Here is a 68,904-nt window from a genome sequence, read left to right as displayed (position 1 = left end):
ATAGCGGCAATGAACTAGAAAACTAGAAATAATCAGCTGTGAACATATGTACAGGCGAAGTCCATGTCAAGGTCGTAGTTTGATACGCAAGCAGGATCACTTGAAAAGGGCTGTTTCAGAGGTTGCGGCTCGGTAAAACACACGGGTCGGGGAGGCGGAACGACTAGAGAGAAAATTAAGGAGCCGTAAGTCGTCGCTATACTTCAGCCGAAGTCGATAGCGGAAGTTTCGTGACGCTTCACGAGGAGCAAAGACGTGAGGTGGTAGTGCCGTCTATATTATCTGTGGGTATTTGGTTTGACGAGACTGTGCCGTATGCTGTGCAGGTCATCGGACAAAGGCTGCTAAGGGTGGTAGTCAGTAGTCAGCGCTTGTACTGTCGTCTATGGTTCTACATCTCAGCCCCCGTTTCTTTTGCGCTGCCACTTTCCACATGAATCACCGACTAGCCCGCACTTAGGCACCACATACATTAATAACCACATATATTAATAAGACAACGTATGTGTCACCGTATATAACAGTTTGCACACAAAAATGAATCCTTTTGTTACTTCTTCCCTGTTCTTCTTGACTTCTTCACCTCAGGGATCAATATCCCTTCATTGTAAATTTATTCAAACGAAGAATGAGCAACATGCGTTCTCTTTATTAGTGTCGCTACCTTAACGCACTTACTCAGCACCACGCTTTTGTAACGTTTTTCGCGACGGCAAGACAACAAGCTGCATTGAAGGCGCAATCTAACACCTCAGTTCTAATGGCTCACTGTTATTAATCTGCGTCTCCGACATTCACGTTGGCAATCAACCAGGCCGAGGGATCCGGTAAATGTCGTTCGGGCAGACTGGAAATTGGGCTCTAAAGCTTGGTGAATACACACGTCATGGTGGTAGAAAACTTTAGCTTCACAGAAAAGCTAGAAGCATTACTAGCTGTCTTCTTGCCGCTCATGAGCACTGCCAAGTGCGGGCTCCACGCGGCTGCCTAGTGTCTACTGAGCATTTACGTCAAGAAATAGAAAACCCATTATATGATCCTAGGTGAGTATGTATATGCTACACTGATATAGCTTAGACGTTTGTGCTATAATTGGAAGGCTGATTTCATATTTCTCGTTACTAGCCAGCGACAGGGGGCAGTATGCAGCACGAGACGTAGAAATTAATATGAAAACCACACTATGGGCAGATTAATCAACCAGTCAGTTTCGGGAGATTTACAGTATTGAGCAAATTGTGAACGATGGTCTTGATGAGACACTGATGTGAACTGTCGGGTCCCCGGGCCATTTTGGTTAGAAGGTTTTTTAATGCACAACAGCAAGGAGCTCCGTGCTCCATGAAATATTCTGGTGGTTAATATATTACATGATAGAAACATTGTGAAAGCGAAGTTTCGGTAGGCCGAAAGGCTATTCCAGTGAAGCTTCGCGCTCCCGTTGAAATGTTAGCTACTGAAGGAGCTGAGGTAAATAATTTGTCACATTCACTTTGCAGTTTACGTTTCCCTAGAGTCTACAACAATGTCGTAGAATGAAGTTTTCCTCCTGAAAATAAATGATTAGTTCGTGGAATAAGTGAGCATACATTACCGATTATCACGTAGGAAAATGTTTAGGCACTGGCTTTATACTGTCAGCGGGAAGATTTGCGTCCAAAGTTAGAGGAACGTCCATCTTGGGTAACGAGCCCAACACCAACGATGACACTGAACATGAAGTTGCGCACTATTAGCCACTTCCTCAATGGTGAATATGTAACTAGATGCACCGAATGATAAGTGGTGGTTAGCAAACACGTGGGTTTTAGAGAAAGCGGTTTTCGTGTTGGACGCCGAAAACCTCTTCAGAGGTCAAGTGAGCCGACCTAAACAAATGGCCGAAGAGGTATTCTCCCTTTAAATAATCTACAATGACGACTACCGCAAAGAAGGGTAGCATGTCTGCATTTGGCAAGGGATCTACGGGCACAGTAGAAGCAGGGGCATTGTTTCTACACAAGAGACACTTAAAAGTTTAAAGGGACGAAATAAGTAACCTACAAGTTTTTACTGACAACCAGATCTTTTTTTTTTGTTTCAAGTCAAAAGCATACTGAAAAGGGACATTGTGTTTAGTTCATATCGTGCATCAGAATCGAATAGCCAGCGGCTACACGTAGCTAGAAAACTCAGAAATTCCGGGCCAACTTTTCACAAAACAAGAAGTAGGCCACTGCTGGAATGAATACCTACTATGCCGGGTTTCGGTGCTTACACAGATGCAGAGGTTTGTCAGTGAACAAGTCTTTCTCCACCCGTTTAACTGGGAAGCAAGATTTGCGCATGCGGAGGTCATATCAAGAAATGGTTTTGTTGTAACAAGCAACTGCACCTTCCTTTTCGTACTGCAGGCTTTCGAACAGTTTCTGCTTGCCGTCGCTCGCTACAACGCCGTCAAAGATGGAGACCTTGACTGCCTCACCACGGAACGAACGGAATTCAGTACGTATCCTTGAAGCTCGGCATACGTGCTTTCTTTCAAGGACTTCAAAGGCCATAAAACGTATGTTTGAACTGAATATTCGCGCAGTTTTTTTTAACAAGTGATTTGTTTAAGGACAAAAAGAGGGAATAGTTAGTTGCTGGGCCTTCAGTGCAGTTTTCAGGGCATTAACAAATACACAAGGAAATGTGGGGAGGACTCGGAGAAGAGTTCGTTCATGGTTTATGGGGGTTTAACGTCCCAAAGTAACTCAGGCTATGAGGGACGCCGTAGTGAAGGTTTCCAGAAATTTCGACCTCAGGGGGTTCTTTAAACGTGCACTAATATCCCACGGTACACGGACTTCTAGAATTTCGCCTCCATCGAAATTCCACCGCCGCGGCCGGAATCGAACGCGCGTCTTTCGGGTCAGCAGCCGAGTATAACCACTGAGCTACCTCGGCGGCTTAGTTCGTTTTGCACACGTGTGTCCCGTGATTTTGTCTTGCCTCCACTTTAAATGCGCGGAAGAAATACACTCAGTTCCTAATTTATTTATTTATTATTGAAAGATCTTGGCTATTTTATCATTTGCAATAAATATTTATTCTAAGGGTGCATTTATATGCATACCTTCCTCAAGGCAGGTAAAATCACAACACTCCGCTATGCAAACCAACCTATTCACATGATAACAGCGCTCAGTTAATTGTATGTTGGCTACATTTCGGGACGACCTTTCATGTAGTCAGTAAAATGCTTGGGACACTCGGCAGATGTTATTTGGTTTTTTCACTCGAAGCCACCTAAGCATAAACAAGAGACATTATGTGACCTTGTCGACTACAAAGTTATCGTGGCATAGCAAAACGTTCAGTTGGGCGAGTTGGTAGATATTCATGATGTAAACAGCGCGAACTACAAGGGACAAGAAAAGAAGGGACACAGGACGAGCGCTGACTCGCAACTAAAAGGTTTATTCACTGAAACCTTCTTATATGAAGAAACAATCAAAGGGAAGAAACAACACAAAAAAATTAAAACTTAAACACCATGAAACGCACATTCGTCAGGTGCTCCCGAGAAAATTCATCTCCCTATCGCAAAGGAAAACAGATGGTTTGCTGACGCAATTCAGTTGATCCCCTGCGATGTGAAAAGCCTCGACAACTTCTCGTGTCGTCTGATCACTGTGGGTGTATAGTACATGTGTTTGATTGAATAATGCAGTGCATTTTTTCTTTTTCTTTTTCATGACTTTACATTCTAGACAATGTTTGACCAAAAATGAAAGGTCATCACCAATGTTTAAGTTGTTCCTGTGCTCTTGTAGGCGCTTGTTAAAGCAACGCCCGGTCTGACCAATGTAACGCGCTCCGCAGGAAAGGGGTACACTGTATACAACACATGTTTTACAGGCCACAAACTTATCCCTGTGCGCAACGCCACATCCTTCTTTTTTCTTCTTGGCCTCTTTCTTTCTTTCAATGGCAGGGCATATCTGTTTGAGCTTGACGGGGGCTGAAAGAAACACGCCAACTTTGTACCTACTTGCTACGTTCTTTAGTCCGTGGGAGACGCGGTGTACATATGGCAAAACGGCAAATTTCTTCTTTTCAGGCTGGACGTCTGTCGTAAGCGGAGTGGCCTGACGCTTTAATGACTGAATTAACCGAGAACACGCCCCTGCTATCATCTGGTCTTGATATCCAGCAAACTTAACCCTAGACAACTGGGACTGGAAGCTGTCTTGAATGGTGTGATGACAGGATTTGGTCAAAGCACTTCGCAAGCAGGAACTGATTATGCTATTTTTTACCAATTTGGAATGACCGGAGTGAGAATTAAGAAGTGTCTTTGACGACCTCGGGTTATACTTCCAGCAAACATGGTTCTGCTCGAAATGCAGCCGCAGGTCTAAAAACTGCAGTTCATCGTTAACTGGTGCCTCAAAAGTGAACTGTAACCCCGACCCACACTCCCTGAACACATTTAGAATGTCAACCATTCGAGCCGGAAAACGCCCACGTTCTACAAAAATAAGATAGTCATCGACATATCTGACGGTCTTGAGATGTAGGCCAGACAGGTTCTTTTCCAGATCCCTGTCAACGTACAGAAGAAAAATGTCACTTAAGACCGGGGCGACGCTAGACCCGATGCACACTCCTGATTTCTGCGCGAATAGCTTGTCTTGCCACCCTATGAAAGCGGAATGCAAATAAAACCGTACCAGTTCTAAGAAGTTTTCCACAGACATCCCGCATTGTGTTACGAACGCCGCTTCGGCATTATCATCTGTAATGTACCTTTTCACACGCTTTAACAGGCAGTCATGTGGAAGGCTATAATACAGGTCTGTGACATCGATACTGAAGGCTGCACAGGCACTCGGGTTGTTCTCCTTTAAGAAGGACACGAGGGCGTCGGAATTGGGGATCTTGAGAGGGTCGAATGCATCCAAGGACGAAAGATGCCGTTGCAGAAATTTTGACACGTGGTGTTGCCATGTGCTCCTTTCCGATACAATCGCTTTGAAGGGTACGTCAACGTTATGTGTCTTCGCGGTGAAAAAGATGTCCAGGTGCAATTTCTTGCACTGCCCAACCTGCTTGGCCAAGCGTTCGAGGCCGAGAGTGCTTAGAAGGGAGACGTCTTGCTCCTTGACCTTGGCCTCTTTCAGCGGAGACACCTCGAAGTTCTTTATGACCGCGGCCAGGGCTTTTTCTTGGAATTGGCTTTCAGAAAAGATGGTAAAACAGCCTTCCTTGCCAGACAACAGGACCCTTAGGTCCTTTGAACACATCCACTTCGCTATGGTGCCGATTGGATTGCGTTTGGCTACTTTTGTCTTAGTGCGCTCTAGGACTTCGACGCACTCTGTAATGCAACGGGGCCTATCATTTTCTTCCACCTTTTTGGCTATTGACCTTGATAGGGTGAGCTTTTCCGCCTTGTCTAGTGTGGGTTCAAAGGCATGCTTCGGGCCTAGCTTGAGTACGCTGCTGATGCTCTCAGGAATCTGTTGGTCAACAAAAGAGAAAACCTTGCCTTCTTGTAAGCCGCTCTTCTTATTCTTGGTCGGTAGTCGAGGACGAACACAGTTCCAGAGGAACTCGGTGAGATGATCCGATGTGGAACACCAACCACGGTAGGCACGTCCCATGCGCTGACTACCGTAGATGCGCCCGCAGGAAACACTCAAACAGTCCTTGAAGTGACGGACTTGCCTCCACGACTCCGAGGCCAGGATGCGGCACAACCTTCGGCTGTGTCCTGCGGACGGCTGAAGGAACCCAAAGGCAACCACGAGTTCCGGGAAGGTTCCAGTGAATAAACCTTTTAGTTGCGAGTCAGCGCTCGTCCTGTGTCCCTTCTATTCTTGTCCCTTGTAGTTCGCGCTGTTTACATCATGGTTATTGTGGCAGTTTCACGACTCAGAGATAAAAAATTGAATTGCGAGACTTCTATACTGAACTGCTAACGAACGTTAGAGACCCTCAGGTGGTGAGAATAATCCGAATCCCTCAACTACGGCGTCACTCGTAGTCAATGTGTACCTTAGGGACAATAAACTTAAAATACGATACTATGCCCTACCATATCATGCCATGCACTACCGCACCATACCATCTAGTTGCCGTCATGGGAGAAGAGTTTTTGTTCGTGGCGATGCGAGAGAAGATTTCAGGGAGCTGACTGTTGTATCGGCCGCTGTGTCATTGTGCGGGCTACACACTGCGCAAGCGTGAAGTTTTCTTTGTACCTCGCCATGTCCCCCCTTTCCATTTCCCCTCTCCCCTGGAATACTATATAATCACCCTCTGTTGCAATAAACGTTGGTTTTCGCTTGTCTCGTTCCCAGGCGTGCACGCTCGTTCCGTTCCTGCCGTGGCCTATCGGCCGCGGCTATGTTACACTGACAATGCAAAAATATCTGGACAGGTACTCATTAAGCTCGTGCTGTGTTTTGCTCACGTTTCCGCACCTTTTTTCCACCTTTTTTGCACCTTTTATCGCTATTTCAGAGGTCATGCCCAAAATATTACTCAAATTAGTAAGACGATATGCGTCTTAAAAAGTTTAGACTAATGGAAATTTGTCCTGTATCCTTAAACCACTAGGTAGGATTTACTGACGCCTGTTGCTTTCCATTACAGGCGAAATATCACTCACCACATATTGCCTGGACCGACACCTGATACGACTGTGTTTTGGAATGAATGCGGTAAATTTCGAAATTCTAGATCCTCAGAGTGGTCAAAGAGTGTAATTATTAACAAACGATTTGTCAGTTACGGGGCTTGACATAGTGAAGCGACACATGGTCAATGTGAGATGCCCAGTGGAGGGTTGCGGATTAATTAAGGCCACCTGTAGCTATTAATGTGCGCTGACATCGCATAACAAAAGGGCGTTTTCTATTTTCCGTACATCAAAATAAAACCTTCTTGGCCGGGAAACATTCCATGACACTGTGATCAGCAGCGGAACGTCAAAGCCACGGAGCTGCTACCAAGGTTATATTGGTGAAAACATTACACAAAGCGCACTAACAAAATAACAGTATGGAGCATCACTTGAAAAGAAGCGACAGAGACATTACCACTAATCATGCCAGCTGTTTTTGAGGCCAACAGCCACAGGAACCAAGAAGGCATTTGGCATGTGTCATTTTTTATTTGGGGTGTTGACCAATGGATAATAATACTGAAAATCTTATTGCTTAAACATAACTGCTTAGAAAAGCATAATATATTTAAAAATAGGTGACAATGTTCAATTTCTGTCAACACTCGGGGCTACAGTTACCACGCAGTTAACAGGTGTTTGCAACCTGCCCCGTCGGTGGGTTGAAATGACGACAGACGGTCACGGGACATAGGTGGCAAGTGGACCACCTGCTTTTCCGTTCCCAACGACACCGCTGACGTCGCCAGATTATGTGCACAACATGAGGTGTGACTGATGTGCATAGATAGAACGACTGTAATAAACATTGCCGTGTATCCACAGTTCTTTATGCAAGCCCTTAAAATGCGCTCAACATAAAGAATATACTTGATACACTACTTTAGTGACATGTATCAATATCACGAATAACGTCTGTAAACCTCAATAAACAATGCAAAACGATCGCCACACAGTACTGGCGCACCTAATTCTTGTTTGTCTAAATATTAAAATATTCTGTCTTTTTTTCAGTTGTATATTCTTCAAAAGCTGCCCAGCAATCCGATGTAGCGCTGCAGAAGGAAATGTTGATGTTAGCCGTGCTGCCACTGCCATAAATAAGAAAGGAAAGCTTAGATGTTTCATTCGAACTGCTGGTTTCTAAACAACTTAGTGTGCGCCAGCGAAAACCCTCTTTAGAAAGCACTACTAGTTTTTAATAGTGAGCGGCTAGCTTCCTCTCTACGCATAACGCAAGTCACTACGCCCTATTGTATCCAATATATCTTGAGGATTTCTGTTTCTGCGGCTTGCATGTGTTCCCGTTCATCATACTCACATGTATGCAACATTTGCAGAATGCGTGATGCGGGTCTCAAGGGAAGCAAAAGACGATGTGCCTCAAAGCTGTACTGACCAATAAAAAACGACTGTTAAGCCTAGTGTGATGGCTTGCGACGAAGAATCTTGGGCAGAAATGTCACTATAGAAGCTTGGACGCAAAGCGAAGATCCCAACAGAAATATTAATAAACATTAGATATTAAGTATTATTGAGACAGCAGAAGTTTTTGCTTGCATTTCTTCTTTGGTACTTGAATTTGTTTACTCTGGACGAACAGCCTTTTCACGGCGCCTATCGCCCTCCTGTAAACCTCAAAAGGTCGAAACCAGAGTCGGAAGGGTCAGGAACTGATCTGAAAGGTTCCTGTTAAGAGTGGCGGTCAGCGCTATCAACAGATACTCCTAAACTTTGGGCTGTGCTCCCCTTCCAAAGACTACCGACTACTAAATTCTTAATTCTTAATTACTGCCAGCGAAAATTTCCCTGTGTGATCTCTCAGCTGGCATTACATCCTCGTGTTACTTTTAACCCTTTACACAAGGTACATTCTGAATGTATATCTCACATGCCTAGAGTTGGTTAAATTCCACACAGCATGTCTTTATGAATTCAGTATCATCGCTTTCAAGCCATTTCGATCTCTCTTTGGTAGAAAAAAAGGAATACAGAGTTGTATTATTGACTTCTTAACAAGACCTGAAATGTAGCACGTGCCAGTACTTGTGTCAATTGGACGTATAAAGCAAATTTGATTAAATTTTAGAATTGCTGGAAAAAGTGTTAAGAGGCAGCTAACTGATCTAAAAGGCTCAAAACATAAAAAAAGTTTCGAATAGGACGTGTACAACAAATTCTATTAAATATTAAAACCGCTTCAAGAACTCTTAGGAGGCAGTCGACTGATATAAAAGGCTCATAAGTTCAAAAAGGATTCAAATACGTGGTTTTCCCACTGATATGGCTCACGTGGAACTTTACACATGCGCTTGTAGAAGCACATTAACAGTGACGAGGCCTATTAACGAAAGATAAAACTGCAGTCAATCACTTGTTTGATCATTCGGTGCTATTGAGCCTGCAAAAATATAATACGTAGGAGCGCTGTTTTCCGTTGGTGGGCACTTGAAACAAGTAGGATACGTGAGTCCCACCGCCCCTAAAGGAAAAGGCATTACTGCTCCCCATCTAGCCCTTTTCGCGTTCCCGTCTCCTTTCGGAACCCTACCATTAGTTTGGCGCTGCTAGGTTGCGTTAACACTACTGTCGCTTTTAAATATGGATGGCTTCTTGCTTCAAACATGCGATAATGCGTCTTATCTGAAATGTATTCTCGTTCTGTTAAATTTAGCCGCTACTCCATAACGGCGCTCAGTCACATTTCTATTTTCGCTCTGTCTTCCTAAATGGTAAAACAATTGGTTTGCACTTGATTGCATTGGCGGGCGCCTATTATGTGTCAAGCGAGGAAGTTGGTCAAATGTTTAGCAAAATCCTCCAAAGTGGACTAGAACTGTAATAAGGTAATAATTACTCATTGGTATCCACTCAACCTCAGCCACACAGGTAAAAAAGAAAATAAACTTTCTCGGAAACTTCACTGTTAAAGGAAATTCGTCCTATATTGGACCCGGGATTGAACCCGGGACCACCGCTTTACCAGCGCAGCCGCTCTACGAACTGAGCTAACCAGGACGGCTAGCTTATGGGATGGCAAGGGCGGATTGATTAAATCTCGAATTGGGAACAATGTTGGTCCAATGATTAGTGTCGCCACTGGTCGTCGTTCGGAAAGCGTGCTGGCTAAATCGACCTTGATAAAATTCGTGTGAACTTTGGGGGAATTATTGGGAATCACGAAGCTAACATAGGCTGAAAAAATTACCTATTTTTTTCTCGAACAGGTAAATCCCTTGTGATGGTAAACTTTAGTACGCGAGCTCCGTTTAAAGGTGTGGAGTAGCAGCTTTACTACAACGCAAAACCGCTGATCAAACGACACCAAATTTTCAAGCGTTGAGAATGAAAGTTGCTTATACCACAATATCAGGCGCGAGCAAGACCTAGATAAAGAGAACATCGGCTAAAATTAGGAGAAACACATTGGTTGCTTATTATAATTTATAAGCATTTAAAACAGTATTCTGGTTGCAGGCTTCGAAATGTTTTAGTTGGCACATGTCGTTGGAAAATGCGGGTTGAAAAAAATTTAATGCACCTCATTTTTCTTCGTCGTTTGAGAACGAAATAATGCGCGAAAATTGCATGCCCCACTTTCAGCTCCAGCACAAAGATGGCGCCGCTATACCGCTCCAAGAAAATGTTCTTGATGTCCGACTCCCCTTGTAAACAGCGAGCGTTCATTAAAAAGTGTTCGCCGTATTCAAGAAATGCTGTGTGCTGTCTGAGGAACGTCTGCACTCTACAGAAGCACCGTTGGAAACTCGGGAAGCGAGTCAGAGCTTCAGAAAGTTCTGAAACAGATCTGCACGATTAGACGCGGCCTCGGCGACTTGCCATATGCCGCTAAAATATGCGCTTCGCGAATCCACATTTCAGCACAACGAGAGTGTCATCCCTGCCATGAAACCATGGCTTCACCAGAAAGGAAAAATTGGTACAAAGCAGACAGGCATGTCTCGCTGGGCGGTGGCGCAAAGCCATAAGAGTTGGAGAGATTACAAGAAATGTGATATAAGTTTGGTTTAGTTTATGTGGTTTAACGTCCCAAAGCGTCAGGCTATGAGAGACGCCGTAGTGAAGGGCTGCGGAAATTTACGCCACCTGGGGTTTTTTAACATTCACTGACATCGCACAGAACACGAGCCTCTGGCATTTAGCAGAAATGTAATATAGATCAGGCAGCCATGGGGATGTATTCTTTGAGAATTTCATGCATGTTAATAAACAATGTTGGAAAAAAGGTGATGGTCATCACTTCTTGGATAACCTTAGTACAATGTTTTTTTTTTATGAAAAAAACATTTCCGTTCGCATTCCCTCAAAGCAGCCAGCAGCGCTCTTATATACCATCCATTTTGACTTTTCTGCAGCTTCCTTGGCGCTCGGTGCCCGCTTTGGCCCGTGTGTCTCGCCATCTCGCGATTTCTATGCGCGCGGCTGTTCGCCTTTTATCAGTGATAATATCACTTTCTTGGTTACTTTTCGTCCTCGTGCTATGTTTTCGTGGAGCACGTGGCCGCTCTTGCTTTTCGTCATGCCAGTCATAGTTGCAGTAGCTAGGTTTTCGCGCTGCCAGCTTCGGAAAGGCGACATGTGGTTCGAGACGAAGAGCGCACAGCACGCGAAGAACTGGTGCTCCGTAAGGAAGTATGAACGTTAGAACTGCTCCACTGGCATCACATAGCAATGGTGGGTGTTATATTCCCTTTGGTTCAGTGGTATATGCCCTTATTACAGAGTGCATATACCGGCCAGAAAGCGCTTAGAACATCTGTATGGGAGTTATCATATGCGACTCCCGGATATCTGCTTGATTGTTTCTACGAAAGCACGAGTTTCTTAGTGCATGCTATTGATTTCTTGTCACCTGAAGTAAACTAAATTATCGTTCTTTCTCTTCAATGTAATGAGTAAAACGATTCATCAAAATTATTTGTGTTCATGGCGAAGAAACATTGTGATCAGAATATGTAGACCTTAATCTCTTTTAATTAAGAAAGGGATATTGCTTTGAATGGTTGCGCGATTTACATGTAACTGTGTATTAAAAACTACGAATGAAGAGGTTGTAGTGCACACTGAATTTTCTAGAAGCTAGGATGACGTGATACTGCCGTCTTATTCTAATATATCCCAGAATATGGTGCTGAATGTCACATGTCATAGTCTGCTTCCTTGCAAAATCTGGCATGCTCACATGCTATTTCTATTTGTGTGTAAGGCTCAGAGCGCTGTTTCATGAGGCCACCTATCATTGAAATCTTCCTGGGTAAACACTAGGAAGGACTGCTTCAGAGAGAGAGAGAGTCTTTAATGAAATACAGAGAATTTAGCCGGCGTTTAAAAATCGCTGGCATGCTACTCTGCGTAGGGAGGGGAATTTAGCAGATAAAGACAGAAGGAGAGCAGTGTGAAAGAGGTAAAAAAAACGAAGATAAAATGCGGCCATGAAATGGGTACTAAGGATGCAACGGCGAGTATTGATGTAACCTATGGAATGATGGAGTGCATAGTCCGACAAATGAGCTGACGAAGTTCACTCCATGAAGAATGTATGAAGAATGCATGAAGATAACGTTCAAGTGAATTTAAAGCTTACCGAGATGTCCAATGTCTTTGAAATATGTAAATAGAAAGTTCATTGCAAGGCTCTGCTTCGGAGCGGTGTTTAAGGAGGTGAGCTTTTACTGAAATCTTCCTATGTAAACTCCAGGAACAAGTGTTTGCTTGAACGTATCCTACGACTGCACGATCACTACTAGTATTTTCTCATTTTTCCATACTTTCTCTTGTTTTCTTAATCTGTGAGCGCTTGATTTTGTGTTTAATTTGGTCTCCACAGCTTTTCTATCTATTGACTAAAATGCAGTCCTCTATGTGTTCAAAAAAAGAGCGGTAATTTCACTAAGAAAATTGCCCGCTATTTTCAGCACTCTTATGACATTATGCATAGCAGGTAACCAGCGCGATCTCTGCGCGCGCGAATTTTAAACGCCGCCGCGGTGGCTAAGAGGTTATGGCGCTCTGTTGCTGACCCGAAAGACGTGGGTTCGATTCCGGGCGCGGTGGCTGAATTTCGATGTAGACGAAATTCTAGAGGCCCGTGTACTGTGCGATGACAGTGCACGTTAAAGAGCCCCAGGTGGTCGAAATTTCGGGTGTCCTTCAATAGGGCGTACCTCATAGCCAGATGCGTTTTGGTACGTTAAACCCCATGAAACCAAATAAATTTTCAACTTTTTACTCGGGATAGTTCAGCATTCTCAAATTGCGCAATTTTTACGAGTCTTGTGTGTTGTCGTTTTGAACAATTAAGTTTTGATTTTTACCGAAAATTCCCACTAATGTCGCTCTTTGCGCACTAAAACAGGATCGACATCATTCTGTCGCAACCCATTGGTCGCAATTGCGGATGCTGAAGAACAGCTCCAAAACAAGGAGCCATAATTGTACCTATGCCGGCACCTCTCCGGCATGAAGAGCAATAGTTGTGTCTGGTGGTACGGTAACACACTGAATTTCACCTCGACACAGGAGGCGAAGACGAAGAAGAAAGATGCACCGTAAATCTCGCTTCAGAAGTCATTCAGCCCGAGGACATCATCATCATCATCATCTTCAGAAGTCGGCACTCGTCGCGTCTTTTTTTCTTCGTCCTAGTCTCATGTATTGCGCTGAACCTCGAGATGTTCCAGGATATATTTTATCTCCAGAAAGAGCGTGGCTATGATGTTTTGTTTTAGTGTTCAATTGTGGTGTCATTTTTTAGTTGTCCACTAATTTCGAATATGGCGCTAGCTCCGTACAAAAGCCGCCGTGTATTGAACGTAAGGGCGTCTATGCAAGCTATGCAACCTCTCTACGTCTACCATGGAGAACGCTCAAAGCTGTTGGGGCGAGCTGATGTGCCCGTCAGCTTTACTGCGGCCTGCGAGCTGCACAAGAGATTGAAAACAAAGATAGCCGGCGCGTGCTGTGCGCATGGAAAAGGCACTCGTTGGGCTGTTCCAGAGGCCTGCCGAGGTACATGTGTACTTTCGTCGCCCCCCAACAGGTCCGCCGGCCGATCAGAGGCATAATTTTTCGTGTACAAGGGGATTTGTTAGAGGAGTAGAGGGGGGGGGGGGTGCGGTCTGAAGAAAGCCTACGAAATCATTATCCTGCCAGCGAAAAAAAAAAACATCGTGAAGAATTACATACTGAGAAGATATTCCTCGGAAGCAAATAACTCAGCAGAGAAAAACAAACACTACAAAGATTGCTAACCAACACGTTCCCCAACCCTAGAATAAGAAGCGGAGTCAACCCGTAACAATATCAATCCGTATACAACTACTGTTAAGAACATCGTGACCTATACCACACGGTATGGCGTTCAAGAGAACCTGAACATTGCCAAGATAGACCTGAATGGTGGGACCATACGCTGAGCAGTCCTGATCTGGACACGCAGTGACTGCTGATATCTATAGCCATGGAGCCAGTAAGAACCCCTAGAGTCCTCGTCTGAGAGCAGCGACGACGACGAAAACCCTGGAATTGAATTAAAATTTATTGCTCGCCCTCCTAAGCTTTCACACAAAAAAAAGAACTGACTAACCCATGGTAGCACGCCCCAGCAAACCCTTCACAAGTAGGATGCCCATGTCGGTTACATGTCGAGAGATAAAATATTTCCGGCAGCCCCTACTTCCTGATCTCAATTTTGTGTTTTTTTTTATGGGGGTGGCATGTGTGCATGGCCATGCGAAAAGCGGCTACCTTCTCCCGCTGCTAGCTTCACTTTCCAGTCTTTCTTGATAAAAGTGTTTTCGATCCGCAGGGCACTTAGTTCTTGGTTAAGCACGCCGCACTAAGTGCCTTAAGCTGTTTCCTTAGGGGAAAAAAATCGTACATTAATCTGACCGCTGCGAAACGAAACGATTGGAATAGCTGAAAGAAGAGCCCTAAAAGCAACGCCAATGAAAATGTACTCGAAAGTGTCGCTGTCCATAGGACTGATAGTTACAGTAAGTTTTAACTCGCTGTCTCCTGCTTTCTAAATGAAGCTGTGCGCAGAGAAGATAGGTAATACAGATAGGTAGTACAATTTTTGCTCCTCTTGGCAATGTTTCTGCGGCGACACAATTATACTAGCTGTCAGGCTAACATGTTTAATGCTATGGATACAAGCAGAACGAGATAACAAGAAACGAACGAAAAAGGACATGTGCATTCCATGAGCATGCACGCATATCAGGGACGCTTGGCTGTCCTGCCACATTATAAGGTCTCTAAGTTTATGACTGCGATCCACGCCTCGTCAGGTCTATGATGGGGCGCTTCCTGCCGCCGAAACTGGCCATCACCTGCACATTGCTGGTAGTTTTTCCGTTTGTCTCATGCAAAGCGAAGCAGCACCTTAAAGGGGATATTGCTGATGCTTTTAAGGTAAGTTCTTATTACATGTTTTCTGCCACACCGGCTGTGTACGAGAGAGCATAGCGGTTGGTCACACGAAAACATTCAGGCTTAGCGTGTGCGTTTTCACTGAAGGAAAGATGAGTAGATATCATGACGCGTTCATGAACTAAACTTATGTACCTTTAAAGTGTCACGTGAATTGTTGATTGGCGTGTTAAATTTGTTTTATTCCTTTTGGCTGGTCTAGCTAACACGCGCCTAACTACGCTGGATATTTCGTGCTCCTCTTTCATTAAAAAATTATATGATACATTCGAGCGGGCTAAGGTAAAAGTAGATACATGCACTGACAGCAACGTAAAGCCTTTGTCAAAAATTTTGAGCCCGGGGGGTTTGCTTCTGAGCACTATTGTGGCGCTCCTGTAGGACTCATTTATGTCCTACGCATCGGAGGGAGCAGGATGAAAAGTCTTACCTTCAGGAGATTTCGGACGCCGATGACGCATTACGAGCAAAGCGGTGTGGCCCAGAAGCAAACCTCCTGTGCTCTAAACTTCTGACAAAGGCTGTACATGCTCGTCCCCGCTGCACGCACCCGCGTACACTTGCACGAACCAAGAGAAAATGATCATTTTCGCTACAGAACGCACAGCGTTTTACGTTAATTGAATACAAAATTAACGCAAAACAGTATGTGACATAATACGTGTAGTGATAATAAGCAGTGACATATTAGTTTTTGAAAAGGGTTGAGATGTTTGCACGAGCATTTTTGCAGGCTAGTCGGTGCATTACTGGTATTGGTTTTTAGCACAGAAAGACAGCACAGGAACGAACTTGAAGGCACAGATCGCTATTCAGGACTTGACAGGACTAGCGCTCTGTCCTGTCAGGTTCATTCCTTCCTGTGCTGTGTATCTGCGCTGAAAACTAATTCCAGATGCTTGCACGCTGGCGAAGGTGGGAACTAACTTGGGAGTTACAGGTGATAGATGTGATTTACAGTTTTATCCGTGTTGTTCATTTACGTAGATACACAAAATTATTTCCATTTAGACGCATATCTAGATTTATACCCTTACTTTTCATTCGGGCGATTGCGTACACATACCGCCATGCCACTGCTGCAGAAGACACCCTACTTCTGTATCAAAAAATGGTTACGTGCCGCCGTTTTGAAAGCTTCAGTAGTGTAATTAACTCACACTGACGGTGTTCAAACTTGATCCCACACCACGCCTTTAATTCATGCATCGCCTGATAAATATGATCACATTAGCATTTATGTCTATTTCCCTCGTAGTGATTTAGTTGTGAATTGTGGTTTAATGTCCCTAAGTTACACATTAGCTCTGGAGACGCCGTAGTGGGGGGCTCCGGGTTAATTTCGACCAACTTTGGTTTTTAAGCATGAAATGCTTTTAGCCCCCGTTGTCGGCAGTGTGGTGACGTCACGCCGAGACCGAGATCCACTCATCCGGGCATTGAAATCCACTCATCCGGGCATTGAAATCCACTCATCCGGGCATTGAAATCCACTCATCCGGGCACTGAAATCCACTCATCCGGGCACTGAATTCCAGTCATCCGGGCTCTGAAACGAGAACATCCGGGCACCGTACGAGACTTAACGAGAATTAACGAGACTCTGTAAGCCCTCCTACGCGACCGGCATGCAAGCGCCGGTTGGTCTCCAAACGAGACAAAAAATAACTGCTGCCAGTGCCTTCTCAATGTTTATCAAGATATCATTGGGGCAGTGGGTTTGATAATGCACGGAATTATAATTTCCGATTTCTAATAACGCGTGCAAAAAGCACATAAATGCCACGTTACACTTCGTTGACATACGTGATCTCTTAGGGGCTTCGCGCATCGAAGCAAAGCCGCGCAGGCGCACAGGGGCCCGGGGGAGAAGCGCTGCGTTCAAAGGGCAAGGCATCGCGCCGAACGGGTGGTGGCGTTCCTCCCTTCCTTTATAGTGCGGTTCGGGTGTCCACCGAGATGGCAGAGAATTACTGCGCCATTTCCTTTCCTCAAAAAACCTTGCGTTCAAATGGCAAGGCATCGCGCTGAACGGGTGGTGGCGTTCCTTCCTTCCTGTACGGTGCGGTTCGGGTGTCTACCGAGATGACATTAGGCCCGTAAACATTTCATGCTTACTGTACTCTCGTTTACCGGAGAGGCAGAGATTTTTTAATATGTGCTCACTTGGAGCAGTACACTGGCGTTTTTATGTACCGCCTGTTTTGAAATTCGGCCGCAACGCACGGGACGGAACCAGCGAACTTGAGATCAGGAGCCGAATGACAAAGCTAATGAGCGACCGATACGGTATGCTGATATACAATAAGTAAAATTACTAGTAGAATACGAAAAGGTTGAAACGCAATTGGCAGAAACTTTCAGGTCATGAATTGCCACTTACTTCGACACCTGCAGAAAAATATACCATAGTTGTACCAGTAGACACGTATAAAGTCCTAAAAGTCCTAACTCAGAACCAAACGAAAACGGTGGAAATATAGTCGAGGGCAGAACGGCGAGCTAGAGACAGAAAATGACTGGCGCAACATGAAGAGACACGAAGGGAGCAGACTGCGTCAGATAACAAAAGCTAACCTATATTATCCTGGTTGAAATCAAGGAGAAATGGACATGAGCAGGGCATCTAATGCCAAGAAACGAAAACTGAAGGCGCCTTAGGGTAACGAAATGGATTCCAAGAGAAGGCAAGCACAGTAGGGTTCGCAGAGAGTCAGGTGTGGGGATGGGATCAGTAAGTTTTTTTTGCGTTTTCTTTCTTTTCTTTCACGAAGTTTCTTTTTATGCTTCAAAATTATGCCGCCATAAATGCACAGACTCAGCAAAGTCCCCTAATCCGTTGAGCTCGCTGTTGTTCATTTTCAGTTACATTATCAGCAAGGGTATTTGATCAGAGACGAAATCTTTAACCAGTAAATTCCACTGGTTTTGCTGCAACCGTGGGCACTCACATCCTTCTATCTGATGCCGTTGACATGGAGCATTACAATATGAATTTATTAGTGCTGAGACAAGTATCATGTCCTTTAAAACCGGTCTGAGAGCAGCATATAGCACGAGGGATGAACCCGAGCAGACGCCATTCCGTCGTAGCCAATGCATGGTGGGATATACATGTGAGTTGGCGTGCTCTAATGTTGGTTTATTTCGACGTCGCTTGACGCGATTGATGCACAGCAGAATGAAAGCTGGAATCACGCATTTGTTTGTCCAGACGTAACTCGGTGGACAATTGCAACTAACAAGAATGGCATCCATCTTACTATTTTTAGCAGCAAAAATGCAAGGGATATGCTCAAATCTTCTAGCTGTTAAATCAATTTCAGAAATGATTCTGGCTGGTTGGTTGGCACCCACGCTTGAAACACCCGCGGGTGACATTTTGGAGAAAGGAAATTGATGCGGTAGTTAACGGAGCCTACCTCAATGCTCAGTTGTAAATTCATGTGAAGGTCTGTAAACTGCGGCAATCACAAATGGTGCACCTTCATCAGAGTAGTTGTCGGAGGACTTACTACAAGCGGCCTTTTTTCTTCTACGAGGCGCTTGTAAGTTTCAAGAGACGCAAGGCTTGACTGTTCGTTAACGCTTTCATACTTGCCATCTACTCTTTCTTTACGACGTCAGTACAGGCTTATTCAAGTGACACACTGCAGGGTACTGAGTCCTGCCTTCCGTCTTAACGTGAAATAAAAAACACTGAATCGTTGAATCGGGGCGGCAATAAAGAAACATTCCACATTAAGAGCTATACCCTAATTTTTGTACACGCATCCACCACCTAGCTTAAACTTTTTTCTCTGATTAGATAACATTTTTGCGTTTCAAACGAAAATGTTTCGAAAAAATATCGGGTGATTTAAAAACAAAACACACGAAGAGTGCGCCAGGTGTTCTTGAAATACATGCAAACTGGCTTAAGTAAGTGGAGGGGGGGGAGTTATAAGGAGAAAGGAGCTTTGGGCGGCAAGATAAATATGCTAACGCCCTACTTTTCCAGACCTATGAGAACATTCCATACGCCGTCGCTATCTTTGACCTTGACAAGGATGGAGATCTCGACTGTCTGACCGGGATACGGACGGAATTCATCAAGGAGCCCCTAAGCACAACTTACATTCTTTTCCTCAAGGGCCTGAACGGACACAAAGCGTATGTTTACACCGAACCTTTTAAACGTATTTTCACAATGCGGAACACTCTGACAGACTACTTCTTGCTCATAACTACATATAATGCTATATAATTAGGTGATGTATTGTCAAGAACTGGGATCGGAATTATGGGGCTTAACGTCTCAAAGGAACTCACGCTGTGAAGGACGCCGTAGTGAAGGGCTCCGGAAATTTCGGTCACGTGGAGTTCTTTAACGTGCACTGACATCGCACAGTACACGGGCTTCTAAAATTTCGCCTGCATCGAAATTCGACCGCCGCGGCCGGGATAAAACCCGCCTGCTTCGGGTCAGCAGCCGAGCGCCATAACCATTGAGCCACCGCGGTGGTCTTATTGTTCAGAACTGATGGTAAACAACATTCCAGGTAAAGGAGGAGCTAGAAAGGAAGTCAATTTCTTAATTGTGGTCGTTCCATGCACTCATCAATTTTTTTCGATGAAGGACACTTATTTCTTTTCAATTAAAAAAAAAACAGAGACAGACGTGAATTTCGACGATACGCCACATTGACAAAAGCTAAGTCCACGGGACGTTTACAGCATCTCAGTTTCTGCTCATGCCAGTGAGCAAGTACGGAAAATCTTCTTTTCATTCTTCTTCCTCGCGACAACTAATAGTCATATAGATATGTCTACTGGTAATAGATTAGCTCGTTCTCTAGTATAATATGGCTGTATTCATATGACGTGCTTGCGGGCGGGGTCGGCTGGGCGGATGTTTATTCCAAAGAGCGCGGGGATGTTACTTTTGTATCAAACCGTTTGGAATGCGGAGGCCGTACATCGAAGACACGGAAGTAGTTAAAAGCACAGAGCAGCAAATGACCGTGACGGTACGATCTCCCACCTGGTTGCAGTAAGCATGCGTCACGTTGCAGCGCTTGCTGCTAAAGCACCATTCCTCTGCCTTCATCGTGCTAAGCGATGGCAGTGGAGGCTGCTACGCCGCAGCATTCCGTATCAAGTGATCACCCCGTGAAAATAGCCCTTGCCTTGCCTTTCACGCTAACTTCGTCGCCGTCATTAAGTGCTTCACGGAGTAGAAATATGAAAGCGCCAAGCGGCACAAAAAGTCATTCATGAAAACATCGAGTAAGAATTGGATGTACCGGCATATAGCCTGCCTGAGCAGTAGCTGCCGTCACAGTTATAATAAAAGCTCCATCGGCGCCATGACACATCAGTCGTTCACCAGGAGGACCATAGCTGTAGCCTTAATATAGACTAGCGCTCTGAACACGACAGGTATGTGAGAGGCCACAGCTAAACAGTTTCAGAGGGTCGATCAGAAGATGAACTCTCTCGGGACACTGCTAGCAAAGACTCTGTCCGTGCCAATACATTTTTTCACACAATAAAGCACGTGATGTAATTATCCCAAAACAGAAACCTTTAGACAGCATGTTACGTCATGAATAACAGGTTTTCGTTTCAAATTCAGGAGAAACTTTACTTACCACGTCCTCCCTGGGCCGACGCCTGACACTAGTGTTTTCACTATTAACAACGGTAAGTACTGCGTTAGAGCTGTATTATGTTACCCAGCAGCACAAGATTGTGAGCCTGTTTGTGTCCCCGAAGAGAAAGTGGGGCTGGTTGAACCTGTCTAACACTTACTTTGGACCTTTCCGTGGAATAAGTGGGCAAGCCCAAATTAGGCCTTTCCAGGTTGATCCTACGTGGGTCTCATATCGGTGCTTCAAAACCTGACTGATTGCGCAGCCTTACATTCAACCAACGTCGGACCCCCGTTGGCACCAGGGGGCAGGCTTAACAATGATACAGGTCGCATGCTGAAAAAAACCGCGGCAAGCCCAAACAGGGCTTTCAATTCAAAATCGCTAGGTCCCACATCCGCTGCGGCGGGGCTGGAAAGTGGCAATACCCACATGATCTCTGACCTCCTCAGAAAATGTTCACTCATCCACTAAATTTGTTTTACACTGGGGAAAGCTACTGATTCCTCATAAAGCTAAAAGAATGGCCTGTCATACCTTTTGCGCTAGCAGTACACTGATAAAATTTGCTGCCATAACCGACAGAAGTCAATGCAGGAACTTTATACGGCATTGCATACAATTAAACTTTGTCACGATGACAACAAATAATACATTGCGCCATTGGAAACCGTTTCCAGATTATGACCATGAGTTCCAGAATCATTTCTTATACTCGGACAACAAGAGCTGTTGCGTTCTGGAGTTTCCATTTGGCGACAGGCAAGGTGAGCCGTGACAAACCCGTTGTGTGAAATAAACTGACATAGGTTACAGTCTTCTGCATTCTGGAAAACACACACACACGATGAGTAAACAACCTACTGGACAGTCTTCCAGACCTTTCCTCCAGCTGTCAGTGGTTTCTATGCGCTACGTGGCAGTATTTGAACATCATATCGACATATTTTATTTTAAGGAGGCCGTGCAGTACTTTATAAACAGCGTAAATAAACTCATGAAGTCCATAGATCGTGTTGCCACGAATATACGAGCTAAATATTACATCTGCAAACAGAGCCAACAACGCAAATGCTGCAAAGTTGGGTTGCTCTCTCCTTCGGTTTTTGAATGGTAAGGCGATCTTCCTGAAAGGCGGCCACGCGTACAGGTTTTCAAATGGCTATTCATCAGTGAGTCTGTCAAAACGAGCAGATGAGCGTCGGCAAGGCGGCCAGTCAGTCGTGGCATTAATGAAGGTAACTGCTTCAATATTTTAATGAAAAGAAAAAAATAAGAAGGAAACGCTGCAGTTACGTCCACAATAACATTTCTCTGGATGGGGCCGGTTGAGAGGAGCCTACCTTTAAGTGTGCCAGAACTACAAGACGGGAAGGAATGGTGCGAAGAGCGCGAAGGGTAAATTCGATTCCAAATAGCACAGCTTCTACTAAAGGCACTTAAAGAAATTCTCGCTGGAAGACAGCTCTCAAGCAGTTCCCTTCATTATAGTATGCATGCAGCGCATTTTAGAAAAGATTTTTAGGACTGCTTTCAACATCGCCCAATTGGTAGCTGTAAGTTGCCGTGTTTTGTGGGAATTTCCGGCAATTAAGAAAAACGGGCATGTGCCACATATTCTTTTGTTTTCATATTTCAGCATTACAATTTTGTGGTCAGCGTATTTTACCTCTGAAAAGTGCAAAGAGCCGTATGTTTGAAGAGCTTTCATGTTGCGACTTCGTTTGTTTTGCATGCACTTATAATAAAACTCATTGCTTCCTGCACAGAATGTGTTCTCTGGGTATCATATGAAATAAAAAATGATATCCCTCAAAGCTGCATCGACCAGTATCAAGACAACTGCGGTGAGGGAGTGATGGCCTATGACAAAGAAACCTGCGCACAGGTCATCTTATAGAAACCTGGCCAATACAGCAACGACCCGTTCAGGCGGGTACTTCGACTTAGGTCAAGTGACAGCGACAATAAAAGTTGTTCAGACACAATTTTAAGAGCGCTCTATTTATTTTTTTCAATTATCAATCTGTATTATTCAAGAAAGCTTCAAAATGCGCTTTGTAATGATAGCAGCGTATAGGCGTGTCGCATGTTTCAATGAGTCGCTTCTATGGCTTACCCGTTTCGTTTTTGCGCTTGCATGCACGAGCGGTGAGTGACTGGGAAAGGTCCCTCAAATTGGGACAGTTACTTCGCTGTGCATTTAACAGTACCTTTTGCTGGGCTAGTTTGTGTGACATTGTGTTCAGGAAAGTAAAAAGAGCGCTAAATTCTACACAAAACACACAGAAAGACGGACAGGACGGGCGCTGACTCCAAATAAGTTTATTGAAGGCGACAAGTAGCATATATATAGCCCGAAGAAGGTGAACGCATGCGCATTCCTTACATGAAAACACACACACACACACACACACACACACACACACACACACACACACACACACACACACACACACACACACACACACACACACACACGGAGGATAACTTCTCATAATCGTGTATTTTTTAACTATCTGTGCTCACTTCCTCGTAGGGAGATAGAAGTGGTGCTGACGCACCTGCCACCCCTCTCTTTGATAAAAAAGGCTTCTGCCAGTTCACGCGCGAATCGATCTTTACTTCTGATAAGAATTTAATCTCCTGAAATCGTGGTACACAGTTCTTTTTATTTTCATCAATGCAAGAGCGGCAATGGGCGGGTAGGTTTTCGAACGAATCTGATGCGTTCCCTAACGACCTTCTATGTTCCCCGGCACGCTCGTTGACGCAGCGTCCAGTCTGGCCGACGTACACCTTGCCACATGTAAGGGGGATCCCGTAGACCACTCCCGTGGCACACCTTACGTAGGGCTTTGAGTGCTTCTTCCCACACCCAGATGTTTCTTTCGCACCGTGGTAATCTTGGGCAGATGTTGGCCAATTTACAGGGGGCGGAGAAGACCATGGGGACTCCGTACTTGTTACCAACTCGTTTCAAGTTGTGGGACACCTTGTGCATATACGGTATCACCACTGGTTTGGCTCCACCGAAAGTTTCTTTCCGGCGTTGCCCCTTTGGCTTGCCCTTAAATTTCTGCAGCAATGCCTCGGTTACGGCAGCCAAGACGTGGTCAGGGAACCCTGCTTTACGCAGTCTGTTCACCTCGCCCTGGAAGCTCGCCCGCATCATGTGAAAGCAAGACTTGAGGAGTGCTGATTCCATAGAAAGGGTGGCGATAGCCCTCTTGACAGTTTTGACTGAGCCGAATCATACGGTAAAAAAATTTTCTTGGCCCTGAGCAGGTAACGCCAGCAAACACTTCCGTCCCCCAGCTTAATATTAAGGTCCAAAAACTGGAGGCAGTCCTGTTCAGGAAGCTCAAATGTGAAAGACAGCCCCTTCCCATGTTGTGCGAACATTTATAAAATTTACATTTCTAAAAAAAAGAAACATCTGGGTGTGGGAAGAAGCACTCAAAGCCCTACGTAAGGTGTGCCACGGGAGTGGTCTACGACATTCCCCTCACATGTGGCAAGGTGTACGTCGGCCAGACTGGACGCTGCGTCAACGAGCGTGCCGGGGAACATAGAAGGTCGTTAGGGAACGCATCAGATTCGTTCGAAAACCTACCCGCCCATTGCCGCTCTTGCATTGATGAAAATAAAAAGAACTGTGTACCACGATTTGAGGAGATTAAAATTCTTACCAGAAGTAAAGATAGATTCGCGCGTGAACTGGCAGAAGCCTTTTTTATCAAAGAGAGGGGTGGCAGGTGCGTCAGCACCACTTCTATCTCCCTACGAGGAAGTGAGCACAGATTGTTGAAAAATACGCGATTATGAGAAGTTATCCTCCGTGTGTGTGTGTGTGTGTGTTTTGCCATGTAAGGAATGCGCATGCGTTCACCTTCTTCGGGCTATATATATGCTACTTGTCGCCTTCAATAAACTTAGTTGGAGTCAGCGCCCGTCCTGTTCGTCTTTCTGTGTGTTTTGTGTAGAATTTAGCGCTGTTTTTACTTTGCTGAACATAACTTCGCTGTGCACCCCTTAATTCTTATGACAACTAGGCTCCGGTCTCGCAACCCGTTCTTATCCCCACGTTTCTACTGAAAAGCGAGGGGGAACGCATGAAGGGTCAAATGTCACTTTCAACTAATAATACAAGTATAAGGAAAAGTCGCTGCATTACTTCGTTTGCTTTTTTGGTTATTTTATTTCCTCATAAGTGCGATGAGGCTATATAATGATCTTCTCCTCCCCCTTTCTAGTGGATAGTCTACTGGCTCCCTTTTTTACTTTCACGTGCCCGAGCAAGCCGAGTGCGACGAGCATTTATTTTAGAGCAATCGTAGGTCACGTCAGACTCCTTAATTGGTACGTTGCATCGCATGATTTAATTTTAAGCCGTTGCGGATAGGTTCATTCCTCTCTTTACATGTAAATATATTTTGTACGCAGTTTGAATGAAATATTTCTCTACGTCTTCCTCAAGTCTCCATCCTCTTCAGTCCAGTAGCGCACCAAGAAGCCGATGACCACCGATCGTCGAGACTTTACGCGTTCGGTATCCAAAGTTACCAAATCATCTTCGACGAACAGGGAAAAGAAATGTAATTTGAAGTATGACTAAAAGCTGTACAAATATTGTTTAGCACGACATATATGAAATTGGCGATCATATCGTTCTATCTTATGTCTGCATTTTATATAAGCGAGCACTGTGGGAAAATGTCGGTAATTAATGAACAATTCAGGCTTCAGGTGTTGAGTAATCTGGACAAAACTTTAACGCCCAGCAAGTCTATTCTTTCTAGGTATAACAACGCGAGCAAGACTCACTGGCTCCCAAGAAAGCCACTCCTTTACTCTGACACGATCCTTCCATATTGGCGCAGTAGTCAGCCACGTAGTCTTACATAACTATAGCAAATATGCCTCGGCCACCAGTAGCTGCAGCATGGTGCAAAACATAGGACCAAGGCGGAGGGAAGACCCTTGATGCAGCCTGCAGTGAAATTTATTTCTGGCCCCCGATAGGCAAATATTGGATATGAAACAATCAATATCTATGGCCCGAGCCACATCGAACGATTTTATGTGCTTATGGAATAATTTGCCGGGGTTTCAAATCGCTTTACTGGTGTGGCGTATAAGTTGTTCAAGAATGGTCGCGTATTCGGCTATCAAAAACTGTCCGAGAGGAAGGCTTGTCAGTGGGAATTTTCTCTAATACAAAAGAAATTAGCAGACAAATATAGCATGCGTGCAGCAAGAACAGCTGCTACAAAGCATCGTAATGAATCTGAACAAGCTACGAAACGAAGTTATTACAAGCAGCTTACCAGACCAACATCATAAAACAGGAATAAAGTTACAAAAATAAGGCTTATACATTAAACGAGAAACGCCGGCAAGCAGACGTTACGCTGGTTGGCGGTCGCATTCATCGGCGCTCCTTGAAGAGTAATCGCACTGTGTAAACGAGTACACGTGGAGACGATGCAGAAGAGAATAGACAGCTATTATCATCAACATGCCGCTTGTGTTACCCTCCGAGCGAAAGCGCAGTTGTTGCTTTGCCTTGCTGGTCAGTAAGCTCATTTTGTTTTCCCCAGAGTTTGATTGGTGTTTCGCTTTGGGGGGCTTAAGGTCCCAAATCGACTCAAGCTACGAGGAACGCGGTAGTGAAGGGCTCTGGAAATTTCGGCCAACTCGGGTTCTTTAGCAACCACTGACATCACACAGTACACGGGGCTCTAGAATTCCTCTTCCATCGCAATTCGACCAGCACGGCCTGGTTTCAACCCGCGTCTTTCGAGTCAGCAGCCGAGCGGCGTAACCACTGAGCCAACGCGGCGGCATTTTCCATAGAGTGGAGCAACAATAGCGCTGATGTGTACATAGCACGGAGGGAAATTTTGCGCTCGTGCTGTATAATGAATCGAGCAACATCACTTCGAAGCACCCATTTAGGAATGATCGAATTGCTTCCTAAACAGGCAGCACAAAAATGCTGGCAGCAAATATTGAAAGCAAAACCCACGGTATAGAGAGCAGTCCAGCTGCGCTGCGCCGCCGTCGGCCTGCTGCCACCGAACTACTCAGCTCTCGGTTACGGGCCACCGACACAAACGTTCGCCGCACATCGAAGACGGCGTAACCACTGAGCCAACGCGGCGGCATTTTCCATAGAGTGGAGCAACAACAGCGCTGATGTGTACATAGCACGGAGGGAAATTTTGCGCTCGTGCTGTATAATGAATCGTGCAACATCACTTCGAAGCACCCATTTAGGAATGATCGAATTGCTTCCTAAACAGGCAGCACAAAAATGCTGGCAGCAAATATTGAAAGCAAAACCCACGGTATAGAGAGCAGTCCAGCTGCGCTGCGCCGCCGTCGGCCTGCTGCCACCGAACTACTCAGCTCTCGGTTACGGGCCACCGACACAAACGTTCGCCGCACATCGAAGTCGGCGTACAACGAAAACCAAAATACAAAGTAAAAACCACGTTGGCATGCGTGGTCTCCAGACTAAGATCGGCCCAAGGGAGCCGCATGGTTTGAGAACGCGGTGCCAGCGCTCGCTCGCTTGCTTTTTGTCAACATTTTGCTGTACTGTACAAGTTTTCCAGCATTTCGGAAAACGCTGACATTTACAGCATGTATACCAGGGGAGATGACGCAGCAGTCCGCGCATCACAACTTTTGAAGCCGCCTTGAACTTCATTATTTACTGCGCATAAATGAATCCCAGCGTATGCAGCATGCGCACTAGAGCAATACTTAGCTTTTGAAACAATGAAAAAACTGAAACAAATATTTTGGTGTTTTTACCCATGTTTTCCGCACCTCGCCTAACTTGAACCTGTACAAATAGTTCAAGATGGTCTTGTTCAACAGTATGGCCAAACGGGTGATCTGGTGGAGCATTTTGTATGCGCAAACAGCGCGAGAAACGGAAACGAAAAGCAAAGGAAACACAGGAGATGCGCACTGAAACCTATACATATGAGGGCAGACTATCTGATGCTGGTCCTGTAAAAGCATGTTTTCTTCCACAAAGCTTCTAAAAGGATCAGCAGAGACAGGTCTGCCAGCCAGATGGCACGCTTTAAAACCCATACATTCCATTCTGCCTGCCAGACCTTTACAACAGGGACAACGAAGCGGATCTAGCGGCAACGGCAAATGGAAGTGCCCCATGCTATGTCGCATCGCGTAAGCCTTGCTATCACCGCCTATTTTGCCTAGCGGTTAACCATGCTGAAGAAAACACACCCATGAGATATATAACGTTGAAATATGGCTGATTTCCTCATGGCATACCAGCATGATAGACCTGCGACGTACACGTGTGCAAAAAATCTCTTTATAGGTACGCTCTATAACTTTCTCTTTTTGTAATAGCGTCCGATTCATAACAACCGCTGAATTACTGGATACTTTTGCCGTTGTAGTTGAAGAAATTTTTTTTCAATTATGATACTTTGCTTTTCCTGCCGTGGTTTTCGCAGCACAGTAATTACTACCACTCAGACCACCGTGATACGTGCCAGGGTAACCAGAAGAATGAAGGAAAGTGACAGGCTTTTAGAATTGAACAGCGCGAAATGAATACGAGTTCTATACAAATGTTGCACACGAAATGCGAAGCATTCCATGAGCCTACGGTTGAATGTGCTGCTTTTCTAATCCTAGGTGTGCCATGGCAGTTTTTCTGCAATTGACGCTAGCGGTCACCTGTATTTTGGTGTTTTTGCCGCTTCCCTACAGCAAAGCGAAGAACCAGCTGAAACCTGATATTCCCAATGCTTTCAAGGTAAGTTTACAGTAATATGTTCTCTGGCCAGCTTGCTTCAAGCCCACTAGGAAATCATTCGGTTCAGCACAGCACGCTCTCTAGGCTTATCAAGCGTTGGTCGCTTCATCCGAGGAAATGTGAGTAGATAATAGGGTCACCAACATAGACGAAATGTACCGTCACCTGTGTAAACAGGACAGGATACTGTCTTCTCAGATTTTGGACCAAATAAACCTATATGTTTACTTTTACCATCGAAAAAAAATGCAGGCAAAGCAAAAAAAAATAATTATCAGGAGAGAACATAACACTGTCGCCGTCAGTCTTGCCTGCCTTCACAGAAATAAGACAAAACTGAATATTTATCAAAAGCTGTGCGCAAAGGAACATAAGAAGCACGGGCGCTATGTAAGAGTACAATTTTTACTTCTCTTGCTGATGTTTCTGCGGCCATGCCAGTATACTCTCTCTCAGGCGAACATGTGATCTGGAGCCGAAGACCAAAGCTAATGAGCGACCGATACGGGCATTCTGATTGACAATAAAGAGAATAAAACTACTAGTAGAATACGGAAAGGTGGAAACACACTTGGAAGGAACTTTGAGGTCATGAGTTGCCACTTATTTCTACACCTGCTGCAAAAATATACCATTGTTGTACCGTTAGTCACCTATAAAATCCTAACTCAGAACATAACGAAAACGTTGGAAATATAGTCGAGGGCAGAACAGCAAGCTAGAGACAGAAATTGGCTGGCGCAACCCTAAGAGACACGAAGGGAGCAGACTAGGTCAGATAACAAAAGCTATCCTATATTATCCTTTTGGAAATCAAGGAGAACTGGACATGAGCAGGTCATGTAATGCCAAGAAAAGGAAACTGATGGCGCCTTAGGGTAACGAAATGGGTTCCAAGAGAATGCAAGCGCAGTAGGTTTCGCAGATTCAGGTGTGGGGTTGCGATCAGTAAGATTTTTTTGGCGTTTTCTTTTTTTCTTTAGCGATTTCTGCTTCATAACTATGTCACCATAAATGCACAAAATAAGCAAAGCCCCCTAAACCATTGAGCTCGCTGGTATTCATTTTCTGTTATATTATGAACAAGCGTATTTGATCTCCGACGTAATCTTTATCCAGTAAATTCCATTGGTGTTGCTGAAGCTGTAGTCCAACGTCCTTCTCTCTGATGCCATCGACATGGAGCTAGTTAATATGTAGCTATTAGGTACGAAGACAAGTGTCAATTCCTTTAAAAACGGTCTGACAGCAGCATATAGCACAAGAAATGAGTCCGTGCAGGTGGCGTTTCGTCGTAACCATTGCATGGTGCGTCATAAATGTGAGGTGGCATGCTCTAATGTTTGCTCATTTGGATGTCGCTTGACGCGATTGATGCACAGCAGAATGAAAGCTGGAATCACGCGTGTGTTGGCCCAGACATAACTCCGTGCACAATTGCAACTAAAAAGCATGGCATCCATCCTAGTATTTTTCACAGTAAAAATGCGAAGCATAATCTTCTAGCTGTTATGTCAGTTTTGAGAAATAATTCTGGCTGGTTGTTTGGCACCCACGGTTGTAACACGCACGTGTGACATGTTGCAGGAAGAACATTTATGCGGTTGTTAACGGAGCCTACTTGAATGCTCAGTTGAAAAGTGATTCCGCATTAACAGCTATACCCTAATTTTTGTCACGCGTGCACCTGCTAGCTTAAAATTTTTACTCCGATTAGATTATATTTTGGCGTTTGAAACGAAAATATCGTGAATAAATATCGGGTAATTTCAGAACAAAACAAGTGAAGAGTGCGCCAGGTGCTCTTCAAATACATGACAACAGGCTGAAGTAAAGTGTGGGAGGAGTTATAATGAGAAAGGCGCTTTCGGCGGAAAGATAAATATACTCACGATCTTCTTTTCCAGAGCTATGAGAACATTCCATTCCCAGTCGCTATCTTTGACCTTGATAAGGATGGGGACCTCGACTGTATGACCGTGGTACGGACGGAATTCATTATGGAGCCCCCAAGCACAACTTACATTATTTTCTTCAAGGGCCTGAACGGACACAAAGCGTATGTTTACAATGAACTATTGAAACATATTTTCACAACGTGGAAAACTGTGACAGAATATTTCTTGCTGATAACTACATGTAATGCAATATAATCAGGTGATGTACTGTCCAGAACTGGAATTGGGATTATGGAGCTTAACGTCCCAAAGCAACTCACGCTATGAGGGACGCCGTAGTGATGAGCTCTGGAAATTTCCACCACCTGGGGTTCTTTAACATGCACTGGCATCGCACAGTACACGTTTTTCTAGAATTTTACCTGCATCGAAATTCCACCGCTGTGGCCGGGATCAAACCTGGCTGCTTCCGGTCAGCAGCCGATCGCCATAACCATTGAGCCACTGCGGCGGCGTTATTCTTCAGAACTGATGGTAAACAAAATTCAAGGTAAAGGAAGAGCTAGAAAGTATACTTCCTTAATTGCGGTCCTTCCATGCACTCATAAAATTTTTTTCGTTGAAGGACTCTATTTTCTTTTCACTTCAAAAAAACAGAGGAAGACGTGAAATTCGACGATACGCCACACTGACAAAAGCTAACTTAGTTCCTCAATTTCGGAACCCGGAATTTCAAACCGCAATGAGGTTTAGCTGTGAAGTCCACGGGACGTTTATAGCACCTCAGTTTCTGCTTATGCCAGAGAGAGAGTACGGAAAATTTTCTTTTCGCTCTTTTTCCTCGCGACAAATAATAGTCATATAAACATGTCTACTTGTAATATCCCGTTAGCCCGTTATCTACTTAATATGGCCGTATCCATAGGACGTGCTAGCGGGCGGGGTTGGCTGGGAGGATGTTTCTTCCAAAGAGAGCAGGTTTATTACTTTGTATCAAGCCGTTTGTAATGCGGAGGCCGTACATCGAAGACACGAAATTAGGTGAAAGCAGAGGCCAGCAAAAGACCGTGACGGTACTCTCTTCCACATGGTTGCAGTAAGCATGCGTCACGTTGCAGCGCTTGCTGCTAAAGCAGAATTCCTCTGCCTCCATTGTGCTAAGCGCTGGCATGTGGAGGCTGCTGCGCCGCAGCATCTCCGATCAAGTGATCACCCCGTGGAAACAGCTCATGCCTTGTCCCTGACGCTAACTTCGTCGCCATCGTTAGTGGTTCACAGAGGAGAAATATGAAAGCGCCAAGCGGCACAAAAAGGCTTTCATGAAGACATCGAGTAAAAATTGGATGGACCGGCATCTAGCCTGCCTGCGCAGTAGCTGCCGTCACAGTAAAGATAAAAGCGACAATAGCGCCGTGACACATCAGCCGTTCGGCGGCAGAGCCATAGCTGTAGCTTTAATGGAGAGTAGCGCTCTGAACACGTTACCAATGTGAGAGACCACAGCTAAATAGCTTCGACAGGTCGAACAGCAGATGAACGTTCTCGGCACGCTGCTAGCAATCGCTCTGTCCGTGCCAACACATTTTTCACACAGTGAAGCACGTGTTGCAATTCTCCCAGAACAGAAACCTTTAAACTACATGTAACGACTTGAGTAACATGTTTTCGTTTCAAATGCAGGCGAAACATTACTTACCACATGCGCCCTGGGCCGACGCCTGACACTAGTGTGTTCACTATTAACGACGGTAAGTACTGTGTTATAGCTGTATAATGTTCCCCAGTAGCACAGGATTTTAAGCCTGTTTGTATCCGAGAAGAGAAAGTAGAGCTGGGTCAACCTGTCTAACGCATACTTTCTACTTTTCCGGGGAATAAGTGGGCAAGCCCAAATTAGGTTTCTCCAGGCTGATCCTACGTGGGTTTCATATGAGCGTTTTCAAGGGCTATCTAAGCGCGCAATGCTACATCGAACCATCGTCGGACCCCCGTTGGCACCAAGCGGCAGGCTTAACAATGATACGGGCTACATGCTGAAAAATCCGCGGCAAGTCCAAACGGGACTGCGAAATCAAAATCGCTAGGCCCCACATCGGCTGCGGCGGGGGGTGGAAAGTGGGAATACTCATTAGATGCCTGACCTCTTCAGAAAATGTTCACTCATCCCCTAAGTTTGTTTGCAACAGGTGACAGCGGCCGATTCCTCATAAAGCTAGAAGAATGGCCCCTCTTACCTTTTTGCGTCAGCAATGCATAAATAAAAGTTGCTGCTATAACCGATAAAAGTCACTGAAGGAAGTTTATACTGCATTGCACGCATTACACTTTGTCACATTGACAACAAATAAAATATTCTGCCGTTGGAATCATCTTACAGATTATGGCCATGAGTTCCAGAATCGTTTCTTATACTCGGACAACAAGAACTGTTGTGTTATGGAGTTTCCATTCGACGATAGGCAAGGTGAGCCTTGAAGAACCTGTTGTGCCAAATAAACTGGCATAGGTTACAGTCTATTGAGTACTAGAAAACACACACACGGTGAGTAAACAACCTCCTGGACCGTCTATCAGAAGATTTTTCCTCCAGCTGTCAGTTGTTTTCATGCGCTACGTGGCAATATTTGAGCATCATATCGACATGCTTTATTTTAAAAGGCCCATGCAGTACTGTATAAACACCGTAAATAACCTCATGAAGTATATAGATCGTGTTGCCACGAATATATCAGCTAAATATTACATCTGCTCACCGATAGAACAAAGAAAATACTGCTAAGTTGGGTTGCTGCTCACCGATAGAACAACGAAAATACTGCAAAGTTGAGTTGCTCTTTCTTTCGGCTTTTTTAATGGTAAAGCGATCTTCTTGAAAGGCGGCTATGCGTACAGGTTTTGAAATGGCTATTCGTCAGTGGCTTTAGTTTGTCACGTGAACGCGCGAAGCGATTATAGCGAAGCGTAGTCTAGAAAAATGAGCAGATGAGCGTCGGCAGGGCGGCCAGTCACTGCTGACAATAACGAAGGTAACTGCTTCGCCACTCTTAAAAAATGTAAAAAGAAGAAGAAAACCTTATGCTCACCTTTATTATGACGTCTACAATGCCGGATGAGAGAGCTTATTCTAATTAGCTCAGCGTCAACTAAACGTACTGAAAAGAATTCTTGCTCGAAGGGAATTCTCAAGGAGTTTCCTTCATCACAGCATGTATGCAGCGCATTTTAAGAAAAGAGTTTCAGGACTGCTTTCAACATCACACAGCTGGCAGCTGCAAGTTGTCATGTTTTGCCGGCATTTTTTGCTATTAAGAAGAACTGGCATGTGCAACAAATTCTTTGTTTTCAGGTTTCAGCATAGCTTTTTTGGGGGGTCAGAGTATTTTCTCTCTGGAAAGTGCAAAGAGCTGTATGTTTCAATCATCACCTCGTAGAGCTTTTATGTTGCTACATCGTTGCTCTTGCATGCACTTATCACCAATCTCACTGCTTCCTGCACAGAATGTGTTCTCTGGGTATCATATGAAATAAAAGATGATGTCCCTCAAAGCTGCGTCGACCAGTACCAAGACAACTGCGGTGAGGGAGTGATGGCCTATGACAAAGAAACCTGCGAACAGCTGGTCCTATAGAAGCAGCTGGCTACTACAGCAACAACCTTGTCAGGCGGCTACGTCGAATTAGGTCAAGGGAAAGAGACAATAAAAGTCGTTCGTATTCAATTTCGAGGAGGTTCTGTTTTTTTTTTTTCAATTATCAGTCTGTATTAATCACGAAAGTTTCAGAATGCGCCCTGCAAGGATAGCAGCGTATAAGTGTTGCGCATGTTTAAATGAGTGGCTGTGGTTATCCATTTCGTTTCTGCGCTCCCAAGCACGAGTGGTGAGTTACTGGGACAAGTCCCCAAATTGGGACAGTTACTTCGCTGTTCACCCCTTATTTCTTGCGACAACTAGGCTCCGATCTCACGACCCGTTCTTATCCCCACGTTTCTTCTGAAAAAGCGAGGAGCAAGGTAAGAAGGGCCACATGAGGCGAGGTTTATCCATTCTTCTATAGCAAGTAGCAAGTAGCAAGTAGCGATTCCTACTGTAGTAAGTAGGCCTCGGCCATCAGTAGCTGCTGGTAGGTGCAAAACATAGGAACAAGACGGAGGAAAGACCCTTCATGCAGCCTGCAGTGAAATGTATTTCCGGCCGCTGATAGGCAAATATTGGATATCGAAAAAACATTATCTAAGTCTACAGCCATATCGAGCAAGTAGCGATGCTGTTAGAATAATTAGCCGGGTTTCAATTCGCTTGACTGGTGTTGCGTATAAGTTGTTCAAGAACGGCCGCATAATCGGCTATTAAAGACTGTCCGACAGGAAGGGACGTCGGTGGTAATTTTCTCTAATTCAAAAGAATCAGCTAAAAAATATAAGATACGGGCAGCAAAAGATCTGCTAGAAAGCGTCGTCATGAATCTGAGCAAGCTACGACACGAAGTTAATACAAGCAGCTTACCCCACTAATATCATATTACAAAAGTAAATTGGTCAAAATGTGCTATTAACGTGTCTGAACAAAAGGTAATAAAATGCAAATACAGTTCACTGTTTTACCACGTTCTTTCTCCTGTGTAAATGAAGAAAAAATTTAGAAAAAAAGGCAGTCGAACACTACGGCCCTGTCTCGATGATTATTTAAGTACTGGTGATAGATTTCGGATGCTGAGGCAGGTCTTCCGCCTGCACAGGCTAAGGAAAACACTTTTTCTAAACGCATGAAGACAAAGGTGGCATCGTAACGCCCCATGCTACACACTGAAAATTCCAGGATCAACTGAAAACAGTATAAACTGTTTTAGCAATAAAATTATTACTCGAATGAGACACACACCCGCTGATGGGTAGTGCTAACTGGCTTAGCGAGAAACGCTCTGCTCCAGCGAGCAGTCATTCACACCCCGTGTCGAAGGTGATGTACGCACGTTTAATTTTTGCGCATTGGTAACGCACCTCTTTCTGGATGAAGCAGTTTAAATATTGGCATTGGTTCTACCAGAGAAGGCTTATACATTAAATGAGAAACGCCGGCAATCAGAGATTGCGCTGCATTCATCGGCGCTCCTTGCAGAGCAATCGCACTGTGTAAACAAGTACACGTGGAGCCGATGCAGAAGAGAAGAGATTGTTATCATCATCAGAATGCCGCATGTATTTCACTCGGAGCGAAAGCGAAGTTGCTGCTTCGCCTTGCTGGTCAGTAACCATTTTTTTTTTCAGACGGTGGTTGGTGTTTGGCTTTGCGGGGCTTAACGTCCCAAAACGACTCAGGGGTTGAGAGACGCCGTTGTGAAGGGCTCCGAAAATTTTGACCAAATCGGTTCTTTAACGTGCACTGACATCAAACAGTACATGGGCCTCTAGAATTTCGGTTCCATAAATGTGCAAAGCACTGAGGGGAATTTTCCGCTCGTACTTTATACTGAATCGTGCAACTTTACCTCTAAACACCCATTTAGGAATAAGCGTACTGCTTCCCAAACAGGCAGCAGAAAAATGCTGGCAGCAAATATTTAAAGCAAAACCCACGGGATCGAGAGCTGTCCCGCTGCGCTGCGTCGCCGTCGGCCTGCTGCCACCTGATTACTCAGCTCTCGGTTACGGGGCACCAACGAAAACGTTCGCCACACATCGAAGTCGGCGTACAACGAAGAAACAAAATACAACGTAAAAACCACGTTGGCATGCGTGGTCTGCAGACTAAGATCGGCCCAAGCGAGCCACATTGTTTGAGAACGCAGGACTGGCACTTGCTCACTTGCTTTCTCTCGAAGTTTTGCTGTACTGTACAAGATTTGCAGCATTTTGGAAAATTCTTACATTTACAACATCTATACCAGAGGAGACGGCGCAACAGTCTGCACATCACAACTTTTGGAGCCCACTTGAACTTCAATATTCACTGCGCATAAATGAATCCCAGCGTTTGCATCATGCGCACTAGAGCAATTCTTAGCTTTTGAAACAATGAAAACGCAAACACAAAGTTGGGTGTTTTTACCCATTTTTTTTTCGTTACCGGCCTAACTTGAGCCTCTACAAGTAGTACAGGGAGATCTTGTTGAACACTATGGCCAAACGGGCGATTTTGTGGTATATTTCTTAAGGGTAAACAGTGCGAAAGACCTAGACGGATAGCAGAGGAAACACAGGGCAGGCACATTGAAATCCGTATGAAGGCAGACAAGCTGACGCTGGTCCTGTAAAAACATGTTTTTGTCCACACAGCTTCTAAAAGGATCTGCACAGACCTGTCTGTCAGCCAGATGGCACGATTTAAGACCCATACATTCGTTCCTGCCTGCCAGACCTTTAAAATAGGGACAACGAAGCGGATCTAGCGGCAATGGCAAATGGAAGTGACCCACGCGATATCGCATCATGTAAGCCTTGTTATCACCACCTGTTTTACTTAGCGGTTAACCCTGCTAAAAAAAACACACACATGAGATATGAGATGTCAGGGTAACTAGAAAAATAAACGAAAGTGACAGGCTTTCAGAAGTGAACAGGGCAAAAAGAATGCGAGTTCTAAGCAAACGCCGCGCACGAAATGTGAAGCGGTCCATAAGCCTACGGTCGAATGCGCTGCTTGTCTCATCCTAGGTGTGCCATGGCAGTTTTTCTGGAATTTACACTAACGGCCACATGTATTTTGCTGTTTTTCCCGCTTCCCTACAGCACAGCGAAGAACCAGCTGAAACCTGATATTCCCAATGCTTTCGAGGTAAGTTTACAGCAATATGTTCTCTGGCCAACTCCAACCTCACTAGGAAATCACTCGGTTCAGCACAGCACGCTCTCTAGGCTTATCAAGCGTGGGTCGCTTCAACCAAGGAAATGTGTAGATAATGTGGTCACCAACATAGACAAAATGCACCGTGATGTGTGTCAACAGGAGAGGATAATGTCTTCTCAGACTTTGGACCAAATGAACCTATATGTTTATTTTTACCAATGGAAAATAAATGCAGGCAAAGCATTTTCTAAATTATTATCCGGAGAGAACATAACACTGTCGCCGTCTGCCATGCCTACGTTCAGAGAAATAAGGCAAAATTGAATGTCGATAAGAAGCCACAAGCGCATGCTGTCTTATCAAAGCGCAAATGAGCTCTGTAAAGCCCGTAGTAAAGTTATAAGACCTTGGCATGCGCTCTTGACTATAGACGCAGCGTTCATATAGCTATGTCGCTTTCACTGCAATTGCTCGTGGCCTCCAGAGAGTTAAATTGTAAATTGATTTCAATGTTAATCGAATATATCTTGATGAATCAGCATACCAACGCCTCCCCGCTCTTTCTTGTTGTTCTGTTCCGCACCTCCCAGACACATCCGTCGATAAGTAGCAGATCTTGTGCATTCCTGCAAAGTCTCTGGGAAAGCGCAGATAAACCTATTGTCTTCTGCTGAAGTGCAGTCGTCTCGATGTCTGTATCACCATTTCTAAGCCAATTTATTAGCCTAACCTTTTTGTCTCATGATTCTCAGTTACAATGTCCCTTTTGACCCCTCTATCCCATCCACGCACCTTCGATACTGTGCATACCATGCATCCGCAGTCCGCACCTGCGGTCCTATAGTCCGACTCCTTTCAACATTTATGTTAATAGCTCAAATACTTCTGCCGCACCACCGTTAACAAAAAATCATTTAGTCTTGCCGCGGTCATTAGCGGGTGACGCCATGCAACATTCTGCGACAATTTGCTTTTCGTGTTTTTTAGCACCGCGTTCATTGTAATCCCTGCTAAAAAAATCCGACTGCTACTCGTCTATGTGATTTTATACGCTCCATTACAGTTCCGCCATGCTTTCTTTGATAAGCAACTGCGTACTATCTCACTCTCTCCGTCATTCCTGCACTTGCTTCCTGATAGCGCTACAATAGGACTACTACTAGAGAATCTGAGGGTCGCGAAATGAATGTTTTCTTTCTTTCTTCCCTACTTTCTTCCCATCTTTCTTGCTTTCATTTCTTCTTAATATAAGAAATAAGTAATATATAATTTTCTCAGTGCGTAACCTGTGTCTACGGGGAACGCTACTTGTGGCCATGTGATTGTACGTGTAGTGCAGCGAGTACTAATTAATATGATTGTATATAGAAGCAACAATATGTTCTGTTTAACTGCAGTGCAGAAGAGCTCAAAGACAAGGTGATGGAAACTGTGCTGTGATAACTGAGATAAATGTGTGAATGTGAACAAAGATCAGTTTTTGTGATGAGAAACTGCTAGAAAGAGCCATGAACTCTATAACTCCATATCATTAAAAGTGGAGCTTATGTGTCCCCGCGAGTTTTCGTTTTTTTTTCTTTTTCTGACGTCTCTTTTAGAGCGCTTGCCCCTGAGGCGAAGGTTCCATGCTGATACGAAGTTGAGGGTGACAACATAAAGCGTTCGGACAGGAGCCCGACAGTGCCGTGGGAGAAGTGAGGAAATAAGGAATAAAAGAAGTAAGAGAGAAAGAAGCGCAATGTATATTGTGGAAAGTAGGCTTTCACGACAGCGAAATGACACATCGGTTACGAGGTACGCAGTAGCGCAGGGCTCTGGATGAATTTCCTGTTCCTGGAGTTCTTAACATAGGCTTACATCTCACGGCAGGCAAGCGTTTCACCTTCATCTAAACGCGGTCACCTCTCCTGGGACTGGCCTAGATTTAGGTACGGCCCGAGTGCACGACAAAGCTCGAGAGCTGTGCGACTAAAGACAGACAGAAGCCTGATTCGTACGCATGCGAGAGGTGCGCGAATCGATTCTTAGTGCCACCGAGTACTGACCACTGGTACAGTGGGTACAAGCTGTCGCCTAGCCTGCTCGCTGGCTTATCTGGGATGAAATGTTTTGAAAATTGGCCTCTGACCCCACGTTCTGCTAAGAAAAGAGGACTACAATGGGCTTTAACGGACAAGGCGGATTTCGGCCCTTCGCGTGTAGATTTTTCATCGAGGCACGGTAAAGTGTTCTGCATCGTAGTCTGCCCCTTCCAGTCCTCCACTCATGATATACTTCAGGCGCCCACCCAGCGCTGGACTGGTACTGTGTTCTTTCCTCATTACTATTAGCGCAGACATGCACCCTGCGAGTTGTGTTTTCGCTGCTTTAGGCGAACACAGCTTCTGTAGAACAAGTGCGCTCGTGTCTCGAGCTACGCTATGACAAGTTGAGTCCCAACACCGCTCTGGAGTCACCTTCAGTGGCTAGGTTGCGTGTTTGGGCGTTGCTCTCGGCTTGGGAAGCGTTTCTTCCGGGAAACCGCAGATCGATGACGTTTAGCTGGCAGTCCCGGAGTTGACAAGTGAAGCTCGGGTCAGTCGCATTAAGTAACAACGTTGTGCAGAAGCTAGGGAAGACTACGCGAAGTGTCAACGAGCGACAAATGATTGCAAGCACAGCATACGCTTCGCGTCTGAGAAAGCGTCCGCGCCTCCAGCAATGGGGCGAGACCAAACGTAAACCACCTGAGCTTCGGGCGCGCTACCTACACACAAGCCGTGAGAAACGGAAAGATCCTCAAGTACGGCCGCCGAATGGAACGCGCCCGTTAATGACGCCAGGGCAATCAACTTAAATCAGGTTCAAGTGCAATCAGAAAGATGCAGTTAGACTGACTGCAAGATGCCTTGACATACCCATACGTTTCCGTACTATAAGAAATATGGTATTTTATGCGCTGAAATTTTGCACCCCTTCAAATTATTGTGTAAGCATAAAGCAGTTAAAGCAGACAGTGAACTCTTGCTCACAGCGTTTAATTTTCATCAGTACACACCAACGTACAATACACGATGTCACTTCTCATGGCCCCTACCTTTCTGGCGCACCTCATACGATGAACAGTCTATATCCTATAGCATCTCACATTACCTAGTATTCTGACTGAAAATAACGTATATAGAGAAGAAATCCCACGCAGTCAGCTACTGTCCGTCAAGTGCATTTCCTAATCTTTTGTGGTATCATTGTAGTTAAGCGTGATGTAGAGTAATGTATGTTGTATTTTTATTTCTATGCACCTCCACTCTCTTTTGTTGTGTGCGCGGTGAGCGTTATACTGTTTTTTCTCGTTTTTTTTTCTTTTTATGGTGATATTACGTTGTGACCAAGCCTCTTGTACACGAACATACTGCTGTCGATGCATACCTGGGGCTCTGAAGGCTACTTCAAGCTGTCGTATGGCACTTTTCTGACCCTTGTGCCCTCTTCTCAGAGTGATGTGTCTTAGAGAAGTAAACATTCAATTTAAATTTCAATTGCATCTACCTGCGGTAGTAGGGACTTCAAATCCGCGCTAGATTTATCATCTAAATCATAAATCCGCAAAGTATAAGCCACGACATATTTATTCGCCATACAGGAATGGAAAAGCTGCGAGCGCTCGTTGTCGTCATTAAAACGAACAATTTTTTTCCTCTTTTGAAATGAAAATGTCGACGTGGGAGCCGCCAGTGCACATGCATTCAAGACACTACTTAGTATGGTAGTTATTCGTCTAATCAATCGGAAGTGACGTTTGTAACATCTTTATGAAGCTAGGACCTTACAGCACTCTTGGGAAGCCAAATAACAAAATTCATTCTCCTTTTTGTTCCAGTCTTTCAAAAACTTTCCATATGCCATCGCTTTCTACGACCTTGACAAGGATGGAGACCTCGACTGCCTGACCGCGGAACAGACGGAATTCAACACGGATCCCCTGAGCACAGCTTACGCCCTTTACATCAAGGGGCTTAACGGGCACGAAGCGTGAGTGTCATTTTAGCCTTCTTCCTAATATTTTACAATTGGATATAGTCCGTTTGCTTGGTTTTTATTAACCGCTGTTGTGAATATATGCTGGTTTGTTAGACAGAAAATCCGTTCAATAACATTTTCATAAGGAAAGCTGCAATGGTCACTGGACTTCCTTAATTGTGGATTTCCATGAAGCCACAAAATTCATGCGATAATTTAGAAAGTTCATTCCTGAACTTAAATTAAAGGTAGGTATGAATGGCAGAGTTACAAGGTGCTGATGAATTATGTAGCTTTTGCTCATTATCGGACCTGCAGCGAAAAAATTCCAATGAACTCTGCGGCCATTTATACTACCTGAGTTTCCTCTCATGGCAGTGAGACAGAAAAGACTTTTCGAAAATAAACCGGAAAAAAACGTAACAGAAACGGCTGCGCTACTACGAGATTAGATAATTATCTGCTTTATTTAGGCTGCCTTGATAGCATGTGCCTGCGGGTCAGTTGAGTAACCTAAAGAAATGTAAACTGCATACGGAGACAAGGACACAGTGAGACATCCAGAAATAACTCCAGCCCCCATGATATCGGTTCTGTCTTCTTTGGCTTTGTTATTTTTGTCAGTTTCCTAATCTTTCTTTACTAGCATACGAGTAACGCGATCGAAATAATAAACGCACATGTTATTCGCTTTATTTGCGAAATATATGGACACTTACAGAAAAATCGTTTCAGCAAGTGGTTTCAGCGAAATTATAAGTGCAGCATTCGCAGGTGCAATGATCATGCGATTTAAGTTGGTCATAAACCTACGAAAAGTACGTTTACCCATATACAAAAAATACGCTGCGAGCATTCAAACAGACTATTATATAAGCCTGAATGAGACGCCTACTTTCTCAAGCTTGTAACTTTTCCTCTCGAAGAATGTGGCTAACAGGAGACTATCAATTCCAATGCCAAAAAAAAAATATTCTGCGAATCTGAATATCGCTTTACGTGCACCTCCACATCCGTTAATTGTTTTTATTACGAACTCTACGCAGAACAAAGATGTATTGAAATTTTGTAACTTAGCCGCCATATTGTGTATTGGCTGAGCAAATGGTTAAATACAGTGTTGAGATGAAGGTACACTCTGGACACCGGCAGACCTCTTGTTCCCGTCTTAGTAATCTCCTCCTATAATTTTTAACTGTATATTCCTTTTTATTGCAGCTGTGCAATCTAAATGACCAGTTTGGAACTTCCTTTCCAATTCGTCCACTGGAATAGATATGACTAAACGAAGGACGCGGTCAAGGACTTTTGCACGCCAATGTAACAAAGTTTTGATTGTTTTCTTGCTTACGGTGTTGCCACCATGATATATTTTAAAACAAAAAGCTACAGCGGTAATTTTTTTTAGCACAGCTACCAGACGAATGAGACGGACAGGCATTAGCCACACTACAAAAAGGCACTGTAGTGGAAAATGCGTTGTGAGTGGCGGCAGTGGTTTCCAAGACGCTAGAGGAGGCGACAGCGCTCGAGGCGCACAGGCTGTGCACATGACCTGATCAGCTTGCTTTTGATAGTTGTTTGATCCGCTCTTGTTCTTATAAAAAACGGCAAGAAAAATTGCTGATATGCTTCGCGGTGACAAAAATGCAAATGGTTATTATGTAACTGATTTTGTTGGGATTGGACTACACTGTTATTCGCTGAGAACAGCTATTGACCTAACTGCTGCAGCAGCAACATTATGAGTGGGATTGCTGTTCGAGAGTGCCACATTCAGTGATAATACTTCTTCTTGAGAAAGTTAATAAGGTTTATTAAAAGAGCGCCTCTTTAGTACTCCGCTCTTTAGACCACCTGCACCATCATCACTAAGGTGTTTTGGTTTTTATTGCAGGCGAAACATAACATTCCATATGTACCCTGGGACGACACCTGATACCTGTGTGTTCACGATTGACGACGGTAATTCAGAATGCATTAGAACTAGGCAACACTCGCATAAATGCGTTATTGGTGTACTCTGCAGACGTAGTAGCCGCTGAGATGAAATAACCATATTTTTTCATATTTTGCACAAAGTATATTAAAAACCATGTGAAAAAGAGGGCTTAATCTTATAACAGAATAAGGTAGTGATAGAGACAGATGTAAGTATCGCGTAACTTAATGTTAATATAGTTTTCAAATGTAATAAAAATATTTACCTTAATTGTATTTTACGTGGAGCTAATGCATAAAACTAAGGTAATAGTTTTACGCATGCTGCTGACACAGCTATTGAATCTACAGCGCTAATAAATATGACAGCTTCCTCACTAAGTAACTCTGTAAGAGGCGCAACTATGCCTGTCACATCTTTTATGTGGCATACGTTGTAAAATTCAAAATTGGAAGTTAAAGTTTTACTATATATACTAAGCGGGCGCAGCACTGATTTGATTTCTACTTGAGGACCTGAATGAAAAGATACATGCAGCATGACATTCATTTGCAGCTGCCAATCTTACTCATGAATATCTCGTCTAATATACAGTAATAAATATAAACCGGAGGATTCCTGCGCATATGACTCTGAAAATGTTTCTTATGATAAGCCTCCGGTCCTCTTAAGGTTATGGCTTAATCTTGAGGATTTTTTGTGGCTAAGAATAACTAGTCTAGTAAAAGTTTCAAGCACTATATCTGATACGAAGGTAAAAAATTTCTTCTGAATCCGCCTCATCATGCCATTAAGAAAGCACGCGCCGCCACATGACTGTAATTAAAATCATGAACGTTTTTCGACACACCTGTTTATTGTTAACACCTGTTAACTGAGCTGTGCTATGCCGTTCTGCAGCAATATGAGCTCAACCACATCTTAAGCCGCATTGACACCTGAGCATAAAATGAGGCGATGTGCCAAATGACGGGCAGTTTTAAAAACTTTTCATAACTCTTATCTCGAAACACGCTCTTCAGAGAACTTGATCAAAGAAGGATTGGGGAAATTTAATTACTTCACTTAGAATGCTATAAAAACACGATGTCACACTTGCAATTAATAACTGTTTTCCATTTTTTATATGCCCAATAATACCTCAGAGACGTCTGCTCTCTTCAAGAAACATTTCATTTCTACATTTGTTTTGGTCGTAAAAGCAAAGTTTATAAACAAGACTTTTTCTTCACGCGTTATCTTACGATAGATTCTTGAAAGCTGCATCCTTAGCTCATACAGGTAACTCTGCAAAATTGCTCCTCTGCCACGTTACCATTCAATAATATAGTATGAATTTTTAAACTCTTTACAGATTATGACCATGAATTCCCGAATCGTTTCGTATATTCCGACTACAAGAACTGCGCTATAACACTATTTCCATTCGAAGAGAGGCAAGGTAAGCTTGAACGACCTGATGTGTCGAATAACTTCGTTGTGTTAAGGTCTTTCTCATGCTAAAACACACACGCACACATGACCTGGAAACCAGTCATCCGGGCACCCTGTCGACCTATCTGCAAGGCCACTGCCGTACATTGCGAGGGAGTTTCTCAGTGGGTGCCGCATAATGAAGCTATGACTGCACGCAAAGCACGAGGAAATTTACCGGAGACGAACGAAATTTGATACTCAGTTGACTTCCACATCTGCAATTAACCCGCTCATAATTAGTGAGGCCTCAGTACATGTCTCCAGGGTACTTTTTTAAGAACTGCGCATGAGCTAGACGTGCTTTTATCGGCTTCGAACGTAGATGTCTCGTGGCGCAGTAAATAAATATTTTGTATATATCCCCGTTCTGTACATACATATCCTCGTTCAGTAAATATCATGTTGATAAAAAATGTCTTGGCGGAGTGGCAGTGTACCCGTGTGATATTAATTACCATACAAATTGTGATTGACAACTTCCGCCAACGCCACCCATGAGCCAAGAAAGGCTTTCACCTTAAAATGAAATGATTACGTCAACAATGACGTTTCAGTAGGTAGGACCACATAATTTCTTAATTGTGATCGAGGTGCCTCTCACAGAACATCGCCAGAATCACAATGACTTAGTCATTCGGTTTACTAGCTCTAAGAAACTACCCTGCTCAACGACAAATTCTTATTATTTGCACTTACAACTTTCCCTTTGTTCTGAAAAGCGTTTTCGACACAGAATGCATAAACACCCCAAAATTGCATTTATTCATTTATTCTGCTTTTTTTTGCAGCCTATACTGCTTGTTTTTCATGTCGTTAGTGTATAACTGTGTGCTCCTTGTGCAGAATGCATAATGTGGGTTTCACCTGAAGTAAAAGACGATGTCCCTCAACGATGCATAGACGAGTACCATGAATACTGCGGTGAAGGAGTGATGGCCTACGACAAAGAAACCTGTGGAGGCCTTGCCCTGTAGAAGACGAGCGGCAAACATACTGTCAGGGAGCTGCTTCAAAGAACGCCATGAAGAAAGACAATAAAAATTGTTACCAAGTTATACTTTGATCAATCAGTCGTAGCGTAGGGAAAGGATTGTTTAGTCTGAAGTTTGTCCTCAAGCTCTGGAAGTAATAATTTCTATATTGCCAGCGCCTCACCGGGCAAGATGTGTCCTGTCTCGGGTGTTATAGTATATAGGGCAAGCCAGCAGTAAACTTGTCGGAACACTTGCAGTTTGCCGACATCACTTGCAATTTGGCGACATCTATACCGGTTAATTAAATGGAGGGACATGACATTGTGATGTCATCCACCTATTGATTTATAACAACGATGCTTTTTATTAGAGATGAGGTTCCTAAAGTCGATCGCACTGAAATGCTATCGCAATGACCAGCTGCGTCGGCTGCTCAGTGATTTCTTCCACCATCGAACTTCTTAAACTCCTCTCTTGCGGTAAATCCAACATGTGGCCCCTTTTAAGCCGTATTGAATACAGTATATGTTTAGAGTGTCGGAAATATACTAAGGGGGAAAAGTTTGCGTTCTTTTACATATCTGCAAGAATGTTGAAAGTTTTACTCCTAGCATACTTGCAAAGCTTTTACTTTGGTATTTAAGTATAGGTTCAAACTAACAAAAATTAACATGAATTAAATAGAAAAGTTCTCCTGAGTAACAGCATGAACTTGGACGAGGACTGAAGGAAGACACATACACGTGCACTGTTGGAAACAAGTTAGAAATAGATTTTTGACAGCCTTTTTTTTAAGAGCGGCCACTAAATCATATATAACTAAACGAAATAACTCTTCGTCATCAGAAAGGCGTGACGAAGACGGAGGTTTAGCCAGTAATGCAGACTGATGTACAATAGTTTTTGACTAGTTACAGGCCAGCATTAAACGCCTAAAACTGGTAATCCTTCGCACTAGAACCTTATCGAGGGATTCCAGTACTCCGTAATGAGATAATGCCGTAATGTGGATTTCATAAGACTTTTTGAAATAATTTAATGTATGGAAAACCCGGGCTGGAATGTTGTTAGAGTGTACCTAAGAGTAAAGGTCAGCAGGATTTGTAATCCACAAAATACGATGATCCGCTTGAAACACCACCCTCCGCCGTCTGACGCACAGAAAACATGACATTCTCTCACGCTGTTACTGCTTAGAAAGGCGTTGCAAAGGCGCGATTTAACTGTCTCTAGTTCCTGAAGTAATGTCGAATGGCCAGTTCGTGTAGTTGTTTTTCGCCAGCGTAAATACTAGAAATAGCATCGTTATTAAAAACCATCTCCAGTGTATGAGGACCGCGGTGCCAAGAATACTCTGACCGTCTCAGGATAGCAACAGTTACAGGTGACAAAGTGAACCATGGCCATACTTATTGGTCCTCAGGACACGACACCACAATAATACAGCGATTAGAACTGCCATAGCGTACACCAGAGAACTGGCAAATAACTTGAGCGAAAATGAATGAAATGCCTATATGATGTGCAGCACAGGGCCAGGAGAAAATTGAGGAATGTATACCCGCCCCTCGAAGATAAATCTGCCTGGAGTTGCTTGTTGCAAGATAACAGTGGCGATATTACCAAATTTGGACATAACTGCACGGTCGGTACCCAGCAACTCGTTAGTTATCATTCTCCTAGACTTTCGCAGTGCAGCCGACGCCCAAAGGCACTTTCATTAGTGCTTTGACAGTGGATCCGCGGAAGAGCTTGTGAACATGACACAGGGCAGCACCGGACCGAAAAACAGAGCTAAGGGCAAAGACGTTCTGCTTCCTTAAGCGGCATACCTTATTAAAAACATAGCTGCCGTCGACTGTTTTCACAAGCGAACTAGTATGACGAGCATAAACGTTAATATGCGGATCTCTTAAGTCTTCAACATAAGGCTACTTTAGCAAGAGGACTTGTGGATATTTCGCAAGCTGTATATGAAGGCTAGCAATTTCTAGGATATGTAGAAAAGTTAATGTTTATTTACCTAAGAATTTAATGCGACCTATGAATAAGGCCCGCTGTTAAAATACAGCTCTAAATAACTGCTGGCGGTTCCTCAATGTGAACAGCAATCTCCTAACATGGGTAGCCAGTCTACTTTGTTAAATCGTGATGCACACTCGGAAGTCAGATACCGTTTACTTTCTGGAAAAGAAAAATGTATTATTATAAGAAAATAGCGAATCAGCGAATTGCATGAGCCAATCGCAGATTACTAAGGTGTTCTTCATTAACTTTTATTTCCAACTTCCCCAATCCAGGTCTCGAATACCTCCTGTAAACAGGCGTTCAATTTCATTAGGGAGATCGTGTCTCCCTGCCTTACACCCTTCCTTAATGAAATTTTATTGCTGCCGTTATGGAGGACAATGGTAGCTGTGCAGCCGTTATAGGTATCTTCCGGTGTTTCTACATGAAGCTCTTCTACACTCTCATCCCACAATGTCTGCATGACAGCAGAGGTTTCGACCGAGTCAAATGCTTTCTCGTAATCTATGAAGGCTATTGATAGCGGCTGGTTACATTGCGCACATTTCTCTATCACTTGATTGTTGGCTGCTTATGTAGGGCAGGTTTATTCAAGGACCATGTTAACTGCGAAGTTCGGTTTTTGAAGCATGCTCGTTTAATTCAACGTTAAGCAACGGCGGGTATTTGCTATCTACAACTCCGTACTGTTTCCTAAGCCTCCACTTGGCTTGATGGAAGATTAAATGATCGCGGACTGTCACGACGCACAGATGGTTGAGCCGCAAGCGGCGAACAGACCGCATACCAGTTGTAATTGAATGTCAACATTTTATCTTTGTTTTTAACCGAACGAGAGGAGCTGTACTTGTTCTCTGATCTATTGCTTGAAGCAGAAGCCTCAATGAACCTTAATCAATAGGGTGTTCGCATTGTTCGCGTGGGCGATGTTGACGATTTTGAGAGACAGTTCACAATTTTAAGCGAACGAAAATAGACACCCAGCATAGTTTTGATGACAGTGGTCCGAAATACGAGGTCTGTTAGAAAAGTATCCGACCTTTGGCCGAAGAAAAAAAAAATGGCATAACTGGAGTGTTGGAAACCTAATTACCTTCAAACTAGTCTCCTTGGGACTCCACACATTTCTCCCAGATGTGCTGCCACTGTTGGAAGTATTCCGAAAAGGCCTTTTTCGGAATGGAGTTCAGCTCAGCTGTTGTTGCAGCCATAATGTCCTCTCTTGTCTGAAATCGCGCTCTTTCAATGGCCTCTTGATTTTCGGAAACAACCAGAAGTCGCAGGGGGCCATATCAAGAGAGTAAGGAGTCCGTCGAACTACAGGAGTCTGGTTTTTCGCCAGAAAATCTGAATCAAATGCGAGGAATGTGCAGGAGCATTGTCATGATGGATGCGCCAATTTCCTGTTGACCTCAACTCCGGTCTCTTGCGCCGCACAGCATCGCGTAGGCGACGGAGGACACCCTTGTATTACTCTTTGGTCGTTGCTTGACCCTGGGGCGTGCGTACTCGTGGTGTGCCACACAGCGAGAGTCCAAGAAAGCAGTCAGCATCACTTTGACGTTGCTGAGCATTTGGCAGGCCTTCTTTGGTCTTGGGGTCGTGGAATGCTTCTACTGCGACGACTGGGATTTGGTTTCCGGGTCGTACCCGTACACCCAAGTCTCGTCACCAGTGATTATGGTGTTGATGAAGTCGGGGTCACTGTTTGTGGAATCCAGCGTGTCCTGTGAGACTTCAACCCGAAGCTGCTTTTGCTCCACCGTGAGCAGTTTCGGCGCGAATTTCGCCGCAACTCTCTTCATGGCCAAATCTTCGGTGATAATGGAATGTGCAGAAAAACTACTGATGTTTACCTCTTTCGCAATTTCTCGGATAGTCACACGACGGTCCCGCATCACCAGGGCGTTCACTTCGGCAATGACCTGGCCATTTCGGCATGTTGATGGCCTACTGGAGCGTAGCTCGCTCTCCACCGATGTGCAGCCATCTTTAAACCAGTTGTACTATTGCTTAATTTGTGTGCTGCTCTAAGCATCATCACCGAAAACCGTCTGAATATTCCAAATGGTTTCCACTCGGCTGTCGCCCCGTTTCTGGCAAAATTTGATCCATTAGCGCTGCTCCTGTCGCACCGCCATTTTGCTTGCACTAAAAAACCGACGAGAGCACTGCGCACTACCTCACTCAAGCGCTGCCTCCCAGCGACTGACGCTATCTGCAGGCGGGAAAAAATTCGTGCATGCGCACGACGGCTCCAGGTCTGCTGGTGCAAGCGCTCTTGTTTCATATCAATCAGGTGTTCGCAAAAAAAAAAAATAAGGTCGGATACTTTTCTAACAGACCTCGTATTCAATTTCTGACATCTCAGAACGCAGGTACAATGAACGGGAAGCACCACTGCTGGACCGTGCAAGCCGTATTGCCGAGTAATGCTATAGCCGCCCGCCAGCAGTCGTCGGCGTCGCTTGTGCACAACAAATTAGGCCATTTAAATTATTGCAAACAAGGGAGAACGTAGAACATAATAGAACGTACATAGGAACGCCTGCCCTACGAGATGTGGAGAAGTTACCTGGCTATCCAGCGTTTCACATTTGGTACCAACATTCATCACCGTTAAGTTATTGCACCGGTGCAAGAGAAGCGATGATATGACGCAAAAAAAAAACGCAGCTTTCATTTCGTTCTGAACAAAAGCGCAATTTCTACCTGTACACTCTGTAAAGAAAAACAGCTCTCTTGTCAGCTCGTCATCCGCGGTTTCCGGGGGGGGGGGGATTTACCACTTGCTTGGTAAGTACTGAATTATGTATTACCTTGCAAGACGCGTTTCTCGAATACATGGGCTGTTTGCACAAGACGCAGGAAAACGTGAAGCAAAAAATCAACAGCCATGGGACCCGGAGCAGCCTAACGGCGCGACTGAGGGTCGGGCGAAGTGAATGTGGCGAGTACCGTTGTAGCGTAACGATTTGTTGCGCAAAATGGACAAACACATGAGATGATGGGACTAGTGTGGTTGGTCGTTAGGAAGGATGAGAGACGATGGCATCGTATTGTGATAAAGAGAAAGGTCTACTGCCGCCTGACTACGCCGCTATCGGATACAGGCCACCGAAACTGGTGTATGCCAAGCATCCACGTCCGCGTAGTATAACAAAGTGCAACGTATAAAATTGTTTGCGCACGCGCACTGCCAACGGAAATCTTCTCAAGCGAACGGCTTCGTCTGACAGCTCGCTGCTGGTCCAGGCTCGCTTGGCTTTTCTGAGCCTTTCGCCAAGTCGATCAAGATTGCTTGAATTCCGAAAGGAGCTGTGATGTTCAGCGTGCGTAAAAGAACAAAAGACGCAGCAGTCTTCGTTTTGAGATTTTTCGGGCCCCCTTCAGAAGGGTTGCTGCTCATTTATGGTTCTGTCGGCACAACACAGCCCAGTACTTTGAAAGAGAAATCTAAATCACTCAGTATAGATTTTGCAATAATAAATATTTTCTGCGCATATAGGAATGTAATTTGCATTATGCTTTCTGAGAAATGTAAGATGTTTGAAGCAAAGACCACACACAAAAGAAATTATGTTATCAGTCCCATCACTCGTAGCCGCACTAACTTGATTCGATGCCCGTCGCTTAAGCTGGTCCTGTCCAAATGCGTATGGGGGCAGAGAACTCCACAGCGCAATTATTGAAACTTCTTTGCCTAATAAGCGGCTCTTAAAGGAAACTGAAGAAATCTGTCTTCCTGCCGGACGGCTCCCAAGGGGGTCCTACTAGACTACCTGCCTTACTGACTACCGACGGAAAAAGTCACGTTTTTGCGGACAAAGGTCACACGAGTTTTTCTGGGAGCCATCTGGATTCTAGTTGTCATGCAGAGATGAAATAGGAAGCGTCCTACAAATCCGTACATGAAATCTAGAATACAAATGACTCCTACAAAAACACTTGTAACCGTCTGTCCACAGAAACAGGACTTTTTAGTCGGGTATGTTCTCACTTGGTAGCCTCACTCTACAATCCTTTTAGACAAACGTAAAGCTGAATAAAAAAGCATTCATAGGCCGACCACTTCTGAACCGAATAAAATAGAGTATGCAAACCAAACAGATCGAGGAGCAATGCCAAATGAAAATGGACCGGACGCTGTCGCAGCCCCTGAGATCTCAGGTAAGCGTCGGTTTGGTTATGGTGTTTTCTGCATCCTGAATGAAACTATGGAAAAAAAATTACCGACGATTACGTTACTTCCTAATGCGAAATTTGAGCGCAGCAAATAAGCTGTTTCACCTTTTCGATAGTGAGTCAACCCCAGCTGCGGAGTTGGTTTCAGGGACAACGCCGCCGATGCCGACACAAACAATATGATACCCTCGCTTCCGCAGCGCTAAGAACCAGGTCTAGCCGTGGGAAGGTGGTCACGTATTCGTCGACGTGCCGGGGCCTACGTGAAATAACCGGCGCGTCGGCAACTGAAGAGCACCCTATCCGCCACACAAGAACAGGGAGGGGGGGGACCCTTTCCTCCTCTTTCTGCATGGCGGCGACGGTGTTCTATGCAGTCACGTTATCTTGACTCTCTAGCGGCGTCAGCGGCATCCAGCGGTATCAGTCGGTCGCTGCTAGCGCTGGGGGGATGAAAGGGGGGCGGAGCTGGTTACGAGGCCGACGACGACGCGAAACCCAGGAACGGACGCCAAAGAGCTGCGCTCTAAAAAAAGAGCGATGCCACGTTTTCTACATCTCTTGCTTTCCTAGAAAATGCCAACGTAAGAGTCCTGGGAAGTACATGAAGGCATAACAAATTCTCTCTGACCGCTCTCTTTTCCCGCGTCTCCACGTGATGGGAACAAAGCAATAACAGTCACTCCAATAATGCAGACCCTGTAAGCGACAGTTCAATCGGTCATCTTGATTGCTTTGTTTTGTTTCTCTTCCGGACGTTTCTGCAGCGCGATTGCTGGCAGCAGTCAGGCATGCTTGAGCTGCGCCGCGGAAACAAGTGGACCGATCGAAAGTGACAGGCATTAAAAAGTGAAGATCGCGAAATACAAACATGAGGGATCGAAAAGAGACACACTAAATATAAATGATTTCGTAGGCCCATGTTGCATGACCTGCGTGCTCTTGCAGAGGCATACCATGGGATGCTTTGTTTCGTTGACTTTCGGCAGTGTCTGCACTTTGCTGCTATTTTTGCCGTTTGCCTCTAGTAAAGCGGAGGACCAACTGAAACGCGATATCCCGAATGCTTTCAATGTGAGTATAAATTAATAAGTTTTCCGGCCAACACAAAGTGCACTAGAAAAAACCCAACTGGGCACAACAATATCTCTACGCTTATGATGCGTGTGGTAAAAGAAGGGCGAGAAGGCTTCCAAAAGAAACTCTTCATTCTGCTGTGTCGCACCCAGAAAGAGGTGAATGACTCAGCGGCAGTGATAGCAACAAGCGTCGAACAGAATGCCCGATGCTCTCGGCCGCGCCCAGTTTAAACCTGACAAACTTTCCAGAAACGCCGTAGAAAGTAATCACAACAATCTGGAACAAAGCTTAATTGCTTCGTCCTGGCTGAAATCAACAGAGGTAAATCTGGTCGCATCTAACGTAAACGACAGAGGCACAAAAACGCGTGCCAGTGGCAGTCAGCATGATGATTTATCAGAGAGCTTTGCGGCAATATCATGATGCGAGCATGGACGAGAGACATGTAAACAGGGGCGATGGAAAGAAACGCGATTGAGCGGTGTCTAGGCGCTCCACTGTTCGAATTTTTTTTCATCACGCTTTTACTATCTGTGTTATATAGCAAAAAGACGCTAGAGTCGTCCATGATGCATTCTAGGGCGATTCTAACATATTTTTCTTACCTTCCAGGGAAAAGCGAGATGAAAAATAACTCGAACAGTGGAGCACGTACGCGCCGCGTTGTTCGCCTTTCTTTCCATCGCGATAGTAGAGGAAGAATTTTTTTGGGGACTTAGGACCGGCGTGGAGTACTTCAGTATGTAGCATTTGTCTTAGCCAATTACTCTCCGGTGGCTAATAGAAATGACGTTTCTAAACGACCATGAATCTTGCTTGCTTTTGTAATAAAAAAAAAGTGATAAAGACGAGGCGCCTAAAGAAAGCTGTGAGAGGAAATGAACTGACCACTCAAATCTGCATATCACGCGCAGTAATCATCATTTGAGCGCTTCAGGGCAATCAGTTTTATGTAACAAATTATTTATCAAAAACAGGGACTGCGAAGTTTTCAAGCATCGCGAGTGCGCAACTGTGAATGGAAAAATACAGATGACTCTTTTGATTTGCATTTCTATCCTGGCTTTAGCAAAAATTTGCAGGTCTCTTCTAACTTCTGTTTCGAAGAAGTAGCGGGCCCACCGGTGTCGCAAAAGTCAAGACATTTCGGTAGAAAAACGCGGGCCTGCACTGAACACCTTTGCGGCTATTAATTTCTTTTCTGTTGATGAGGATTACTTTTCGCAGCCTTAAAAGAAATTCTCAGAATTGTGCTGCCTGCAACTTTGTGTTGAGTGGAAAGCATAATCTCGAGTTAAACAGACTCTGGTTATGTTGTAAACCTTCGGTCAACAAACAACAAACTATCCGAATTTCTGCTCAGCCATTTCTTGCACTTTTCAACCAAGTCTACATCACCGGGTGGTCAAAATTATTTCGGAGCCTTCCGGCATCTTTCTCGTCGTTTAATTTACTCCCGCCTTTCTCCCTTCCTCACAGCGAGGTTCAGGTGTCTGCTGAAAAGTGAGACAGGTACTGAACGCTCTCCTTTCCTCAAAAGCAATTCGCTCGCTCTAATACCCGGCTGCGGCAGCCGCCTTTTAATGGAGGCGAAGCGCAAAGACGCTCGTGTACTGTGCGATGTCTAGGTCGTTGAAATTATTCCGGAGCCCTCCACTACGGCACCGCTTTCTCTCTTTCTTCTTTCACCTTTCTCTTGGCGCAGTTCAGGTGTCTACCGAGGTGTGAGAAAACTGCTGCTTCATTTCGTTTCCTCAAAAACAATAATGCCATGTGACTTCCCAACACCGGAAGTGACGCCACCAAACAGCATATGATGACCAGAAGTGGCAATAGCGCCTCGACGGACTTCTTGTGCTATGGCAATGGGAGCTGCGCATTTTCCAGGCGTCCGCGGGGGGTGTTAGTGACCTTTGTGCTTCCAGCTTGTTTAAATGTGTCTAACGCGGACGTGATAGACTGTGCGCTAGTAGGGTGGCTCGAACCATCGATCGCCTTCAAATTTTTATGCGAAGCATATTACTAGAGCTACACTACAGCCCGTCGAGCGTGGCGGTGGAGCTACCATTGACCTTTAGCGTGACCACGTGACACCACGTGACAACATGACGTCACAGGAGAGGAGAGATGGGCTGCCGGCTCGCGCGGTCGGCCGCGGCGGTGGAGGCTCCACTTCAGAGGCGCGGCGGCTGACCACGTGACAACATGACGTCACAGCAGAGGAGAGATGGGCTGCCGGCTCGCGCGGTCGGCCGCGGCGGTGGAGGCTCCACATCAGAGGCGCTGCAGCTGACCACGTGACCCTATAGCAGCGGTATAAAGCTGAGCTTGCCTCGCTCTCCGGGCCCTTACGAGGCGGCCAGGTGTTGGGATGCCGCCTAGAAGCAGGGCTGATTTGAACAAGAAGCGAAAGCTTCAGCGGGCCACAGAGACCGATGAAAAGCGGGCTGAACGTCTGGCTAAGCGGCGTGCTCAATATGCGGCTCGGCGACAACGTTCTACAACAACTGAAGAACAAAGCGAGGAACTTTATCAAGCCTAGCCATCAATATGCTTCGTATCTGACTAGGCTTAACCTTAGCTAAGCCTCAGCCATTTTTTTTTCTCTAATAACGCGGAGAACACACACACCCAGTAGCTTGACCGTTTTTTGGAGCTTTAGGCAAACCGACGCATCCTCCCCAGAGCTAGCATGCCTGTCTGTAGAGCTATAGGCCTATGCTCTGAATATCGACGTCGCAACACGGCTCTGGGGTCACCTCAAAGTTACTTTCTGCACTCGCTAGGCTACGTGTTCGGGCGTTGCTGTCGGCTTGGGAAACTTCGCGGCCGGGGTGCCGCGGAGCGCTGACGTTTCGCTGCCAGACCCTCAGTTGGCATGTGAAGTGAAGCTTTCGCCAATCGCACGGATTAACAATGGCGTGCAAAAGCTCGGGCCAGTGCCTCCTTCCTCAGGCGAAGGACGCGGCGTGTTAAGGAGCGGCCAGGGATCACAAGCGGAGAAAAGCCCTGCGCCTGCCTAAGCATTCGTGCTCATAGCAATGAGCAGAAAGCAAACGTAAGGCGCTGCCGGTCTCCGTTGTACGAGCACCAAACTGTCAGTGAGAGGCGACATTATTCTCAAACATTGCCTCGCTGAACTGAACGAGGTAGGACCTTCAAGCCCATTTGCCAACAATAGCGGTGCCCTCACCCCGGCGTCAGATTCACAATCATAAATACAAGTACAAGCCGCGACATATTTTCACGATCCAAGGCGAGGCGTACAGGTAGGCAGAGGGGAGAGCCCAAGATTGAGGTCGGTCCTTTTAGCCCCAGAGCCACGTCTACCTCAGCGCGCTTCTCAAGCCAACCGCCGTGTCGTCGTACTCTTTGACTAAGCGCGTAGGTCGCGCGGTGCTAGGCACGTGGTAATATTTAAAACACTATGCAAAATTTGCTACCGCTCATAATTCGCCTTACAACCAACAATTTCATTCCTTCTTTTCAAATGAAAATGTAGAGAAAACCGCCACTGCACTTCTCTTAAGAAAAAGACGATAGCTAGCATGAAAGCTCATTGTGTAAGCCATGCAAATTTGCAATTAGCAGTTATGGGCAAACATTTCGACCACAAAAGATGCTTAGCAAGCCAGATAAATTAGTTCGGGCTCTTTTTTGTTCCAGGCCTTCGAGAACTTCCCATCTGCCGTCGCTTTGTACGACCTTGACCAGGATGGAGACCTCGATTGCCTGACTGCTGAACGGACGGAATTCAAAAAGGATCCCCTAAGCGCCACCTACATTTTTTCTTTCAAGGGTTTGAGGGGGCACAGCAAGTAAGGTCAACTGAGCCTTCTCGCATATTGTTTCACCTTGAGATAGAGTGTGTTTAATTAGTTCTTGTTAATAGCTAATATGAAATTGCACGGATTATATGACCAGAAAAACTGCTAAACACGTTCGTGAAGAAAAAGAGTGCCGCTCGAATTCGTTAAATGTGGCTTTTAAGTATAGCCGTAAAATTCTCGCTGATAATGAAGAAAGTTCACTTTTCACTTCATTTAAGAAATTGTAGCGGGGAATCGTGACGTTATACGGTGCAGACTAATGGTAATGTTGTTGCTGAATATCGGTAGCGGAATAGAAGGACACCAAATTATGTATATCAGTGCAGTTTAGTGGTCGTTTCTTGCACTTACGTTTCCTCTCCAGGAAGTTGCATGAAATGGGAATTTATTATATTAAGTTATATTAGAAAGAATGCGCTGAGTAGTTTAAAGGACGAAACAGGAGTCGTTGTCTCCTATCCTTCTCGTAAACACACGGGGTATCCATGCTATGAAGCTAGAAAAAGGGAAAGGTAGGAATAATCTGCTACAAAACGCATCCAGCGCAAAATACAGGTTATGAAGCAGTACTTGTTTTTGGACACACAAGGACTCGTCAGCTGACGGGGTAATCACACCGAGCAAAGTATTTGGCCAGCTTACTTTTGACAGTTGTTTTCGCTTCTTCCTGTTCTTGCGAACACGGCACAAAAATAAGCTGATATCGTTACTGTGCGGCAAATGTCCAAGGATTTTTTTGTAATTGCTTCTGTTGTGTCTAGCTTATGATTATTGTTCGCTGAAAACTATTCAGCTTATTGCTTTAGCCGACGAGATAATTACAGGTATTGAGAGTGGAGACCGGCATATTCCCTGATATTACCTCCTCTTTAAAAGGACACTATATTTAAATAAATGTAAGCCTATATAGTCACTACGAGCACCAAATCACTGATCACTTATGGCTCTTACTGCAGGCGAGACATGATTTTCCGTGTGTATCCTGGGACGACTCCTGACACCAACTTGTTCACGATGAACGACGGTAAATACGAATCCGTTATGCATATTGTGCGTAAAAATTCCTTTATTGTGCGTTGCAGACGCAATGCCAGTCGAGATGACAGCAAAACATTTTTTAGTAATTTTAACCATACATAACAACAAAAAAGGCTGAGAAATCGAGGCTAACCTAAGAAACATCATGGGGAATAAAAAAGGCTAAAGCGTACCTAAACCTCATCAAAATAAGGCGTTCAAGTACAAAAATGCTAACTTTCAGTGTAATTAACGTGGGGCTGTTGTTGCCTTACAACTAAACTTGTATTAGAATGTACGTTCCTGATGGAATTGTTCCACCTGCAGCGCTGTATGCAATTGCAGTTTTCCGCCATTGTAACGCAGTAAGCGCTGGAAACATGCGAATCACATATGCGAATTCCGGCACACCCTGTAAATTATGAGATGGAACTCCGAACATTTTTATCCCCTTGAGGCTGCAGCAACTGTTTCTTTCGAAACCAATGATCTAAATGAAAAGGCGTCTGCCAAAAGAAGTGCAATTTCAGTTGCCTGTTTTATGCACAGATATTTAGTCCATTAGAGAGGGCAGTTAAAATCAGCAGGATTTCGATGTAAATCACTTAGAAAATGTCTTTTAGCGGTAACCTCCGGTGCTCTGAAAGTTGTGGCTCAATTTTGACTATTGTTGTTTACAAACACTGACCCGTTTTGCAAAATTGTCAACACAAACTTGGAGGAGGACGAAACAAGCGTTGCTTCTCAAACCACCTCGGCATAACAATTATAAGACTAGAAAACTGAGCTAGTAGGTTCATACTTCTTCGTGGGAACAGCCGAAATAACAAAACGCAGACACAGAAAGGAACACATAGAACGCTTCGTCTACGTTCTATGTGTTCCTTTCTGTGTTAGTCAGCTTCGTCTACGTTCTATGTGTTCCTTTCTGTGTCTGCGTTTTGTTATTTCGGCTGTTCCCGCGAAGAATTACAAGACGTCCGCCTCCGCAAGCCCCTCGCGATATCTCTAACATTTTCGATAGTCATGTTTATTCGCCTTTCCTTTGTTTCTTCAAACGCTCAGAAATCCGATAACAACAGGGCTCTGTAGTAGTACTACAACGTCATCCATCAATATTCACTGAGTACATATTAAGCCACTTTTATACCAGCGGATACAGTGCAGCGGTCTGTCAGATAACGTGCAGTTGGAGAACATCTTCCTAACTTTAATCTCTAAACGCGCTGCTCGCAAAGCTTAATATAATGCACCAGTTTCGGGCCACATACTTCACTCAAAATGCAATAGAAGTGGCACATTACACTTGCAATTCAGAACATGTTTCCACTTTTCATTTACCCAAAAATTCTCAGGAGATGTTTGATCACCTAAAAAGAAGTTTCACTCGCTCACTGGTTTTGAAGGTGAGAACAAAGCTTAGAAGACAGCCGTTCTTCACGAATGCTTACCGGGTTCATAAAAACCGTCCTTTGTACTCTTTTTGCGCGAACAAAGCACAGCTGAAACCTGCAACCTTAACTGATAGAAGTCAACTTAGAGTATTTGTTATTTATGGGATTGTAAAAAAATAAATATTCTGCTTGTTTTGATCATTTGCAGATTATGACAATAAGCTCACGAACCATTTCATCTATTCCGACTATAAGAACTGTGCTGTTATGGAGTTTCCATTCGACAACAGGCAAAGTGAGCTTGACCGACCTGATGCTGGGAATCAAATCACATGTACCTATTTATTCAGGTTACACGTAATTCGCATGGTAAAAAATTCAGACGGACGATCGAGACACTATCTGCGTATAGCAAGGAGAAGCTATCTGAATGCGATTTGGATGGCTCGCGCGGGCGGCGCAGCGAAGTTTTTGCAGAATATGTTTATATTTGACTTTTAAGTTGCCTCGTAAAACTTCGAACGCTTTAATTCAACATACGCAGAATTAAATTGTTTTTATCAGCATGGAGGAAAATATAACTTCATCATTGAAAGGAAACTGTTCAGAATCACGCTCGGATTCCAGCGTGCTCTTTCCCCGACTTCCAAGTCGTGTTCCTCCATGTGTAACGCGTCTGTGTGTATTCGACTCGTCAGTTATCATCAGGTATCGCATTAACATCACGTGGCAGCTACACAAAAATGATGTATACAGTAACGGGCATACAAATCGCGCTTGTGTAGCATAGACAAGTCGCCTGTATAAATGTGTTATAAATGGAAGAAGCTACGTCACGATAATGTCAATAAAATTAAAAAAGTATGGTCTACGCCGTACTAAGCCTAGATCAACCCTCCTGTATGAATACACGAATACTGCCTCGACCATATTATTACGCAGCCCAGTTCAGTTTTTAAGCTTTTCTCAAGCCTACCTGAACGAGGTTAGACAACATTTTGCGGATCTTAGAACATAACACTGGTGCGCTTGGCCACGGGCCAAAAAAACACTATCTTGTCAACGGTACACATGAGAAAATTTCAAACGCTGAAGTCTGCTCCTTAATACATTTGGCCGCACATGTACACCCCCCGTGAAAAGTATACAGCCCAAGGCGTTTGCTTGTGAGGCCTGCGGTCAGCCTCGTTGTGCATCCTCAGCGACCGTAGTCTCTTGAAAGAGGAATGGCTATGCGTCCTTAATTTTCCCAAGCTTTGGACTGTTAGACGTGCTAGGGGGCCCCGCTAAACACCTTAGAAGCAAACCCCTTGGGCTGTATACTTTTGACGGGGGCTGTACATGTATATTGGACCACGTTTTATTGACAACCGTGTGGAAACCGAGCGTTCTCAGTGAACAAACCATTATTCACTCGTTTCGTCGCGCTTGTGTTTGCTCGCCGTCACGCGGACGGCGACCAAGTGTTCTCAACATTTGGACATTTTTCAGCTGATCCAGCTTCGCCTTCGATCTACGCGGCCTGTTGAACCTTTAAACCGGGCTTTCCTCGAAAGCTGTTGGAAATTGAGCGTACTTTGAAGTGTTCGCCTGCGTCTAGCGAACGCCCGCCCACATTAGACGACGTCGATGAGGGCACATTGCACGAGGCATGGCCTGCATGCGCGGTGTGCTGCTCATCATTTTTCAATGCGTAAGCATTATACGGCTCATTGCCAGCGAAATTCGGCGACATTCACCAGCAGCAGTGACGTCACCAATCTCGTCACCTCAGTTGCGTCACCAAGTCTCGCATGACGTCGGGACCACACCATAAGACTGTGACGTCTGCAGCCAAGTGAAATAAATTTTGGTTTGGTTTGATTTATTGGGGTTTAAAGTCCCGAAGCAACTCAGGCTATGAGGGACGGCGTAGTGAAGGGCTCCGGAAATTTCGACCACCTGGGGTTCTCTAACGTGCGCTGACATCGCACAGCACACGGGCCTCTAGAATTTCGCCTTCATCGAAATTCGGCTGCCGCAGCCGGGATCGAACCCGCGTCTTTCGGGTCAGCAGCCGAGCACCGCAACCACTGAGCCACCGCGGCGGGGCTGAAATAAATTTTCTTCCCACAGTGCGGGAAATTGAACCAAGAACCTTCAGATTACGAGGCGAGCATGCAACCCATAGGCCGTTAAACCACGTGAATTCTTGGCGAAGAAAAGTGAACCTACCCAGGCAGCACCAAACCGTTGGCCCAATACTGGGAGTCTGTTGGCTAGGTGTGGCCCTATACAGGGCCAATGTTGCCTTCATTGTCCCCATATTGGCACTGCCACAATGTGCCATTTCCAACATTGGCCCTACTTGTCCGATGTTTTCCCCATATTGGCAATGCCGCTTACTTACACCTCCAACGATGGCCCTACTTGTCCGATGTTTTCCCCATATTGGCCATGCCACTTAGTTACACCTCCAACGATGGCCCTAAATGTCCGCTATCGTCCCTATATTGGCAGTGCCGCCTCATTACACCCGCGACGATGGCCCTACTTGTCCGCTGTTTTCCCTGTATTGGCAGTGCCGCTCTACGACACACCAAAGGATGTCCCTGTGATTATCTGTGGTTAATTCTCTCAATCCGTTTTTTTTCAATATTCGGACTTGTTTATTTATTTATTTTTTATGACCAACAGCAGCGCTAGCGTCGAACTCTGACGCGAAATTACAATAAAAAGCGCGATGTAATTGATCGCGCGAAAGTGAGCAGAGGCCAGACTCATTCACGAAGGTATACGAATTTTGAAAAGCGGCGTCTTTTGTAATTATGGTATGCAAAGAAAAAAAGAAAGAGAGAAAGAGGTGCCACAATCAAAAAAATGAAATTTCGATTCGAGGAATGGTATAATAACGCACTAATTAACGTACTGCCTCGCATATCTCTCGCCTACCTCGCATACCACAGCCCCCGATTATAGGTTGCCGGTTCAAATTCGTGTCTCAAGATATAGGGTCAACTTAACAAATAAGTTTATGCTGCACGAAACGCAGAATCGTATGACACAATCCGGAACACAATGCCTCACCCACAGGATGCTCACCCTAGAAAAAAACAAATAAATCGCTTTTTCCACTAGGTCACAAATTATTGCGTGGCGCATTTGGAGAGAAGAAACAATCTCAGTAAAACGGGATTTTGGTTTTATCGCAAATAAACAGTTGACGTGAACAACTTGCTGCGCATTTACTGCGTGAAGAAGCAGCACATGGGAAAGAAAATGTAGATGTATGTTAAATTAAAAAAAATAATAAGCGAACAAACGGCTCTGCTTCCTGAAGCCGCGAAGCTAAGGTGGCTAGGTTTTTTTAATGTCGCAAATTGTTTTGCTATTCTGCTGTGCTTTTTGGGTATTCTATAACGACGGCTCTAGCATACGTTTTTGCTTTAAATTATCACGTTTATCAAATTAAAGATCGGAACTTTTTCCCGGTCGCATTTCCACTAGTTTTTTTTTTGCCTTTTCTTTGCGCGTATCCTTAATACCAATGAGCCATAACAGGTGCATTGCTGAGTAGCGCGCCGCTTTATTTCGAGCTAGCGCAGATACGCACGGGTGGGCCGCATGACTATGGCTTAGACCGACCTGCCTACACTGGTGTGTATAAAATGTAGGGTATTCGTCGCTCTAGAAGCGAATCATTCGATTATATTGATGAATAGTGTTGCTTGGACGTATGTCATCCTACTTTGCCCGCCACAAGTATATATGAAACACTCAGAGAACACGCATTGTTCCCGCTAATTTTATTTATTGTTTTATATTTCCGGTATTTTCATAGTAACACATTTATCTCAGCTTCAACCAAAGAGGCACACGACCGCAGAGATTACGCTAATGTCTGGAGCCGTTTTGACGAAATTCATGCCCAAGCTCCACGTTTCCACTTCCAACATCTCCGCATTGTCATTTCCTTGCCGCTTTTCACGTGCTCAACTGCCTATGGCGCATCCTCCGGACATTCCGGAATTCTTTCACTCATTTCACCCCCCCCCCCCCCATCTCCACCCCCTTTTTGAAGTCCTATACAGCCGCCTTTTGCCGGGCCGAGCCTCTTTGTTGGAAGAGCGCTGGCCCTCACCATGCTAGGAGTTATTTTTTTCTTTGTGATTTTAGGTACACTGACCTTCTCTAACCTGTTTTCCCCTCGCGCCCAACTAAGCGCAACGCCGCTCATCCACCCTCCCTAGATTTTCTTCTACCCCTTTTCATGCTGCCGTTTCTCTTGCTGCAGCAAATTCTCCGAAAAATATAAGAAACCTGTCCCATGGTCGCCTCCTCCTTTCCCGAACACTCGCCCAACGAGTATCGCCTGTAGCTAGCAAGGCGGCGAAAAGCCACACAACCAGCGTGCCGACGAAGCATGCGCACTCAAGCTGACGCCGTTCGCTGTCGAGAATCCGCACCCGATACGATTTGATAATTATGACGGAATTCAGTAGCCTGGCCTGCAAGATTCTATTTGTGAGTACCACCATACTTTTATATTGAAATGTGTTCGGAAATGAATATGGTTCTTGGCGTAATTGCCGCTTTGAAGCAGCGCCGACCTTTTTTTTCTCCGGCAGGAAAAGAGAAAGCGACAAAGCACTGGCGCCAACTTCTGAATGCCAACTTTCACAGCGAAATGTCTAGCGCAAAGGCATGCACAGAATGGTGAGAACTTTATTTGTCAGCTTTGATAAAATGGATTTACCGAACGTCGACTATCTCTTCAATCACCGTGGCGGAGTGTTGTGTGGCCCGACTCATGTTGCGTTCATTACGACATTGGTCGTATATCGTTTGTGCAAGATGAGTACCAGAAGCGCTTATTCTTCCACTGCAGCAGTTTTCTGGCCGCGTGTAATATTCCCGTGCCGGGTGCCTTTGTCTTGGCCAGTTACAGGCGTACGAGAAAAAGCGGAATTCCTGGTCCCAGCGAATTTTATCCATGTTGTCTCGGAATTAATCACCCATGGACTATCGGAAGAGTGATTTCGTGTGGTTTTCAAGTAAGATTTCCGTCTGCCCCGTTACATGCATGCCAAGCGGCATCGATAATCTGCTTACTTTAAAAAAGTGTATTCGGTCTCCTGCGTTCAGCGCATTTCGCAAAACTGTGCAAGCCGTCTTTGCATGGAATATTATATTTCATAGCGAAAAAAAAAATTGCTCAAAGCTGTTCAATGGGGAGGAGCTGCTACCACCTGTGCCATACTTTGATGGAACAAAAAGGCAAACAACCAGCTCGCAATAGACTTATAATTTTGATAGGAAATATAAAATTAGATTGATTTGTATTAAATACTATATTTATCTCTTTTTGTGACTTTTAATATGTATTTGAGGGTGTGACACGGCAAACTGGGATTAGAAATTAGCAATACGGTGGGAAAAAATTGTTAAATTCAATTCAACATTTTGCTATTAGTGTGGGGATTTATATTAAGAGTCATTTAGAAATTATACTTTCAACATATGTTGCGAATACCTTCTCGCACACTACGCGCCACTAAGATCAATGTGTTATTTTATTTATGTGTTATGGTTGTACTTACACTCATGATCACATCATGCACCTCTTTGCAGCTGCGATGTACAGCCAGGTCATCGTGCAAGAGCTTGGCGAGGAATTTGTTTCAAGGCAATGCAAAAGTCCTCTTACAAGAGGAGTGCAACGATTAGTGCCGATATGACTCATCGATTCAGCGGCTCCGGCACATTGCATTTCACGATGTACTGGCACCGTAGATGCAATAAATTTCGTTCTTTGAATCCGTTCTTTCTTTTTTGTATGTCTGCTGACTGCTTATATGTAAAATGTTACACATACAAGCTCCGGCTGGTGGAAAACAAGCGGTATATGTCTGCATTGTTGCTGGCCAGCAAGAGGTGTGGTACAAAACTAGGTGGGACCGCCGATCGCATACAATTTCCCACTGGCCTTGCAATTGATATGCCACCTATAAAAGTTAGATCAAAGGTGGAAAAGTGGGCACAAGTCGGAGCGAACCTGGGGCTATTATTGATACTGGCGGAATGTGGGCATACTATTGGCGCGAATTTCGGGCCATTATTGACAGATCGACTGAATGTGGGCATACTGTTGGCGTGAGATTGGCTGAATATGGGCATAGTATTGGCACGAATGTCGGGCCATAATTAATAGATTGGCTGAACATGGGCATGGTCTTGGCACGAACGTTGGCCATTTGTGGATAGACTGGCTGAATGTTGGGTCAATGCTGGTAGCTAGACTGGCTGAGTATAGGCACAATCTTGGCATGAATGAAGGGCCATTGTTGGAAAAAGTCTCGGATTGCTCAAATGCCAGTTTAGGACCAATATTCATGCCAATTTCCGCCACTCTTTTGCCACTGTTGGACCAATCAATTTGTGCTGCTTGGGTAGTGAATGCATTTTCTTACTACCGTATGCGAATAAGTAGACGTCTCAGTAGAAAGGAAGGGATATTTAATGAACCTCGCAACAGAGCTCATGATAAGCCAATGCTTTTGATTCAAAGTACTTGTGAGTAGTCCTAATTCCGTCCATGTAACGGACTTTGATAAAGATGTGACGTTTTCAAGGAGTCTCACTGGTCATCTCGGGACGATATTGTAATTCATAAGCGGGGAAGATTGAGCTTTTGGGAGGTGTCTTTTATGCAGATATTTTCTTTACCTCTCACGTTTCGCTGCTTATGTGAAATTAGCTCCACTTTTAACAACGCTATTGTTGTTCCTGTGCCACAACTTTCACATTAACTATCACGGGAGCAAGCGCTTCTTGCACAAGTTCCTACCTCTCGTATGCCATTTCAAGGGAACACAGAGCCGTCACCTCGCGTAGGCAAAGCCCAAATCAGCGCAGTGTGTTGCCACTGCCCATACGGGCACCAAAAATGCATGGTTTTGAATTCAACTGAAAATTATAGCTTACCGTGTGTGGTTTACTTTATCGAGTTTTGCCAAGGTGTGGAAGGACATCTCCGGATCAAGAGAGGTGAAAACGAAGGCGTTAAAGCGTTAGTCGAACAAGGAGAAATAACATGCTCCCGTCAACAATAATGGTTTGTTAGGTGGGAGCGCATTATTTATAAAAAGTATTTTAGGTCGCCTTCAAAGAAGGTGGCAAAACTTGCAACATTACAGTTGCCAATTTTGTTTCTACCATTGCTGTTTGTTAATGGAAGTTTGCATGCTTAATTAGAAATCCTTTTTATTTTACTTACAGTACCTTTGTTGCGAGCAGCGTTTTCTTCACGGAACGCATAAAAAACACAGTGTCCCATTCGTTACTTTGCAAAGTTTGTTGTTGCTTCTGCCACTTTTTCTTCATATAATCAATTTTATCCTTCAGCTCCTTGCACAGAATGCACGTTGTGGGTATCACCTGAAGTAAAAGGTGGTGTCCCTGAAATCTGCGTCGACCAGTACCAGGAGTATTGCGGTGAAGGCGTGATGGTATACGACGAAGAAACATGCGCACAGTTTGACCACTAGAAGCCTTGCCGTAAAGGCAGTAAACCTCACAGGCAGGTGCTTCCTCTTAGGCCAGGCAGGAGAGACAATAAATTTGGTTCCGAAGTCTTGCATTTGTCGTTTAGTCTTCGTTATTTTCCACACATATTCCTTCTTCAAGCAACACTCCACTAGCAGTTCTTGACTGACATGAAGGAAGTTTTATTGGTTTATTGGTTTATTAGGGTTTAACGTCCCAAAGCTACTCGGGCTATGAGGGACGCCGTAGTGAATGCCTCCGGGAATTTTGACCACCTGGGGTTCTTCAACGTGCACTGACATCGCACAGTACACGGGCCTCTAGGATTTCGCCTCCATCGAAATTCAGCTGCCACGGCCGGGATCGAACCCGCGTCGTTCGGGCAAGAAGCCGAGTGCCATAACCATTGAACCACCGCGGCGGGACATGAAGGAAGGAAGTTTTGTGGTAGGAGAAATAGATGGATATATGCTGGACTTGCTGTACCAATGCCTGGTTCTCATAGACGAGGTCGATGCAAGTATTTCGCGAGGTTTTCACAGCCGTGGGAGGCGTTACGAGCGAGAGGAACGGGATGTTCTGCCGCATAGGTGGTAAGAAATTCCTGTATGCCTTTATATCTACATTAAAGTCGCCACCCACCCTGCCACCCTGGCAGGTTGATAGTTGATAGGCGAATTCGCTCATTGTTCTCAGCGCTAACGCATGCAGCCCATATCTCTCTCTCTCTCTCATCACCCCACGAACCTATACCCGCGATTCAGGCGTCCACTGATCCAGGGAGCCATTTAAGAGCACTTTCTTCCTGGAAATGGTCGGAGTGTAAAGCGTTGTCAACGCCAACGAACACAATTAAAGCCGACGGCCTATGGCTTCAGCGCCGCGTTTCTGGTGCAACACTGTCAATGCGAACGCATGAAGCGCACATCTGTCACTACCGCCACATAGCTTAAAGCATGATTAAGGTTTTCACGGTTCCAAGAGGGAAGTTATGCGCCTTCCCTTTGGTTCAGGTGTCCACCAAGATTTGTGAGACAGATACTGCGCATTTCCTCAAAAACCAATTTACCAATTTTACGCTCTGCTTTCTAAGCTCCCGCTCCATTGGTTTCCCAGCTTAAAGCACGACTAAGGTGGAAACTGCCGGTTACAACGGACAACGGCGACGGCAACGGCGGCGCCGCGAAACGCAGAAACAGGCGCCAAAGAGCTGCGCGCTAAAATACCGAAGGCATTTGGGAAATTTTTAAAGTGTGCTTGGCGAAAGCCTTGTGGTCAACCCACTGCCGCTTCCACGAACCGCTTGGCGCGGAATCACTTGACCGCTCCGGGCCCATGGGTTTCACTCCCTCATCTGCAGCGAGACGTCTGGCAAAGGGGCGGCGCTGCAGCTGCCACCGCCTACGCGCGCGCGCTCGTTCTACCGCTACATAGTGACGTCACGGTTGATATGCACAGCTACGCCACCAATTGGCACGCCGGTTGTTAAGGAGGGGAGGAGGATGCGCTTTTACTTTCTCATTTCCAAGGTCCCGCTTCATTGCTTTCGCAGCTTAATGGGTGTCTACTGCTGGTTACAACGGACGACGGTGACGGCGACGCCACGAAACGTAGAAACGGGCGCCTAAGAGCTGCGCTCTAATATTGGCTTTGTGATCGTTGCGTCGCCCCACTTTTTCACATGAATGCAAACTGCGAAGGTATAATGACAGACGTTAATCGCGCAAAGGACCATGCTCTTTGAAACAAACTCTTCTACCAGTGTTTCCAAGAAATGGGTACATCCTCGAATTCTCATACCCATCATTTCCGCTTTATTTTCAGGACGTTTTAAAGAGCAATGTAGAATTGCTGATGAACTTTTTCTCAATTAAGTGCGCTGGACAGTAACGATCGAAAGATGGAATTGAATTGTCTCGAGCGATTCCTTTATGGGAAAACGTATTAGTTTGATGTAGTAAAGTTTTGGGGCACCCTTACTTCAGGAATGGCTATTTTTCCTCACTTTACTTGTTGGCAACAAATGTTATTGAATCGTATTCACATTACACGTCACGCTATAACGAAAAGAAGCTTTTCAAGGCTTCTGAGAACAATATGCAGGAGGGCGTTGTATGGTCCTCATACATTTTTTTTTATTTCCCGAAATAGTGGTGGAGGTGTCGGACTCCAGCCATAGTTCAATCACCTGGTGCATCATGGAGAGGTGTATCGCAAAGG

At 44.8% G+C, this 68,904-nt stretch overlaps 4 protein-coding genes across 4 annotated transcripts; all 4 read left to right on the top strand.

Annotated features, from left to right (window-relative positions):
• The first annotated feature begins 14,974 nt into the window (after window positions 1–14,974).
• LOC149342093 (uncharacterized) lies at window positions 14,975–22,652 on the top strand. Its single transcript, XM_089546747.1, has 5 exons — window positions 14,975–15,091; window positions 19,110–19,261; window positions 20,727–20,794; window positions 21,423–21,509; window positions 22,512–22,652. The coding sequence occupies exons 1-5, from the start codon at window positions 14,975–14,977 to the stop codon at window positions 22,640–22,642; spliced, it is 555 nt and encodes a 184-aa protein (XP_089402873.1). The 3' UTR covers window positions 22,643–22,652.
• Window positions 22,653–27,805: 5,153 nt separating this feature from the next.
• Window positions 27,806–34,079, top strand: LOC149342092 (uncharacterized). Its single transcript, XM_089544384.1, has 6 exons — window positions 27,806–27,951; window positions 28,507–28,552; window positions 30,460–30,611; window positions 32,131–32,198; window positions 32,828–32,914; window positions 33,949–34,079. Exons 1-6 carry the CDS (start codon window positions 27,935–27,937, stop codon window positions 34,077–34,079), a joined length of 501 nt encoding a protein of 166 aa, XP_089400510.1. The 5' UTR covers window positions 27,806–27,934.
• Window positions 34,080–36,992: 2,913 nt separating this feature from the next.
• LOC149342091 (uncharacterized) lies at window positions 36,993–45,707 on the top strand. The gene is made up of 5 exons (XM_089544382.1): window positions 36,993–37,223; window positions 41,095–41,246; window positions 43,132–43,199; window positions 44,531–44,617; window positions 45,496–45,707. Exons 1-5 carry the CDS (start codon window positions 37,080–37,082, stop codon window positions 45,624–45,626), a joined length of 582 nt encoding a protein of 193 aa, XP_089400508.1. The 5' UTR covers window positions 36,993–37,079; the 3' UTR covers window positions 45,627–45,707.
• Window positions 45,708–52,796: 7,089 nt separating this feature from the next.
• On the top strand, window positions 52,797–66,686 carry LOC149342090 (uncharacterized). The gene is made up of 5 exons (XM_089546746.1): window positions 52,797–52,913; window positions 56,586–56,737; window positions 57,706–57,773; window positions 59,369–59,455; window positions 66,556–66,686. Exons 1-5 carry the CDS (start codon window positions 52,797–52,799, stop codon window positions 66,684–66,686), a joined length of 555 nt encoding a protein of 184 aa, XP_089402872.1.
• Window positions 66,687–68,904: the final 2,218 nt, after the last annotated feature.

Source organism: Amblyomma mixtum, chromosome 5 (assembly GCF_055824585.1).
Source record: "Amblyomma mixtum isolate Tamu chromosome 5, ASM5582458v1, whole genome shotgun sequence".
Taxonomy (NCBI): Eukaryota; Metazoa; Arthropoda; class Arachnida; order Ixodida; family Ixodidae; genus Amblyomma; species Amblyomma mixtum.
The sequence above is the reverse complement of the archived record's forward strand: the minus strand, read 5'-3'. Positions and strand labels throughout refer to the sequence as shown.

Bases quoted from the DNA above. Each gene is read 5' to 3' on its own strand.
- LOC149342093 (XM_089546747.1), top strand. From the start codon at position 14,975: ATGGGGCGCTTCCTGCCGCCGAAACTGGCCATCACCTGCACATTGCTG. The intron at 19,262-20,726 runs GTATGTTTACAC...TTTCAAATTCAG, and splicing joins GGCCTGAACGGACACAAAGC to GAGAAACTTTACTTACCACG. The intron at 21,510-22,511 runs GTGAGCCGTGAC...CTTCCTGCACAG, and splicing joins TCCATTTGGCGACAGGCAAG to AATGTGTTCTCTGGGTATCA.
- LOC149342092 (XM_089544384.1), top strand. The intron at 32,199-32,827 runs GTAAGTACTGTG...ATCATCTTACAG, and splicing joins TGTGTTCACTATTAACGACG to ATTATGGCCATGAGTTCCAG. The intron at 32,915-33,948 runs GTGAGCCTTGAA...CTTCCTGCACAG, and splicing joins TCCATTCGACGATAGGCAAG to AATGTGTTCTCTGGGTATCA.
- LOC149342091 (XM_089544382.1), top strand. From the start codon at position 37,080: ATGCGCTGCTTGTCTCATCCTAGGTGTGCCATGGCAGTTTTTCTGGAA. The intron at 37,224-41,094 runs GTAAGTTTACAG...TTTTTGTTCCAG, and splicing joins ATATTCCCAATGCTTTCGAG to TCTTTCAAAAACTTTCCATA. The intron at 43,200-44,530 runs GTAATTCAGAAT...AACTCTTTACAG, and splicing joins TGTGTTCACGATTGACGACG to ATTATGACCATGAATTCCCG.
- LOC149342090 (XM_089546746.1), top strand. From the start codon at position 52,797: ATGGGATGCTTTGTTTCGTTGACTTTCGGCAGTGTCTGCACTTTGCTG. The intron at 52,914-56,585 runs GTGAGTATAAAT...TTTTTGTTCCAG, and splicing joins ATATCCCGAATGCTTTCAAT to GCCTTCGAGAACTTCCCATC. The intron at 59,456-66,555 runs GTGAGCTTGACC...CTCCTTGCACAG, and splicing joins TCCATTCGACAACAGGCAAA to AATGCACGTTGTGGGTATCA.